Source organism: Phyllobates terribilis, unplaced genomic scaffold (genome assembly GCF_046119375.1).
Source record: "Phyllobates terribilis strain yellow unplaced genomic scaffold, ASM4611937v1 Scaffold_593__1_contigs__length_1005967, whole genome shotgun sequence".
Lineage (NCBI taxonomy): Eukaryota > Metazoa > Chordata > Amphibia > Anura > Dendrobatidae > Phyllobates > Phyllobates terribilis.
In genome coordinates, this window is record NW_027363353.1 from 296295 (window position 1) to 367230 (window position 70936).

Consider the following 70936-nt stretch of genomic DNA (forward strand, 5'->3'; position numbering starts at 1 on the left):
AAAGAGGACAGTGCAGACCTACAGAGGGATTTGGATAAGCTGGGTAGGTGGAGCATTAAATGGCAAATGAGGTTTAACGAGGAGAAATGTAAGGTCATACATATGGGAAGGAAAAATGGAAGTCACCAGTACTCACTGAATGGGAAATCATTGGGGAATTCAGAGATGGAGAAGGACTTGGGCATCTTGATTGATAGCAAACTAAATTGGAGTGCCCAAAGTCAGGCGGCTGCTGTAAGGGCAAACAGGGTAATGGGATGTATCAGAAGAGGTATAGCTGCAAAGGATGAGAACATTGTTCTTCCACTGTACAAAGCACTGGTCAGACCACACTTGGAATACTGTGCTCAGTTATGGGCCCCAATATATAGAAAGGATATAAATGAGCTTGAAAAGGTACAAAGGAGGGCAACAAAATTAATAAAGGGAATGGAGGGACTGCAATACCCAGAGAGGTTGGCAAAACTAGGACTATTCAGCCTGGAAAAGAGAAGGTTGAGGGGGGACATAATAAATGTGTACAAATATGTTAGGGGACAGTATAGAGATCTTGCCCGGGATTTGTTCAAAAGGAGGGATATTACGGTAACAAGAGGGCATTCACTAAGACTGGAAGAGAAAAGGTTTCAGCACCAGCATAGGAAGGGGTTCTTTACGGTAAGAGCAGTGAGAATATGGAATTCACTGAGTGAGGAGACGGTAATGTCAGATTCACTAAACCAGTTCAAGCGGGGACTGGATGCATTTCTAGATACCAGGCAGATTTCAGCATATACTTAAAAATAAAATAAAATAGTAGGTTGATACAGGGATTTATTCTGACTGCTGGTTTCAGAGTCGGGAGGGAATTTTTCCTCAGGTGAAGATTGGCTAAATCATTTGGGGTTTTTGCCCTCCTCTGGATCAACTTTAACAATTACAGAACTAACAGGTCGAACTTAATGGACGCAAGTCTTTATTCGGCTTTACTAACTATGTTACTATGTTACTATGTATTTCTCCTGGAAATGTAAGAACGTTATTTTATGCACTTCCTCTGTAATCCCTCCTGGAAATGTAAGAACTTTACTTTATGCACTTCCTCTGTAATCCCTCCTGGAAATGTAAGAACTCTACTTTGTGCATTTCCTCTATAATTCCTCCTGGAAATGTAAAAACTCTACTTTATGCACTTCTTCTGTAATCCCTCCTGGAAATGTAAGAACTTTCTGCACTTCCTCTGTAATCCCTCCTGGAAATGTAAAAACTCTACTTTGTGCACTTCCTCTTTAATCCCTCCTGGAAATGTAAAAACTTTACTTTGTGCACTTCCTCTGTAATTCCTCCTGGAAATGTAAGAACTTTGTGCACTTTCTCTGTAATTCCTCCTGGAAATGTAAGAACTCTACTATATGCACTTCCTCTGTAATTCCTCCTGGAAATGTAAGAACTTTACTTTATGCACATCCCCTGTAATTCCTCCTGGAAATGTAAGAAATCTACTTTGTGCACTACCTCTGTAATCCCTCCTGGAAATGTAAGAATGTTGTGCATTTCCTCTGTAATCCCTCCTGGAAATATAAGGACTCTACTTTCTGCACTTCCTCTTTAATTCCCCCTGGAAATGTAAGAATTTTACTTTATGCACTTCCTCTGTAATCCCTCCTGGAAATGTAAGAACTTTACTTTACTTTATGCACTTCCTCTGTAAATCCTCCTGGAAATGTAAGAAATCTACTTTGTGCACTACCTCTGTAATTCCTCCTGGAAATGTAAGAACGTTGTGCATTTCCTCTGTAATCCCTCCTGGAAATGTAAGGACTCTACTTTATGCACTTCCTCTGTAATTCCCCCTGGAAATGTAAGAACTTTACTTTATGCACTTCCTCTTTAAATCCTCCTGGAAATGTAAGAACTTTACTTTATGCACTTCTTCTGTAATCCCTCCTGGAAATGTAAGAACTTTATGCACTTCCTCTGTAATCCCTCCTGGAAATGTTAGAACTCTACTTTGTGCACTTCCTCTTTAATCCCTCCTGGAAATGTAAAAACTCTACTTTGTGCACTTCCTTTGTAATTCCTCCTGGAAATGTAAGAACTCTACTTTATGCACTTCGTCTGTAATCCCTCCTGGAAATGTAAGAACTCTACTTTATGCACTTCCTCTGTAATTCCCCCTGGAAATGTAAGAACTTTACTTTATGCACTTCCTCTGTAAATCCTCCTGGAAATGTAAGAACTTTACTTTATGCACTTCTTCTGTAATCCCTCCTGGAAATGTAAGAACTTTATGCACTTCCTCTGTAATCCCTCCTGGAAATGTTAGAACTCTACTTTGTGCACTTCCTCTTTAATCCCTCCTGGAAATGTAAAAACTCTACTTTATGCACTTCCTCTGTAATTCCTCCTGGAAATGTAAGAACTCTACTTTATGCACTTCCTCTGTAATTCCTCCTGAAAATGTAAGAACTTTACTTTATGCACTTCCTCTGTAATTCCTCCTAGAAATGTAAGAAATCTACTTTGTGCACTTCCTCTGTAATCCCTCCTGGAAATGTAAGAACGTTGTGCACTTCCTCTGTAATTCCTCCTGGAAAGGTAAGAACTTTACTTTATGCACTTCCACTGTAATCCCTCCTGGAAATGTAAGAACTTTGTGCACTTTCTCTGTAATTCCTCCTGGAAATGTAAGAACTCTACTTTATGCACTTCCTCTGTAATTCCCCCTGGAAATGTAAGAACTTTACTTTATGCACTTCCTCTTTAAATCCTCCTGGAAATGTAAGAACTTTACTTTATGCACTTCTTCTGTAATCCCTCCTGGAAATGTAAGAACTTTATGCACTTCCTCTGTAATCCCTCCTGGAAATGTTAGAACTCTACTTTGTGCACTTCCTCTTTAATCCCTCCTGGAAATGTAAAAACTCTACTTTGTGCACTTCCTTTGTAATTCCTCCTGGAAATGTAAGAACTCTACTTTATGCACTTCGTCTGTAATCCCTCCTGGAAATGTAAGAACTCTACTTTATGCACTTCCTCTGTAAATCCTCCTGGAAATGTAAGAACTTTACTTTATGCACTTCCTCTGTAATTCCCCCTGGAAATGTAAGAACTTTACTTTATGCACTTCCTCTGTAAATCCTCCTGGAAATGTAAGAACTTTACTTTATGCACTTCTTCTGTAATCCCTCCTGGAAATGTAAGAACTTTATGCACCTCCTCTGTAATCCCTCCTGGAAATGTTAGAACTCTACTTTGTGCACTTCCTCTTTAATCCCTCCTGGAAATGTAAAAACTCTACTTTATGCACTTCCTCTGTAATTCCTCCTGGAAATGTAAGAACTCTACTTTATGCACTTCCTCTGTAATTCCTCCTGAAAATGTAAGAACTTTACTTTATGCACTTCCTCTGTAATTCCTCCTAGAAATGTAAGAAATCTACTTTGTGCACTTCCTCTGTAATCCCTCCTGGAAATGTAAGAACGTTGTGCACTTCCTCTGTAATTCCTCCTGGAAAGGTAAGAACTTTACTTTATGCACTTCCACTGTAATCCCTCCTGGAAATGTAAGAACTTTGTGCACTTTCTCTGTAATTCCTCCTGGAAATGTAAGAACTCTACTTTATGCACTTCCTCTGTAATTCCCCCTGGAAATGTAAGAACTTTACTTTATGCACTTCCTCTTTAAATCCTCCTGGAAATGTAAGAACTTTACTTTATGCACTTCTTCTGTAATCCCTCCTGGAAATGTAAGAACTTTATGCACTTCCTCTGTAATCCCTCCTGGAAATGTTAGAACTCTACTTTGTGCACTTCCTCTTTAATCCCTCCTGGAAATGTAAAAACTCTACTTTGTGCACTTCCTTTGTAATTCCTCCTGGAAATGTAAGAACTCTACTTTATGCACTTCGTCTGTAATCCCTCCTGGAAATGTAAGAACTCTACTTTATGCACTTCCTCTGTAATTCCCCCTGGAAATGTAAGAACTTTACTTTATGCACTTCCTCTGTAAATCCTCCTGGAAATGTAAGAACTTTACTTTATGCACTTCTTCTGTAATCCCTCCTGGAAATGTAAGAACTTTATGCACTTCCTCTGTAATCCCTCCTGGAAATGTTAGAACTCTACTTTGTGCACTTCCTCTTTAATCCCTCCTGGAAATGTAAAAACTCTACTTTATGCACTTCCTCTGTAATTCCTCCTGGAAATGTAAGAACTCTACTTTATGCACTTCCTCTGTAATTCCTCCTGAAAATGTAAGAACTTTACTTTATGCACTTCCTCTGTAATTCCTCCTAGAAATGTAAGAAATCTACTTTGTGCACTTCCTCTGTAATCCCTCCTGGAAATGTAAGAACGTTGTGCACTTCCTCTGTAATTCCTCCTGGAAAGGTAAGAACTTTACTTTATGCACTTCCACTGTAATCCCTCCTGGAAATGTAAGAACTTTGTGCACTTTCTCTGTAATTCCTCCTGGAAATGTAAGAACTCTACTATATGCACTTCCTCTGTAATTCCTCCTGGAAATGTAAGAACTTTACTTTATGCACTTCCTCTGTAATTCCTCCTGTAAATGTAAGAAATCTACTTTGTGCACTACCTCTGTAATCCCTCCAGGAAATGTAAGAATGTTGTGCATTTCCTCTGTAATCCCTCCTGGAAATGTAAGGACTCTACTTTCTGCACTTCCTCTTTAATTCCCCCTGGAAATGTAAGAATTTTACTTTATGCACTTCCTCTGTAATCCCTCCTGGAAATGTAAGAACTTTACTTTACTTTATGCACTTCCTCTGTAAATCCTCCTGGAAATGTAAGAACTTTACTTTATGCTCTTCCTCTGTAATTCCTCATGGAAATGTAAGAAATCTACTTTGTGCACTTCCTCTGTAATCCCTCCTAGAAATGTAAGAACGTTGTGCATTTCCTCTGTAATCCTTCCTGGAAATGTAAGTACTCTACTTTGTGCACTTCCTCTGTAATTCCTCCTGGAAATGTAAGTACTTTACTTTATGCACTTCCTCTGTAAATCCTCCTGAAAATGTAAGGACTCTACTTTGTGCACTTCCTCTTTAATTACTCCTGGAAATGTAAGAACTTTACTTTATGCACTTCCTCTGTAATCCCTCCTAGAAATGTTTGAACGTTGTGCATTTCCTCTGTAATTCCTCCTGGAAATGTAAGAACTCTACTTTATGCACTTCTTCTGTAATCCCTCCTGGAAATGTAAGAATTTTACTTTATGCACTTCCTCTGTAATCCCTCCTGGAATTGTAAGAATTTTATTTTATGCACTTCCTCTGTAAATCCTCCTGGAAATGTAAGGACTCTACTTTGTGCATTTCCTCTATAATTCTTTCTGGAACTGTAAGAACTTTACTTTATGCACTTCTTCTGTAATCCCTCCCAGAAATGTTTGAACGTTGTGCATTTCCTCTGTAATTCCTCCTGGAAATGTTAGAACTCTACTTTGTGCACTTCCTCTTTAATCCCTCCTGGAAATGTAAAAACTCTACTTTGTGCACTTCCTCTGTAATCCTTCCTGGAAATGTAAGAACTCTACTTCATGCACTTCCTCTGTAATCCCTCCTGGAAATGTAAGAACTCTACTTTCTGCTCATCCCCTGTAATCCCTCCTGGAAATGTAAGGACTCTATTTTCTGCACTTCCTCTGTAATTACTCCTGGAAATGTAAGAACTTTACTTTATGCACTTCCTCTGTAATTCTTCCTGGAAATGTAAGAAATCTACTTTGTGCACTTCCTCTATAATCCCTCCTAGAAATGTAAGAACGTTGCGCATTTCCTCTGTAATTCCTCCTGGAAATGTAAGAACTCTACTTTGTGCACATCCCCTGTAATCCCTCCTGGAAATGTAAGGACTCTATTTTCTGCACTTCCTCTGTAATTCCTCCTGGAAATGTAAGAACTTTACTATATACACTTCCTCTGTAAATACTCCTGGAAATGTAAGAACTTTACTTTATGCACTTCCTCTGTAATCCCTCCTAGAAATATTTGAACGTTGTGCATTTCCTCTGTAATTCCTCCTGGAAATGTAAGAACTCTACTTTATGTACTTCCTCTGTAATCCCTCCTGGAAATGTAAGAACTTTACTTTATGCACTTCCTCTGTAATCCCTCCAGGAAATGTAAGGTCTCTACTTTCTGCACTTCCTCTTTAATTCCACCTGGAAATGTAAGAACTATACTTAATTCACTTCCTCTGTAATCCCTCCTGGAAATGTAAGAACTTTACTTGATGCACTTCCTCTGTAAATCCTCCTGAAAATGTAAGAACTCTACTTTGTACACTTCCTCTGTAATCCCTCCTGGAAATGTAAGAACTCTACTTTGTGCATTTCCTCTATAATTCCTCCTGGAAATGTAATAACTTTACTTCATGCACTTCCTCTGTAATCCCTCCTGGAAATGTAAGAATTTTATTTTATGCACTTCCTCTGTAAATCCTACTGGAAATGTAAGAACTCTACTTTGTGCACACCCCTGTAATCCCTCCTGGAAATGTAAGAACTTTACTTTATGCACTTCCTCTGTAATCCCTCCGGGAAATGTAAGAACTCTACTTTGTGCATTTCCTCTATAATTCCTCCTGGAAATGTAAGAACTTTACTTTATGCACTTCTTCTGTAATCCCTCCTGGAAATGTAAGAACTTTACTTTATGCACTTCCGCTGTAACCCCTCCTGGAAATGTTAGAACTCTACTTTGTGCACTTCCTCTTTAATCCCTCCTGGAAATGTAAAAACTCTACTTTGTACACTTCCTCTGTAATTCCTCCTGGAAATGTAAGAACTCTACTTTTTGCACTTCCTCTGTAATTCCTCCTGGAAATGTAAGAACTTTACTTTATGCACTTCCTCTGTAATTCCTCCTAGAAATGTAAGAAATCTACTTTGTGCACTTCCTCTGTAATTCCTCCTGGAAATGTAAGAATGTTGTGCATTTCCTCTGTAATTCCACCTGGAAATGTAAGAACTCTACTTTGTGCATTTCCTCTATAATTCCTCCTGGAAATGTAAGAACTTTACTTCATGCACTTCCTCTGTAATCCCTCCTGGAAATGTAAGAACTCAACTTTGTGCACATACCCTGTAATCCCTCCTGGAAATGTAAGGACTCTATTTTCTGCACTTCCTCTGTAATTCCTCCTGGAAATGTAAGAACTTTACTATATACACTTCCTCTGTAAATACTCCTGGAAATGTAAGAACTTTACTTTATGCACTTCCTCTGTAATCCCTCCTAGAAATATTTGAACGTTGTGCATTTCCTCTGTAATTCCTCCTGGAAATGTAAGAACTCTACTTTATGCACTTCCTCTGTAATCCCTCCTGGAAATGTAAGAACTTTACTTTATGCACTTCCTCTGTAATCCCTCCAGGAAATGTAAGGTCTCTACTTTGTGCACTTCCTCTTTAATTCCACCTGGAAATGTAAGAACTATACTTAATTCACTTCCTCTGTAATCCCTCCTGGAAATGTAAGAACTTTACTTGATGCACTTCCTCTGTAAATCCTCCTGAAAATGTAAGAACTCTACTTTGTACACTTCGTCTGTAATCCCTCCTGGAAATGTAAGAACTCTACTTTGTGCATTTGCTCTATAATTCCTCCTGGAAATGTAATAACTTTACTTCATGCACTTCCTCTGTAATCCTTCCTGGAAATGTAAGAATTTTATTTTATGCACTTCCTCTGTAAATCCTCCTGGAAATGTAAGAACTCTACTTTGTGCACACCCCTGTAATCCCTCCTGGAAATGTAAGAACTTTACTTTATGCACTTCCTCTGTAATCCCTCCGGGAAATGTAAGAACTCTACTTTGTGCATTTCCTCTATAATTCCTCCTGGAAATGTAAGAACTTTACTTTATGCACTTATTCTGTAATCCCTCCTGGAAATGTAAGAACTTTACTTTATGCACTTCCGCTGTAACCCCTCCTGGAAATGTTAGAACTCTACTTTGTGCACTTCCTCTTTAATCCCTCCTGGAAATGTAAAAACTCTACTTTGTACACTTCCTCTGTAATTCCTCCTGGAAATGTAAGAACTCTACTTTATACACTTCCTCTGTAATTCCTCCTGGAAATGTAAGAACTTTACTTTATGCACTTCCTCTGTAATCCCTCCTGGAAATGTAAGAAATCTACTTTCTGCATTTCCTCTGTAATTCCACCTGGAAATGTAAGAACTCTACTTTGTGCATTTCCTCTATAATTCCTCCTGGAAATGTAAGAACTTTACTTCATGCACTTCCTCTGTAATCCCTCCTGGAAATGTAAGAACTTTACTTTATGCACTTCCTCTGTAATCCCTCCTGGAAATGTAAGAACTTTACTTGATGCACTTCCTCTGTAAATCCTCCTGGAAATGTAAGAACTCTACTTTGTGCACTTCCTCTGTAATCCCTCCTGGAAATGTAAGAACTCTACTTTGTGCATTTCCTCTATAATTCCTCCTGGAAATGTAAGAACTTTACTTCATGCACTTCCTCTGTAATCCCTCCTGGAAATGTAAGAATTTTATTTTATGCACTTCCTCTGTAAATCCTACTGGAAATGTAAGAACTCTACTTTGTGCACACCCCTGTAATCCCTCCTGGAAATGTAAGAACTTTACTTTATGCACTTCCTCTGTAATCCCTCCTGGAAATGTAAGAACTCTACTTTGTGCATTTCCTCTATAATTCCTCCTGGAAATGTAAGAACTTTACTTTATTCACTTCCTCTGTAATCCCTCCTGGAAATGTTAGAACTCTACTTTGTGCATTTCCTCTTTAATCCCTTCTGGAAATGTAAAAACTCTACTTTGTGCACTTCCTCTGTAATTCCTCCTGGAAATGTAAGAACTCTACTTTATGCAATTCCTCTGTAATTCCTCCTGGAAATGTAAGAACTTCACTTTATGCACTTCCTCTGTAATTCCTCCTAGAAATGTAAGAAATCCACTTTGTGCACTTCCTCTGTAATCCCTCCTCGAAATGTAAGAACGTTGTGCATTTCCTCTGTAATTCCTCCTGGAAAGGTAAGAACTTTACTTTATGCACATTCTCTGTAAATCCTCCTCCAAATGATAGAACTCTACTTTGTGCACTTCCTCTTTAATCCCTCCTGGAAATGTAAAAACTCTACTTTGTGCACTTCCTCTGTAATCCCTCCTGGAAATGTAAGAACTTTGTGCACTTTCTCTGTAATTCCTCCTGGAAATGTAAGAACTCTACTATATGCACTTCCTCTGTAATTCCTCCTGGAAATGTAAGAACTCTACTTTGTGCACATCCCCTGTAATCCCTCCTGGAAATGTAAGAACTCTACTATATGCACTTCCTCTTTAATCCCTCCTGGAAATGTAAAAAATCTACTTTGTGCACTTCCTCTGTAATCCCTCCTGGAAATGTAAGAACTTTGTGCACTTTCTCTGTAATTCCTCCTGGAAATGTAAGAACTCTACTATATGCACTTCCTCTGTAATCCCTCCTGGAAATGTAAGGACTCTATTTTCTGCACTTCCTCTGTAATTCCTCCTGGAAATGTAAGAAATTTACTATATGCACTTCCTCTGTCAATTCTCCTGGAAATGTAAGAACTCTACTTTGTTCACATCCCCTGTAATCCCTCCTGGAAATGTAAGAAATCTACTTTGTGCACTACCTCTGTAATCCCTCCTGGAAATGTAAGAACGTTGTGCATTTCCTCTGTAATCCCTCCTGGAAATATAAGGACTCTACTTTCTGCACTTCCTCTTTAATTCCCCCTGGAAATGTAAGAATTTTACTTTATGCACTTCCTCTGTAATCCCTCCTGGAAATGTAAGAACTTTACTTTACTTTATGCACTTCCTCTGTAAATCCTCCTGGAAATGTAAGAAATCTACTTTGTGCACTACGTCTGTAATTCCTCCTGGAAATGTAAGAACGTTGTGCATTTCCTCTGTAATCCCTCCTGGAAATGTAAGGACTCTACTTTATGCACTTCCTCTGTAATTCCCCCTGGAAATGTAAGAACTTTACTTTATGCACTTCCTCTTTAAATCCTCCTGGAAATGTAAGAACTTTACTTTATGCACTTCTTCTGTAATCCCTCCTGGAAATGTAAGAACTTTATGCACTTCCTCTGTAATCCCTCCTGGAAATGTTAGAACTCTACTTTGTGCACTTCCTCTTTAATCCCTCCTGGAAATGTAAAAACTCTACTTTGTGCACTTCCTTTGTAATTCCTCCTGGAAATGTAAGAACTCTACTTTATGCACTTCGTCTGTAATCCCTCCTGGAAATGTAAGAACTCTACTTTATGCACTTCCTCTGTAATTCCCCCTGGAAATGTAAGAACTTTACTTTATGCATTTCCTCTGTAAATCCTCCTGGAAATGTAAGAACTTTACTTTATGCACTTCTTCTGTAATCCCTCCTGGAAATGTAAGAACTTTATGCACTTCCTCTGTAATCCCTCCTGGAAATGTTAGAACTCTACTTTGTGCACTTCCTCTTTAATCCCTCCTGGAAATGTAAAAACTCTACTTTATGCACTTCCTCTGTAATTCCTCCTGGAAATGTAAGAACTCTACTTTATGCACTTCCTCTGTAATTCCTCCTGAAAATGTAAGAACTTTACTTTATGCACTTCCTCTGTAATTCCTCCTAGAAATGTAAGAAATCTACTTTGTGCACTTCCTCTGTAATCCCTCCTGGAAATGTAAGAACGTTGTGCACTTCCTCTGTAATTCCTCCTGGAAAGGTAAGAACTTTACTTTATGCACTTCCACTGTAATCCCTCCTGGAAATGTAAGAACTTTGTGCACTTTCTCTGTAATTCCTCCTGGAAATGTAAGAACTCTACTTTATGCACTTCCTCTGTAATTCCCCCTGGAAATGTAAGAACTTTACTTTATGCACTTCCTCTTTAAATCCTCCTGGAAATGTAAGAACTTTACTTTATGCACTTCTTCTGTAATCCCTCCTGGAAATGTAAGAACTTTATGCACTTCCTCTGTAATCCCTCCTGGAAATGTTAGAACTCTACTTTGTGCACTTCCTCTTTAATCCCTCCTGGAAATGTAAAAACTCTACTTTGTGCACTTCCTTTGTAATTCCTCCTGGAAATGTAAGAACTCTACTTTATGCACTTCGTCTGTAATCCCTCCTGGAAATGTAAGAACTCTACTTTATGCACTTCCTCTGTAATTCCCCCTGGAAATGTAAGAACTTTACTTTATGCACTTCCTCTGTAAATCCTCCTGGAAATGTAAGAACTTTACTTTATGCACTTCTTCTGTAATCCCTCCTGGAAATGTAAGAACTTTATGCACTTCCTCTGTAATCCCTCCTGGAAATGTTAGAACTCTACTTTGTGCACTTCCTCTTTAATCCCTCCTGGAAATGTAAAAACTCTACTTTATGCACTTCCTCTGTAATTCCTCCTGGAAATGTAAGAACTCTACTTTATGCACTTCCTCTGTAATTCCTCCTGAAAATGTAAGAACTTTACTTTATGCACTTCCTCTGTAATTCCTCCTAGAAATGTAAGAAATCTACTTTGTGCACTTCCTCTGTAATCCCTCCTGGAAATGTAAGAACGTTGTGCACTTCCTCTGTAATTCCTCCTGGAAAGGTAAGAACTTTACTTTATGCACTTCCACTGTAATCCCTCCTGGAAATGTAAGAACTTTGTGCACTTTCTCTGTAATTCCTCCTGGAAATGTAAGAACTCTACTATATGCACTTCCTCTGTAATTCCTCCTGGAAATGTAAGAACTTTACTTTATGCACTTCCTCTGTAATTCCTCCTGTAAATGTAAGAAATCTACTTTGTGCACTACCTCTGTAATCCCTCCAGGAAATGTAAGAATGTTGTGCATTTCCTCTGTAATCCCTCCTGGAAATGTAAGGACTCTACTTTCTGCACTTCCTCTTTAATTCCCCCTGGAAATGTAAGAATTTTACTTTATGCACTTCCTCTGTAATCCCTCCTGGAAATGTAAGAACTTTACTTTACTTTATGCACTTCCTCTGTAAATCCTCCTGGAAATGTAAGAACTTTACTTTATGCTCTTCCTCTGTAATTCCTCATGGAAATGTAAGAAATCTACTTTGTGCACTTCCTCTGTAATCCCTCCTAGAAATGTAAGAACGTTGTGCATTTCCTCTGTAATCCTTCCTGGAAATGAAAGTACTCTTTGTGCACTTCCTCTGTAATTCCTCCTGGAAATGTAAGTACTTAACTTTATGCACTTCCTCTGTAAATCCTCCTGAAAATGTAAGGACTCTACTTTGTGCACTTCCTCTTTAATTACTCCTGGAAATGTAAGAACTTTAATTTATGCACTTCCTCTGTAATCCCTCCTAGAAATGTTTGAACGTTGTGCATTTCCTCTGTAATTCCTCCTGGAAATGTAAGAACTCTACTTTATGCACTTCTTCTGTAATCCCTCCTGGAAATGTAAGAATTTTACTTTATGCACTTCCTCTGTAATCCCTCCTGGAATTGTAAGAATTTTATTTTATGCACTTCCTCTGTAAATCCTCCTGGAAATGTAAGGACTCTACTTTGTGCATTTCCTCTATAATTCTTTCTGGAACTGTAAGAACTTTACTTTATGCACTTCTTCTGTAATCCCTCCCAGAAATGTTTGAACGTTGTGCATTTCCTCTGTAATTCCTCCTGGAAATGTTAGAACTCTACTTTGTGCACTTCCTCTTTAATCCCTCCTGGAAATGTAAAAACTCTACTTTGTGCACTTCCTCTGTAATCCTTCCTGGAAATGTAAGAACTCTACTTCATGCACTTCCTCTGTAATCCCTCCTGGAAATGTAAGAACTCTACTTTCTGCTCATCCCCTGTAATCCCTCCTGGAAATGTAAGGACTCTATTTTCTGCACTTCCTCTGTAATTCCTCCTGGAAATGTAAGAACTTTACTTTATGCACTTCCTCTGTAATTCCTCCTGGAAATGTAAGAACTCTACTTTGTGCACATCCCCTGTAATCCCTCCTGGAAATGTAAGAACTCAACTTTGTGCACATACCCTGTAATCCCTCCTGGAAATGTAAGGACTCTATTTTCTGCACTTCCTCTGTAATTCCTCCTGGAAATGTAAGAACTTTACTATATACACTTCCTCTGTAAATACTCCTGGAAATGTAAGAACTTTACTTTATGCACTTCCTCTGTAATCCCTCGTAGAAATATTTGAACGTTGTGCATTTCCTCTGTAATTCCTCCTGGAAATGTAAGAACTCTACTTTATGTACTTCCTCTGTAATCCCTCCTGGAAATGTAAGAACTTTACTTTATGCACTTCCTCTGTAATCCCTCCAGGAAATGTAAGGTCTCTACTTTCTGCACTTCCTCTTTAATTCCACCTGGAAATGTAAGAACTATACTTAATTCACTTCCTCTGTAATCCCTCCTGGAAATGTAAGAACTTTACTTGATGCACTTCCTCTGTAAATCCTCCTGAAAATGTAAGAACTCTACTTTGTACACTTCCTCTGTAATCCCTCCTGGAAATGTAAGAACTCTACTTTGTGCATTTCCTCTATAATTCCTCCTGGAAATGTAATAACTTTACTTCATGCACTTCCTCTGTAATCCCTCCTGGAAATGTAAGAATTTTATTTTATGCACTTCCTCTGTAAATCCTACTGGAAATGTAAGAACTCTACTTTGTGCACACCCCTGTAATCCCTCCTGGAAATGTAAGAACTTTACTTTATGCACTTCCTCTGTAATCCCTCCGGGAAATGTAAGAACTCTACTTTGTGCATTTCCTCTATAATTCCTCCTGGAAATGTAAGAACTTTACTTTATGCACTTCTTCTGTAATCCCTCCTGGAAATGTAAGAACTTTACTTTATGCACTTCCGCTGTAACCCCTCCTGGAAATGTTAGAACTCTACTTTGTGCACTTCCTCTTTAATCCCTCCTGGAAATGTAAAAACTCTACTTTGTACACTTCCTCTGTAATTCCTCCTGGAAATGTAAGAACTCTACTTTATGCACTTCCTCTGTAATTCCTCCTGGAAATGTAAGAACTTTACTTTATGCACTTCCTGTGTAATTCCTCCTAGAAATGTAAGAAATCTCCTTTGTGCACTTCCTCTGTAATTCCTCCTGGAAATGTAAGAATGTTGTGCATTTCCTCTGTAATTCCACCTGGAAATGTAAGAACTCTACTTTGTGCATTTCCTCTATAATTCCTCCTGGAAATGTAAGAACTTTACTTCATGCACTTCCTCTGTAATCCCTCCTGGAAATGTAAGAACTCAACTTTGTGCACATACCCTGTAATCCCTCCTGGAAATGTAAGGACTCTATTTTCTGCACTTCCTCTGTAATTCCTCCTGGAAATGTAAGAACTTTACTATATACACTTCCTCTGTAAATACTCCTGGAAATGTAAGAACTTTACTTTATGCACTTCCTCTGTAATCCCTCCTAGAAATATTTGAACGTTGTGCATTTCCTCTGTAATTCCTCCTGGAAATGTAAGAACTCTACTTTATGCACTTCCTCTGTAATCCCTCCTGGAAATGTAAGAATTTTACTTTATGCACTTCCTCTGTAATCCCTCCAGGAAATGTAAGGTCTCTACTTTGTGCACTTCCTCTTTAATTCCACCTGGAAATGTAAGAACTATACTTAATTCACTTCCTCTGTAATCCCTCCTGGAAATGTAAGAACTTTACTTGATGCACTTCCTCTGTAAATCCTCCTGAAAATGTAAGAACTCTACTTTGTACACTTCGTCTGTAATCCCTCCTGGAAATGTAAGAACTCTACTTTGTGCATTTGCTCTATAATTCCTCCTGGAAATGTAATAACTTTACTTCATGCACTTCCTCTGTAATCCTTCCTGGAAATGTAAGAATTTTATTTTATGCACTTCCTCTGTAAATCCTCCTGGAAATGTAAGAACTCTACTTTGTGCACACCCCTGTAATCCCTCCTGGAAATGTAAGAACTTTACTTTATGCACTTCCTCTGTAATCCCTCTGGGAAATGTAAGAACTCTACTTTGTGCATTTCCTCTATAATTCCTCCTGGAAATGTAAGAACTTTACTTTATGCACTTCTTCTGTAATCCCTCCTGGAAATGTAAGAACTTTACTTTATGCACTTCCGCTGTAACCCCTCCTGGAAATGTTAGAACTCTACTTTGTGCACTTCCTCTTTAATCCCTCCTGGAAATGTAAAAACTCTACTTTGTACACTTCCTCTGTAATTCCTCCTGGAAATGTAAGAACTCTACTTTATGCACTTCCTCTGTAATTCCTCCTGGAAATGTAAGAACTTTACTTTATGCACTTCCTCTGTAATTCCTCCTAGAAATGTAAGAAATCTACTTTGTGCACTTCCTCTGTAATCCCTCCTGGAAATGTAAGAAATCTACTTTCTGCATTTCCTCTGTAATTCCACCTGGAAATGTAAGAACTCTACTTTGTGCATTTCCTCTATAATTCCTCCTGGAAATGTAAGAACTTTACTTCATGCACTTCCTCTGTAATCCCTCCTGGAAATGTAAGAACTTTACTTTATGCACTTCCTCTGTAATCCCTCCTGGAAATGTAAGAACTTTACTTGATGCACTTCCTCTGTAAATCCTCCTGGAAATGTAAGAACTCTACTTTGTGCACTTCCTCTGTAATCCCTCCTGGAAATGTAAGAACTCTACTTTGTGCATTTCCTCTATAATTCCTCCTGGAAATGTAAGAACTTTACTTTATGCACTTCTTCTGTAATCCCTCCTGGAAATGTAAGAACTTTACTTTATGCACTTCCGCTGTAACCCCTCCTGGAAATGTTAGAACTCTACTTTGTGCACTTCCTCTTTAATCCCTCCTGGAAATGTAAAAACTCTACTTTGTACACTTCCTCTGTAATTCCTCCTGGAAATGTAAGAACTCTACTTTATGCACTTCCTCTGTAATTCCTCCTGGAAATGTAAGAACTTTACTTTATGCACTTCCTCTGTAATTCCTCCTAGAAATGTAAGAAATCTACTTTGTGCACTTCCTCTGTAATCCCTCCTGGAAATGTAAGAAATCTACTTTCTGCATTTCCTCTGTAATTCCACCTGGAAATGTAAGAACTCTACTTTGTGCATTTCCTCTATAATTCCTCCTGGAAATGTAAGAACTTTACTTCATGCACTTCCTCTGTAATCCCTCCTGGAAATGTAAGAACTTTACTTTATGCACTTCCTTTGTAATCCCTCCTGGAAATGTAAGAACTTTACTTGATGCACTTCCTCTGTAAATCCTCCTGGAAATGTAAGAACTCTACTTTGTGCACTTCCTCTGTAATCCCTCCTGGAAATGTAAGAACTCTACTTTGTGCATTTCCTCTATAATTCCTCCTGGAAATGTAAGAACTTTACTTCATGCACTTCCTCTGTAATCCCTCCTGGAAATGTAAGAATTTTATTTTATGCACTTCCTCTGTAAATCCTACTGGAAATGTAAGAACTCTACTTTGTGCACACCCCTGTAATCCCTCCTGGAAATGTAAGAACTTTACTTTATGCACTTCCTCTGTAATCCCTCCTGGAAATGTAAGAACTCTACTTTGTGCATTTCCTCTATAATTCCTCCTGGAAATGTAAGAACTTTACTTTATTCACTTCCTCTGTAATCCCTCCTGGAAATGTTAGAACTCTACTTTGTGCATTTCCTCTTTAATCCCTTCTGGAAATGTAAAAACTCTACTTTGTGCACTTCCTCTGTAATTCCTCCTGGAAATGTAAGAACTCTACTTTATGCAATTCCTCTGTAATTCCTCCTGGAAATGTAAGAACTTCACTTTATGCACTTCCTCTGTAATTCCTCCTAGAAATGTAAGAAATCCACTTTGTGCACTTCCTCTGTAATCCCTCCTCGAAATGTAAGAACGTTGTGCATTTCCTCTGTAATTCCTCCTGGAAAGGTAAGAACTTTACTTTATGCACATTCTCTGTAAATCCTCCTCCAAATGATAGAACTCTACTTTGTGCACTTCCTCTTTAATCCCTCCTGGAAATGTAAAAACTCTACTTTGTGCACTTCCTCTGTAATCCCTCCTGGAAATGTAAGAACTTTGTGCACTTTCTCTGTAATTCCTCCTGGAAATGTAAGAACTCTACTATATGCACTTCCTCTGTAATTCCTCCTGGAAATGTAAGAACTCTACTTTGTGCACATCCCCTGTAATCCCTCCTGGAAATGTAAGAACTCTACTATATGCACTTCCTCTTTAATCCCTCCTGGAAATGTAAAAAATCTACTTTGTGCACTTCCTCTGTAATCCCTCCTGGAAATGTAAGAACTTTGTGCACTTTCTCTGTAATTCCTCCTGGAAATGTAAGAACTCTACTATATGCACTTCCTCTGTAATCCCTCCTGGAAATGTAAGGACTCTATTTTCTGCACTTCCTCTGTAATTCCTCCTGGAAATGTAAGAAATTTACTATATGCACTTCCTCTGTCAATTCTCCTGGAAATGTAAGAACTCTACTTTGTTCACATCCCCTGTAATCCCTCCTGGAAATGTAAGGACTCCACTTTCTGCACTTCCTCTTTAATCCCTCCTGGAAATGTAAGAACTTTACTTTATGCACTTCCTCTGTAATCCCTCCTGGAAATGTAAGAACTTTACTTTTTGCACTTCCTCTGTAAATACTCCTGGAAATGTAAGAACTTTACTTTATGCACTTTTTCTGTAATCCCTCCTGGAAATGTAAGAACTTTACTTTATGCACTTCCTCTGTAATCCCTCCTGGAAATGTAAGAACTTTACTTTATGTACTTCCTCTGTAATCCCTCCTGGAGATGTAAGAACTTTACTTTTTGCACTTCCTCTGTAAATACTCCTGGAAATGTAAGAACTGTACTTTGTGCACTTCCTCTGTAATCCCTCCTGGAAATATAAGAACTCTACTTTCTGCACTTCCTCTTTATTTCCACCTGGAAATGTAAGAACTTTACTTTATGCTCGTCCTCTGTAATCCCTCCTTGAGATGTAAGAACTTTACTTTATGCACTTCCTCTGTAAATCCTCCTGGAAATGTAAGAACTCTACTTTCTGCAATTCCTCTGTAATCCCTCCTGGAAATGTAAGAACTCTACTTTGTGCATTTCCTCTATAATTCCTCCTGGAAATGTAAGAATTTTACTTTATGCACTTCCTCTGTAATCCCTCCTGGAAATGTAACAATTTTATTTCATGCACTTCCTCTGTAAATCCTCCTGGAAATGTAAGAACTCTACTTTGTGTATTTCCTCTATAATCCCTCCTGGAAATGTAAGAACTCTACTTTGTGCATTTCCTCTATAATTCCTCCTGGAAATGTAAGAACTTTACTTTGTGCACTTCTTCTGTAATCCCTCCTGGAAATGTAAGAATTTTACTTTATGCACTTCCTCTGTATCCCTCCTGGAAATGTAAGAATTTTATAGTATGCACTTCCTCTGTAAATCCTCCTGGAAATGTAAGAACTCTACTTTATGCATTTCCTTTATAATTCCTCCTGTAAAAGTAAGAAATTTACTTTATGCACTTCCTCTGTAATCCCACCTGGAAATGTAAGAATTTTACTTTATGCACTTCCTCTGTAAATCCTCCTGGAAATGTAAGAACTCTACTTTGTGCACATCCCCTGTAATCCCTCCTGGAAATGTAAGGACTCTACTTTTCTGCACTTCCTCTTTAATTCCCCCTGGAAATGTAAGAACTTTACTTTATGCACTTCCTCTGTAATCCCTCCTGGAAATGTAAGAATTTTACTTTATGCACTTCCTCTGTAAATCATACTGGAAATGTAAGAACTCTACTTTGTGCACATCCCCTGTAATCCCTCCTGGAAATGTAAGGTCTCTACTTTGTGCACTTCCTCTTTAATTACTCCTGGAAATGTAAGAACTTTACTTTATGCACTTTCTCTGTAATCCCTCCTAGAAATGTTTGAACCTTGTGTATTTCCTCTGTAATCTCTCCTGCAAATGTAAGAACTCTACTTTGTGCACATCCCCTGTAACCCCCCCTGGAAATGTAAGGACTCTATTTTCTGCACTTCCTCTGTAAATTCTCCTGGAAATGTAAGAACTCTACTATATGCACTTCCTCTGTAATCCCTCCTGGATATGTAAGAACTTTATTTTTGCACTTCCTCTGAAAATACTCATGGAAATGTAAGAACTTTACTTTATGCACTTCCTCTGTAATCCTTCCTGGAAATGTAAGAACTCTACTTTGTGCACATCCCCTGTAATCCCTCCTGGAAATGTAAGGACTCTACTTTCTGCACTTCCTCTTTAATCCCTCCTGGAAATGTAAGAACTTTACTTTATGCACTTCCTCTGTAATCCCTCCTGGAAATATAAGAACTTTACTTATTGCACTTCCTCTGTAAATACTCCTGGAAATGTAAAATCTCTACTTTGTGCACTTCCTCTGTAATCCCTCCTGGAAACGTAAGAACTTTACTTTTTGCACTTCCTCTGTAAATACTCCTGGAAATGTAAGAATTTTACTTTATGCACTTCCTCTGTAATCCCTCCTGGAAATGTAAGAAGTTTACTTTATGCACTTCCTCTGTAATCCCTCCTGGAAATGTAAGAACTTTACTTTTTGCACTTCCTCTGAAAATGCTCCTGGAAAAGTAAGAACTTTACTTTATGCACTTCCTCTGTAATCCCTCCTGGAAATGTAAAAACTCTACTTTGTGCACTTCCTCTGTAATCCCTCCTGGAAACGTAAGAACTTTACTTTTTGCACTTCCTCTATAAATACTCCTGGAAATGTAAGAATTTTACTTTATGCACTTCCTCTGTAATCCCTCCTGTAAATGTAAGAAGTTTACTTTATGCACTTCCTCTGTAATCCCTCCTGGAAATGTAAGAAATTTACTTTTTGCACTTCCTCTGAAAATACTCCTGGAAAAGTAAGAACTTTACTTTATGCACTTCCTCTGTAATCCCTCCTGGATATGTAAGAACTTTATTTTTGCACTTCCTCTGAAAATACTCATGGAAATGTAAGAACTTTCTGCACTTCCTCTGTAGTTTCTCCTGGAAATGTTAGAACTCTTCTTTGTGCATTTCCTCTATAATTCCTCCTGGAAATGTAAGAACTTTACTTTATGTAACTCTTCTGTAATCCCTCCTGGAAATGTAAGAACTTTACTTTATGTACTTCCTCTGTAATCCCTCCTGGAAATGTAAGAAATCTATTTTGTGCACTTCCTCTGTAATCCCTCCAGGAAATATAAGAACGTTGTGCATTTCCTCTGTAATTCCTCCTGGAAATGTAAGAACTTTACTTCATGCACTTCCTCTGTAATCCCTCCTGGAAATGTAAGAACTTTACTTTATGCACTTGCTCTGTAATCCCTCTTGGAAATGTAAGAACTTTACTTTATACACTTCCTCTATAAATCCTCCTGGAAACGTAAGAACTTTACTTTGTGCACATCCCCTGTAATCCCTCCTGGAAATGTAAGAACTCTACTTTGTGCATTTCCTCTATAATTCCTCCTGGAAATGTAAGAACTTTAGTTTATGCACTTCCTCTGTAATCCCTCCTGGAAATGTAAGGACTCTACTTTGCGCATTTCCTCTGTAATTCCTCCTGGAAATGTAAGAATTCTACTTTATGCACTTCCTCTGTAATCCCTCCTGGAAATGTAAGGACTCCACTTTCTGCACTTCCTCTTTAATCCCTCCTGGAAATGTAAGAACTTTACTTTATGCACTTCCTCTGTAATCCCTCCTGGAAATGTAAGAACTTTACTTTTTGCACTTCCTCTGTAAATACTCCTGGAAATGTAAGAACTTTACTTTATGCACTTCCTCTGTAATCCCTCCTGGTAATGTAAGAACTTTACTTTATGCACTTCCTCTGTAATCCCTCCTGGATATGTAAGAACTTTATTTTTGCACTTCCTCTGAAAATACTCATGGAAATGTAAGAACTTTACTTTATGCACTTCCTCTGTAATCCTTCCTGGAAATGTAAGAACTTTACTTTATGTACTTCCTCTGTAATCCCTCCTGGAAATGTAAGAACTTTACTTTTTGCACTTCCTCTGTAAATACTCCTGGAAATGTAAGAACTGTACTTTGTGCAGTTCCTCTGTAATCCCTCCTGGAAATATAAGAACTCTACTTTGTGCACTTCCTCTGTAATACCTCCTGGAAAAGTAAGAACTCTACTTTGTGCATTTCCTATATAATTCCTCCTGAAAATATAAGAACTTTACTTCATGCACTTCCTCTGTAATCCCTCCTGGAAATGTAAGAATTTTATTTTATGCACTTCCTCTGTAAATCCTACAGGAAATGTAAGAACTCTACTTTGTGCACACCCCTGTAATCCCTCCTGGAAATGAAAGGACTCTACTTTCCGCAATTCCTCTTTAATTCCCCCTGGAAAAGTAAGAACTTTACTTTTTGCACTTCCTCTGTAAATACTCCTGGAAATGTAAGAACTCTTCTTTGTGTACATCCCCTGTAATCCCTCCTGAAAATGTAAGGTCTCTACTTTCAGCACTTCCTCTTTAATTCCACCTGGAAATGTAAGAACTTTACTTTATGCACTTCCTCTGTAAATCCTCCTGGAAATGTAAGAACTTTACTTTACTTTATGCACTTCCTCTGTAAATCCTCCTGGAAATGTAAGAACTTTTCTTTATGCACTTCCTCTGTAAATCCTCCTGGAAATGTAAGGACTCTACTTTGTGCACTTCCTCTTTAATTCCCCCTGGAAATGTAAGAACTTTACTTTATGCACTTCCTCTGTAATCCCTCCTGGAAATGTAAGAACTTTACTTTATGCACTTCCTCTGTAATTCCTCCTGGAAATGTAAGAACTTTACTTCATGCAGTTCCTCTGTAATCCCTCCTGGAATTGAAAGAACTTTACTTTATGCACTTCCTCTGTAATCCCTCCAGGAAATGTAAGAACTCTACTTTGTGCATTTCCTGTATAATTCCTCCTGGACATGTAAGAACTTTACTTCATGCACTTCCACTGTAATCCCTCCTGGAAATGTAAGAATTTTATATTATGCACTTCCTCTGTAAATCCTACTGGAAATGTAAGAACTCTACTTTGTGCACACCCCTGTAATCCCTCCTGGAAATGTAAGGACTCTACTTTCCGCAATTCCTCTTTAATTCCCCCTGGAAATGTAAGAACTTTACTTTTTGCACTTACTCTGTAAATACTCCTGGAAATGTAAGAACTCTTCTTTGTGCACATCCCCTGTAATCCCTCCTGGAAATGTAAGGTCTCTACTTTCTGCACTTCCTCTTTAATTCCACCTGGAAATCTAAGAACTTTACTTAATTCACTTCCTCTGTAATCCCTCCTGGAAATGTAAGAATTTTACTTGTTGCACTTCCTCTGTAATCCCTCCTGGAAATGTAAGAACTCTACTTTGTGCACATGCCCTGTAATCGCTCCTGGAAATGTAAGGACTCTATTTTCTGCACTTTCTCTGTAATTCCTCCTGGAAATGTAAGAACTTTACTATATGCACTTCCTCTGTAAATCCTCCTGGAAATGTAAGGACTCTACTTTGTGCACTTCCTCTTTAATTACTCCTGGAAATGTAAGAACTTTACTTTCTGCACTTCCTCTGTAATCCCTCCTGGAAATGTAAGGACTCTATTTTCTCCACTTCCTCTGTAACTCCTCCTGGAAATGTAAGAACTCTACTTTATGCACTTCCTCTGTAATCCCTCCTGGAAATGTAAGCACTCTACTTTGTGCACATCCCCTGTAATCCCTCCTGGAAATGTAAGGACTCTATTTTCTGCACTTCCTCTGTAATTCCTCCTGGAAATGTAAGAACTTTACTTTATGCACTTCCTCTGTAATTCCTCATGGAAATGTAAGAAATTTACTTTGTGCACTTCCTCTGTAATCCCTCCTAGAAATGTAAGAACGTTGTGCATTTCCTCTGTAATCCTTCCTGGAAATGTAAGAACTCTACTTTGTGCACATACCCTGTAATCTCTCCTGGAAATGTAAGGACTCTATTTTCTGCACTTCCTCTGTAATTCCTCCTGGAAATGTAAGAACTTTACTTTATGCACTTCCTCTGTAAATCCTCCTGGAAATGTAAGAACTTTACTTTGTGCACATCCCCTGTAATCCCTGCTGGAAATGTAAGGACTCTACTTTCTGCACTTCCTCTTTATTCCCTCCTGGAAATGTAAGAACTTTACTTTATGCACTTCCTCTGTAATCCCTCCTAGAAATGTTTGAACGTTGTGCATTTTCTCTGTAATCTCTCCTGGAAATGTAAGAACTCTACTTTGTGCACATCCCCTGTAATCCCCCATGGAAATGTAAGGACTCTATTTTCTGCACTTCCTCTGTAAATTCTCCTGGAAATCTAAGAACTCTACTTTGTGCACTTCCTCTGTAATCCCTCCTGGAAATGTAAGAACTTTACTTTGTGCACATCCCCTGTAATCCCTGCTGGAAATGTAAGGACTCTACTTTCTGCACTTCCTCTTTATTCCCTCCTGGAAATGTAAGAACTTTACTTTATGCACTTCCTCTGTAATCCCTCCTGGAAATGTAAGAACTTTCTGCACTTCCTCTGTAATCCCTCCTGGAAATGTAAGAACGTTGTGCATTTCCTCTATAATTCCTCCTGGAAATGTAAGAACTTTACTTTATGCACTTCCTCTGTAATCCCTCTTGGAAATGTAAGAACTTTACTTTATGCACTTCCTCTGTAAATTCTCCTGGAAATGTAAGAACTCTACTTTGTGCACATCCCCTGTAATCCCTCCTGGAAATGTAAGGACTCTACTTTCTGCACTTCCTCTTTAATCCCTCCTGGAAATGTAAGAACTTTACTTTATGCACTTCCTCTGTAATCCCTCCTGGAAATGTAAGAACTTTCTGCACTTCCTCTGTAATCCCTCCTGGAAATGTAAGAACGTTGTGCATTTCCTCTATAATTCCTCCTGGAAATGTAAGAACTTTACTTTATGCACTTCCTCTGTAATCCCTCTTGGAAATGTAAGAACTTTACTTTATGCACTTCCTCTGTAAATTCTCCTGGAAATGTAAGAACTCTACTTTGTGCACATCCCCTGTAATCCCTCCTGGAAATGTAAGGACTCTACTTTCTGCACTTCCTCTTTAATCCCTCCTGGAAATGTAAGAACTTTACTTTATGCACTTCCTCTGTAAATACTCCTGGAAATGTAAGAACTCTACTTTGTGCACATCCCCTGTAATCTCTGCTGGAAATGTAAGGACTCTACTTTCTGCACTTCCTCTTTAATCCCTCCTGGAAATGTAAGAACTTTACTTTATGCACTTCCTCTGTAATCCCTCCTGGAAATATAAGAACTTTAATTTTTGCACTTCCTCTGTAAATACTCCTGGAAATGTAAGAACTTCACTTTATGCACTTCCTCTGTAATCCCTCCTGGAAATGTAAGAACTTTACTTTATGCACTTCCTCTGTAATCCCTCCTGGAAATGTAAGAACTTTACTTTTTGCACTTCCTCTGAAAATACTCCTGGAAAAGTAAGAACTTTACTTTATGCAATTCCTCTGTAATCCCTCCTGGAAATGTATGAACTTTACTTCATGCACTTCCTCTGTAATCCCTCCTGAAAATGTTAGAACTTTACTTTATGCACTTCTTCTGTAATCCCTCCTGGAAATGTAAGGACTCTACTTTGTGCATTTCCTCTGTAATCCCTGCTGGAAATGTAAAAACTCTACTTTGTGCACTTCCTCTGTAATCCCTCCTGGAAATGTAAGAACTTTCTGCACTTCCTCTGTAATCCCTCCTGGAAATGTAAGAACGTTGTGCATTTCCTCTATAATTCCTCCTGGAAATGTAAGAACTTTACTTTATGCACTTCCTCTGTAATCCCTCTTGGAAATGTAAGAACTTTACTTTATGCACTTCCTCTGTAAATCCTCCTGGAAAGGTAAGAACTTTACTTTGTGCACATCCCCTGTAATCCCTCCTGGAAATGTAAGAACTCTACTTTGTGCATTTCCTCTATAATTCCTCCTGGAAATGTAAGAACTTTAGTTTATGCACTTCTTCTGTCATCCGTCCTGGAAATGTAAGAATTTTACTTTATGCACTTCCTCTGTAATCCCTCCTGGAAATGTAAGAACTCTACTTTGTGCATTTCCTCTATAATTCCTCCTGGAAATGTAAGAACTTTACTTTATGCACTTCCTCTGTAATCCCTCCTGGAAATGTAAGGACTCTATTTTGCGCATTTCCTCTATAATTCCTTCTGGAAATGTAAGAACTTTACTTTATGCACTTCTTCTGTCATCCCTCCTGGAAATGTAAGAATTTTACTTTATGCACTTCCTCTGTAATCCCTCCTGGAAATGTAAGAACTCTACTTTGTGCACTTCCTCTTTAATCCCTCCTGAAAATGTAAAAACTCTACTTTGTGCACTTTCTCTGTAATCCCTCCTGGAAATGTAAGAACTTTGTGCACTTCCTCTGTAATTCCTCCTGGAAATGTAAGAACTCTACTTTATGCACTTCCTCTGTAATTCCTCCTGGAAATGTAATAACTCTACTTTATGCACTTCCTGTGTAATCCCTCCTGGAAATGTTAGAACTCTACTTTGTGCATTTCCTCTATAATTCCTCCTGGAAATGTAAGAACTTTACTTTATGCACTTCTTCTGTAATCCCTCCTGGAAATGTAAGAATTTTACTTTATGCACTTCCTCTCTAATCCCTCCTGGAAATGTAAGAACTTTACTTTATACACTTCCTCTCTAATCCCTCCTGGAAATGTAAGGACTCTACGTTGTGCACTTCCTCTTTAATCCCTCCTGGAAATGTAAAAACTCTACTTTGTGCACTTCCTCTGTAATCCCTCCTGGAAATGTAAGAACTTTGTGCACTTCCTCTGTAATTCCTCCTGGAAATGTAAGAACTCTACTTTGTGCATTTCCTCTATAATTCCTCCTGGAAATGTAAGAACTTTACTTTTTGCTTTTCCTCTGTAAATACTCCTGGAAATGTAAGAAATCTATTTTGTGCACTTCCTCTGTAATCCCTCCTGGAAATGTAAGAACGTTGTGCATTTCCTCTGTAAATCCTCCTGGAAATGTAAGAACTTTACTTTATGCACTTCCACTGTAATCCCTCCTGGAAATGTAAGAACTTTACTTTATGCACTTCCTCTGTAATCCCTCTTGGAAATGTAAGAACTTTACTTTATGCACTTCCTCTGTAAATCCTCCTGGAAATGTAAGAACTTTACTTTGTGCACATCCCCTGTAATCCCTCCTGGAAATGTAAGAAGTCTACTTTGTGCATTTCCTCTATAATTCCTCCTGGAAATGTAAGAACTTTACTTTATGCACTTCCTCTCTAATCCCTCCTGAAAATGTAGGGACTCTACTTTGCGCATTTCCTCTATAATTCTTCCTGGAAATGTAAGAACTTTACTTTATGCACTTCTTCTGTCATCCCTCCTGGAAATGTAAGAATTTTACTTCATGCACTTCCTCTGTAATCCCTCCTGGAAATGTAAGAACTTTTCTTTGTGCACTTCCTCTTTAATTCCTCCTGGAAATGTAAGAACTTTACTTTATGCACTTCCTCTGTAATCCCTCCTGGAAATGTAAGAACTCTACTTTGTGCATTTCCTCTATAATTCCTCCTGGAAATGTAAGAACTTTACTTTATGCACTTCCTCTGTAATCCCTCCTGGAAATGTAAGAAATCTTCTTTGTGCACTTCCTCTGTAATACCTCCTGGAAATGTAAGAATGTTGTGCATTTCCTCTGTAATTCCTCCTGGAATTGTAAGAATTTTACTTTATGCACTTCCTCTGTAATTGCTCCTGGAAATGTAAGAACTTTACTTTATGCACTTCCTCTGTAATCCCTCCTGGAAATGTAAGAACTTTACTTTATGCACTTCCTCTGTAAATCCTCCTGGAAATATAAGAACTTTACTTTGTGCACATCCCCTGTAATTCTCCTGGAAATATAAGAACTTTACTTTGTGCACATCCCCTCTAAATCCTCCTGGAAATGTAAGAACTTTATGCACTTCTTCTGTAATCCCTCCTGGAAATGTAAGAACTTTACTTTGTGCACTTCCTCTGTAATCCCTCCTGGAAATGTTAGAACTCTACTTTGTGCACTTCCTCTTTAATCCCTCCTGGAAATGTAAGAACTTTGTGCACTTCCTCTGTAATCCCTCCTGGAAATGTAAGAATTTTGTGCACTTCCTCTGTAATTCCTCCTGGAAATGTAAGAACTCTACTTTATGCACTTCTTCTGTTATCCCTCCTGGAAATGTAAGAATTTTACTTTATGCACTTCCTCTGTAATTCCTCCTGGAAATGTAAGAAATCTACTTTGTGCACTTTCTCTGTAATCCCTCCTGGAAATGTAAGAACTTTGTGCACTTCCTCTGTAATTCCTCCTGGAAATGTAAGAACTCTACTTTATGCACTTCCTCTGTAATTCCTCCTGGAAATGTAATAACTCTACTTTATGCACTTCCTGTGTAATCCCTCCTGGAAATGTTAGAACTCTACTTTGTGCATTTCCTCTATAATTCCTCCTGGAAATGTAAGAACTTTACTTTATGCACTTCTTCTGTAATCCCTCCTGGAAATGTAAGGACTCTACTTCGCGCATTTCCTTTATAATTCCTCCTGGAAATGTAAGAACTTTACTTTATGCACTTCTTCTGTAATCCCTCCTGGAAATGTAAGAATTTTACTTCATGCACTTCCTCTGTAATCCCTCCTGGAAATGTAAGAACTCTACTTTGTGCACTTCCTCTGTAATCCCTCCTGGAAATGTAAGAACTTTGTGCACTTCCTCTGTAATTCCTCCTGGAAATGTAAGAACTCTACTTTATGCACTTCCTCTGTAATTCCTCCTGAAAATGTAAGAACTCTACTTTGTGCATTTCCTCTATAATTCCTCCTGGAAATGTAAGAACTTTACTTCATGCACTTCCTCTGTAATCCCTCCTGGAAATGTAAGAAATCTATTTTGTGCACTTCCTCTGTAATCCCTCCTGGAAATGTAAGAACGTTGTGCATTTCCTCTGTAATTCCTCCTGGAAATGTAAGAACTTTACTTTATGCACTTCCTCTGTAATCCCTCCTGGAAATGTAAGAACTTTACTTTATGCACTTCCTCTGTAATTCCTCTTGGAAATGTAAGAACTTTACTTTATGCACTTCCTCTGTAAATCCTCCTGGAAATATAAGAACTTTACTTTGTGCACATCCCCTGTAATCCCTCCTGGAAATGTAAGAACTCTACTTTGTGCATTTCCTCTATAATTCCTCCTGGAAATGTAAGAACTTTACTTTATGCACTTCCTCTCTAATCCCTCCTGGAAATGTAGGGACTCTAATTTGCGCATTTCCTCTATAATTCTTCCTGGAAATGTAAGAACTTTACTTTATGCACTTCTTCTGTCATCCCTCCTGGAAATGTAAGAATTTTACTTTATGCACTTCCTCTGTAATCCCTCCTGGAAATGTAAGAACTTTTCTTTGTGCACTTCCTCTTTAATTCCTCCTGGAAATGTAAGAACTTTACTTTATGCACTTCCTCTGTAATCCCTCCTGGAAATGTAAGAACTCTACTTTGTGCATTTCCTCTATAATTCCTCCTAAAATGTAAGAACTTTACTTTATGCACTTCCTCTGTAGTCCCTCCTGGAAATGTAAGAAATCTTCTTTGTGCACTTCCTCTGTAATACCTCCTGGAAATGTAAGAATGTTGTGCATTTCCTCTGTAATTCCTCCTGGAATTGTAAGAACTTTACTTTATGCACTTCCTCTGTAATTGCTCCTGGAAATGTAAGAACTTTACTTCATGCACTTCCTCTGTAATCCCTCCTGGAAATGTAAGAACTTTACTTTATGCACTTCCTCTGTAAATCCTCCTGGAAATATAAGAACTTTACTTTGTGCACATCCCCTGTAATTCTCCTGGAAATATAAGAACTTTACTTTGTGCACATCCCCTGTAAATCCTCCTGGAAATGTAAGAACTTTATGCACTTCTTCTGTAATCCCTCCTGGAAATGTAAGAACTTTACTTTGTGCACTTCCTCTGTAATCCCTCCTGGAAATGTTAGAACTCTACTTTGTGCACTTCCTCTTTAATCCCTCCTGGAAATGTAAGAACTTTGTGCACTTCCTCTGTAATCCCTCCTGGAAATGTAAGAATTTTGTGCACTTCCTCTGTAATTCCTCCTGGAAATGTAAGAACTCTACTTTGTGCATTTCCTCTATAATTCCTCCTGGAAATGTAAGAACTTTACTTTATGCACTTCCTCTGTAATTCCTCCTGGAAATGTAAGAACTCTACTTTGTGCATTTCCTCTATAATTCCTCCTGGAAATGTAAGAACTTTACTTTATGCACTTCCTCTGTAATTCCTCCTGGAAATGTAAGAAATCTACTTTGTGCACTTCCTCAGTAATCCGTCCTGGAAATGTAAGAACTTTGTGCATTTCCTCTGTAATTCCTCCTGGAAAGGTAAGAACTTTACTTTATGCACTTCCTCTGTAATCCTTCCTGGAAATGTAAAAAAAAAACATAAAAAATTGACAGCTCTCCTGACTGGTTTATTTTAGTCTATTCCTCAATGAAATACCAATTCAGAAACCTCATTTTTTAAGTAAGGTTTATGCAGTTCCTCTGTTATCCCTCCTGGAAATGTGTGATTAATTTGACTGTTGGTGTTTCCATTCTCTTTGTCAATGGGATGTATCCCTATTCCCTAACCATTCTGTCTTGTCTTTAATGGGGAGGTTTTCCAACCAGTTTTTAATTTATTCATACATTTCCAGGATGGATAACTGAGGAACAGCACAAACCAGTGTTTGATAAAAGATGCTACAGATTTCAGCTCTCCTGACAAGTTTGTTTTAGTCTATTCTTTTCTACCCATTGAAATACCGATTCAGAAACCTCATATTTTAGAAGGTTTTTGCAGTTCCTCCGTTATCCCTTCTGGAAATTTATGACTAAATTGACTGTTGGTGTTATCATTCTCTTCGTCAATGGGTTGTATCCATACATATACTGTCTTTCCTTAATGGGGAGGGTTGCACTCAGCTTTCATTTATTCATACATTTCCAGGAGGGCTAACAAGAGGAACAGTATAAAGCAGAGTTAAATAAAAGATATTACAAAATTCAGCTATCCAGACATGTTTGTTTTTAATAAATTCCCATATTTCTCATGAAATACCTATTCAGAAGCCTAATTTCTAAGAACTAAGCTCTATGCAGTTCCTCTGTTATCTCTCCTGGAAATGTGTGAATAAATTGACAGCCAAAGTCCCCATTCTGTTTGTCAATGGGATGTCCAATCAAGTGTGTCAATGGCAGACTGTGTAGAGACATCTCCATGGGGAAAGGCAAAGCCTAGCTGTCAATTAAAAAAAAAACATTTCCAGGAGGGGTAAAAGAGGAAAAGCACAAAACAGAGTTCAATAAAATATTTTATAGAATTATCCTTTCCAGACATATCTGTTTTAGTACACTCCCATATTCTCCATGAAATGACAATTTTAGAGCATCTCTACTTTGACCCTCTGTTTTCCCACGTGGGAATGAATGAGTAATCTGTTGCCATTCCCTTGTCCATACCCACTGTGCAATCAATGATAAAACTGTGTAGAATAACATCCCATGGAGCACGGTAATACTAAGCTGTCAATTTATTTCTACATTTCCAGGAGGAATAACAGAGGAACGGCACAACAGTGAGTTCTAAAATGCTCAGAAGTATCTACTAAAACAGATGGAATTAAGCCCATAGAGATCGTTTGTAAATTGCCGACTTCTCGGAGTCATTTCTCTACACCTAAAAATGCAAATTTTCCTTTCGTACAACAAATAAAAAAAAGATTATTATTCGTTTTATGCAGAACGGAGCAAACGAAATAAAGGATTATTATTACCGATCTCCTCCGCCCTCCGCGTATATAGCAGGAGGAAACATCCAAGGATTGTTTTATAAAATGGTTTCACATAAAAGGTTGGATGACAAACATCTTCAAGGAGTTCAACCCCTATTATGTGCGGCATAAAGCAGGATGGAACAGCCTCTCGCTCAGTGAGCTCTGCTCGCTCTGCGGCTGCTGCCAGGGGATTATACACAGTGACATATTATTTTTTAGCCAATAGATTACTCATCTAAATGGCGGTAAATAAAGATTACCCAAAATAAGGTGCACGTAAGCCGTCCAGTATTGTTATGGGTGTTTTCTAAAAAATAGAGTGAGGAAGCACAGGAATGGTGGAGGAGTGAGGAAGCACAGGAATGGTGGAGGAGTGAGGAAGCACAGGAATGGTGGAGGAGTGAGGAAGCACAGGAATGGTGGAGGGGTGAGGAAGCACAGGAATGGTGGAGGGGTGAGGAAGCACAGGAATGGTGGAGGAGTGAGGAAGCACAGGAATGGCAGAAGACTGACTGAGGAAGCACAGGAATGGTGGAGGACTGAGGAAGCACAGGAATGGTGGAGGGGTGAGGAAGCACAGGAATGGCAGAAGACTGACTGAGGAAGCACAGGAATGGTGGAGGGGTGAGGAAGCACAGGAATGGTGGAGGACTGAGGAAGCACAGGAATGGTGGAGGGGTGAGGAAGCACAGGAATGGTGGAGGGGTGAGGAAGCACAGGAATGGTGGAGGAGTGAGGAAGCACAGGAATGGCAGAAGACTGACTGAGGAAGCACAGGAATGGTGGAGGACTGAGGAAGCACAGGAATGGTGGAGGGGTGAGGAAGCACAGGAATGGTGGAGGGGTGAGGAAGCACAGGAATGGTGGAGGAGTGAGGAAGCACAGGAATGGTGGAGGGGTGAGGAAGCACAGGAATGGTGGAGGACTGAGGAAGCACAGGAATGGTGGAGGGGTGAGGAAGCACAGGAATGGTGGAGGACTGAGGAAGCACAGGAATGGTGGAGGGGTGAGGAAGCACAGGAATGGTGGAGGACTGAGGAAGCACAGGAATGGTGGAGGGGTGAGGAAGCACAGGAATGGTGGAGGAGTGAGGAAGCACAGGAATGGTGGAGGGGTGAGGAAGCACAGGAATGGTGGAGGGGTGAGGAAGCACAGGAATGGTGGAGGAGTGAGGAAGCACAGGAATGGTGGAGGAGTGAGGAAGCACAGGAATGGTGGAGGACTGAGGAAGCACAGGAATGGTGGAGGGGTGAGGAAGCACAGGAATGGTGGAGGAGTGAGGAAGCACAGGAATGGTGGAGGACTGAGGAAGCACAGGAATGGTGGAGGAGTGAGGAAGCACAGGAATGGTGGAGGACTGAGGAAGCACAGGAATGGCAGAAGACTGAGGAAGCACAGGAATGGCAGAAGACTGAGGAAGCACAGGAATGGCAGAGGACTGAGGAAGCACAGGAATGGTGAAGGACTGACTGAGGAAGCACAGGAATGGCAGAGGACTAAGGAAGCACAGGAATGGCAGAAGACTGAGGAAGCAGAGGAATGGTGGAGGACTGACTGAGGAAGCACAAGAATGGCGGAGGACTGACTGAAGAAGCACAGGATTGGCGGAGGACTAAGGAAGCACAGGAATGGTGGAGGAGTGAGGAAGCACAGGAATGGCAGAAGACTGAGGAAGCACAGGAATGGCGGAGGACTGAGGAAGCACAGGAATGGCAGAAGACTGTGGATGCCCAGGAATGGCAGAAGACTGAGGAAGCAAAGTTGTTAGCTAACCATTACTTACAAATTGCAGGGGATCCTTCCACTGGACGCCCCACCAAGAACCTGTCACCTCCTAAAAATGGGGCTCTGGGTCCTGGAAGCCAGGCTCTCAGCCTAAAAGGAGCAGTAGGGCACATGCTTGACCTCAGCTCCATTCATACAGGACTGTTGGAAACGGTGGAGCGCTGTACTGGGCTTTCTCCAGCAGTAGCAGTCCTATAGACAATGATTCACATGGAGGTTGAGCATTCAAGATGGGACTGATCCTCAAGATCCATAACCGTCTTCCATGGGGAACCTCAAGTAGCGAGTAAACTACCCCCCCCCCATCCTGTAATTTTGGGATTACTTTAAATTCTGGGAATCCTCTCTTCGTAGGGTCTGCAGTGTGATCTCTGAAGGTCAAGGAACCTATGGAGTACTCCCTTTTCTATGGCCCCTGCAATAAAACAATTGAAAGGGGAGAATGGTCCAAGGATCAAGGAGGGGCCAGCACCCTTTTCTCTATGTACGCCCCTGAATATGTCACCGCATTTTTATGAAGAACCACAAATCCTGAAATCCTGTAGGTTCTTGAAATTTGCTGGTGGGCAATCGGAGCCCACTTTTACTCAGCTCCCAATTAACCCTTTGCATGCTACACCGTATATATATATATGTGTATATATATATATATATATCTGTAGCTTTGTCGCGATAAAAACATGGGGGCTCGGACACATTTCTTGCACTTGGGCCCCAAGCTGTTAATGTCCACCCCAACTTTTTTCAACCTATGTAACTATGTAGAATGCACATTAGGAAAATGCTTGAAATGCAATTCCCAATAATATTATTGGTGTATGGCATTACATGTTAAGCAGTTGTCTTTGGTGTATGGCATTGTCTGTTAAGCAGTTGTCTTTGGTGTATGGCATTGCCTGTTAAGCAGTTGTCTTTAGTTTTTGGCATTGTCTGCTAAGCAGTTGTCTTTAGTTTATGGCGTTGCCTGTTAAGCAGTTGTCTTTGGTGTATGGCATTGCCTCTTAAGCAGTTGTCTTTGGTGTATGGCATTGTCTGCTAAGCAGTTGTCTTTAGTTTATGGCGTTGTCTGTTAAGCAGTTGTCTTTGGTGTATGGCATTGTCTGTTAAGCAGTTGTCTTTGGTGTATGGCATTGTCTGCTAAGCAGTTGTCTTTAGTTTATGGCATTGCCTGTTAAGCAGTTGTCTTTGGTGTATGGCAGTGTCTGTTAAGCAGTTGTCTTTGGTGTATGGCATTGCCTGTTAAGCAGTTGTCTTTGGTGTATGGCATTGTCTGTTAAGCAGTTGTCTTTGGTGTATGGCATTGTCTGCTAAGCAGTTGTCTTTAGTTTATGGCATTGCCTGTTAAGCAGTTGTCTTTGGTGTATGGCAGTGTCTGTTAAGCAGTTGTCTTTGGTGTATAGCATTGCCTGTTAAGCAGTTGTCTTTGGTGTATGGCATTGCCTGTTAAGCAGTTGTCTTTGGTGTATGGCATTGTCTGCTAAGCAGTTGTCTTTAGTTTATGGCGTTGTCTGTTAAGCAGTTGTCTTTGGTTTATGGTATTGTCTGTTAAGCAGTTGTCTTTGGTGTATGGCATTGTCTGTTAAGCAGTTGTCTTTAGTTTATGGCGTTGTCTGTTAAGCAGTTGTCTTTGGTGTATGGCAGTGTCTGTTAAGCAGTTGTCTTTGGTGTATGGCATTGTCTGTTAAGCAGTTGTCTTTGGTGTATAGCATTGTCTGTTCAGCAGTTGTCTTTTGTGTATGGCATTGCCTGTTAAGCAGTTGTCTTTGGTGTATGGCATTGTCTGTTAAGCAGTTGTCTTTGGTGTATGGCATTGTCTGTTAAGCAGTTGTCTTTGGTGTATGGCATTGTCTGTTAAGCAGTTGTCTTTGGTGTATGGCATTGTCTGTTGAGCAGTTGTCTTTGGTGTATGGCATTGTCTGTTAAGCAGTTGTCTTTGGTGTATGGCATTGTCTGTTAAGCAGTTGTCTTTGGTGTATGGCATTGTCTGTTAAGCAGTTGTCTTTGGTGTATGGCATTGCCTGTTAAGCAGTTGTCTTTGGTGTATGGCATTGACTGTTAAGCAGTTGTCTTTGGTGTATGGCATTGTCTGTTAAGCAGTTGTCTTTGGTGTGTGGCAGGGTCTGTTAAGCAGTTGTCTTTGGTGTATGGCATTGTCTGTTAAGCAGTTGTCTTTGGTGTATGGCATTGTCTGTTAAGCAGTTGTCTTTGGTGTATGGCAGTGTCTGTTAAGCAGTTGTCTTTGGTGTATGGCATTGTCTGTTAAGCAGTTGTCTTTGGTGTATGGCAGGGTCTGTTAAGTAGTTGTCTTTGGTATATGGCATTGTCTGTTAAGCAGTTGTCTTTGGTGTATGGCATTGTCTGTTAAGCAGTTGTCTTTGGTGTATGGCAGTGTCTGTTAAGCAGTTGTCTTTGGTGTATGGCATTGTCTGTTAAGCAGTTGTCTTTGGTGTATGGCAGTGTCTGTTAAGCAGTTGTCTTTGGTGTATGGCATTGTCTGTTAAGCAGTTGTCTTTGGTGTATGGCAGTGTCTGTTAAGCAGTTGTCTTTGGTTTATGGCATTGCCTGTTAAGCAGTTGTCTTTGGTGTATGGCATTGTCTGTTCAGCAGTTGTCTTTGGTGTATGGCATTGTCTGTTAAGCAGTTGTCTTTGGTGTATGGCAGTGTCTGTTAAGCAGTTGTCTTTGGTGTATGGCAGTGTCTGTTAAGCAGTTGTCTTTGGTGTATGGCATTGTCTGTTAAGCAGTTGTCTTTGGTGTATGGCATTGTCTGTTAAGCAGTTGTCTTTGGTGTATGGCATTGTCTGTTAAGCAGTTGTCTTTGGTGTATGGCATTGCCTATTAAGCAGTTGTCTTTGGTGTATGGCAGTGTCTGTTAAGCAGTTGTCTTTGGTGTATGGCATTGCCTGTTAAGCAGTTGTCTTTGGTGTATGGCAGTGTCTGTTAAGCAGTTGTCTTTGGTGTATGGCAGTGTCTGTTAAGCAGTTGTCTTTGGTGTATGGCATTGTCTGTTAAGCAGTTGTCTTTGGTGTATGGCAGTGTCTGTTAAGCAGTTGTCTTTGGTGTATGGCAGTGTCTGTTAAGCAGTTGTCTTTGGTGTATGGCATTGTCTGTTAAGCATTTGTCTTTGGTGTATGGCATTGCCTATTAAGCAGTTGTCTTTGGTGTATGGCATTGTCTGTTAAGCATTTGTCTTTGGTGTATGGCATTGCCTATTAAGCAGTTGTCTTTGGTGTATGGCATTTTCTGTTAAGCAGTTGTCTTTGGTCCATGGCTTTGTCTGTTAAGCAGTTGTCTTTGGTGTATGGCAGTGTCTGTTAAGCAGTTGTCTTTGGTGTATGGCATTGCCTGTTAAGCAGTTGTCTTTGGTGTATGGCATTGTCTGTTAAGCAGTTGTCTTTGGTGCATGGTTTTGTCTGTTAAGCAGTTGTCTTTAGTGTATGGCATTGTCTGTTAAGCAATTGTCTTTGGTGTATGGCAGGGTCTGTTAAGCAGTTGTCTTTGGTGTATGGCATTGCCTATTAAGCAGTTGTCTTTGGTGTATGGCATTGCCTGTTAAGCAGTTGTCTTTGGTGTATGGCATTGTCTGCTAAGCAGTTCTCTTTAGTTTATGGCGTTGTCTGTTAAGCAGTTGTCTTTAGTTTATGGCGTTGCCTGTTAAGCAGTTGTGTTTGGTGTATGGCATTGTCTGTTAAGCAGTTGTCTTTGGTGTATGGCATTGTCTGTTAAGCAGTTGTCTTTGGTGTATGGCATTGTCTGTTAAGCAGTTGTCTTTGGTGTATGGCATTGCCTGTTAAGCAGTTGTCTTTAGTTTTTGGCATTGCCTGTTAAGCAGTTGTCTTTGGGGTATGGCATTGCCTGTTAAGCAGTTGTCATTGGTGTATGGCGTTGTCTGCTAAGCAGTTGTCTTTAGTTTATGGAGTTGACTGTTAACCAGTTGTCTTTGGTGTATGGCATTGCCTGTTAAGCAGTTGTCTTTGGTGTATGGCATTGTCTGTTAAGCAGTTGTCTTTGGTGTATGGCATTGTCTGTTAAGCAGTTGCCTTTGGCTTATGACATTTTCTGTTAAGCAGTTGTCTTTGGTGTATGGCATTGCCTGTTAAGCAGTTGCCTTTGGTGTATGGCAGTGCCTGTTAAGCAGTTGTCTTTGGCTTATGGCATTGTCTGTTAAGCAGTTGTCTTTGGTGTATGGCATTGTCTGTTAAGCAGTTGTCTTTGGTGTATGGCATTGCCTGTTAAGCAGTTGTCTTTGGTGTATGGCATTTCCTGTTAAGCAGTTGTCTTTGGTGAATGGCGTTGTCTGTTATGCAGTTGTCTTTGGTGTATGGCATTGTCTGTTAAGCAGTTGTCTGTGGTGAATGGCATTGTCTGTTAAGCAGTTGTCTTTGGTGTATGGCATTGTCTGTTAAGCAGTTGTCTTTCGTGGATGGCATTGCCTGTTAAGCAGTTGTCTTTGGTGTATGGCATTTCCTGTTAAGCAGTTGTCTTTGGTGTATGGCGTTGTCTGTTATGCAGTTTTCTTTGGTGTATGGCATTGTCTGTTAAGCAGTTGTCTGTGGTGAATGGCATTGTCTGTTAAGCAGTTGTCTTTGGTGTATGGCATTGTCTGTTAAGCAGTTGTCTTTCGTGGATGGCATTGCCTGTTAAGCAGTTGTCTTTGGTGTATGGCATTTCCTGTTAAGCAGTTGTCTTCGGTGTATGGCATTGCATGCTAAGCAGTTGTCTTTGGTGTATGGCATTGTCTGTTAAGCAGTTGTCTGTGGTGAATGGCATTGTCTGTTAAGCAGTTGTCTTTGGTGTATGGCATTGTCTGTTAAGCAGTTGTCTTTCGTGGATGGCATTGCCTGTTAAGCAGTTGTCTTTGGTGTATGGCATTGCCTATTAAGCAGTTGTCTTTGGTGTATGGCATTGTCTGCTAAGCAGTTGTCTTTAGTTTATGGCATTGCCTGTTAAACAGTTGTCTTTGGTGTATGGCAGTGTCTGTTAAGCAGTTGTCTTTGGTGTATGGCATTGCCTGTTAAGCAGTTGTCTTTGGTGTATGGCATTGTCTGTTAAGCAGTTGTCTTTGGTGTATGGCATTGCCTGTTAAGCAGTTGTCTTTGGTGTATGGCATTGTCTGCTAAGCAGTTGTCTTTAGTTTATGGCGTTGTCTGTTAAGCAGTTGTCTTTGGTTTATGGCATTGTCTGTTAAGCAGTTGTCTTTGGTGTATGGCATTGTCTGTTAAGCAGTTGTCTTTAGTTTATGGCGTTGTCTGTTAAGCAGTTGTCTTTGGTGTATGGCATTGTCTGTTAAGCAGTTGTCTTTGGTGTATGGCATTGTCTGTTAAGCAGTTGTCTTTGGTATATGGCATTGTCTGTTAAGCAGTTGTCTTTGGTGTATGGCATTGCCTGTTAAGCAGTTGTCTTTGGTGTATGGCATTGTCTGTTAAGCAGTTGTCTTTGGTGTATGTCAGGGTCTGTTAAGCAGTTGTCTTTGGTGTATGGCAGGGTCTGTTAAGCAGTTGTCTTTGGTGTTTGGCATTGTCTGTTAAGCAGTTGTCTTTGCTGTATGGCATTGTCTGTTAAGCAGTTGTCTTTGGTGTATGGCAGTGTCTGTTAAGCAGTTGTCTTTGGTGTATGGCATTGTCTGTTAAGCAGTTGTCTTTGGTGTATGGCAGGGTCTGTTAAGCAGTTGTCTTTGGTGTATGGCATTGTCTGTTAAGCAGTTGTCTTTGGTGTATGGCATTGTCTGTTAAGCAGTTGTCTTTGGTGTATGGCAGTGTCTGTTAAGCAGTTGTCTTTGGTGTATGGCATTGTCTGTTAAGCAGTTGTCTTTGGTGTATGGCAGGGTCTGTTAAGTAGTTGTCTTTGGTATATGGCATTGTCTGTTAAGCAGTTGTCTTTGGTGTATGGCAGGGTCTGTTAAGCAGTTGTCTTTGGTGTATGGCAGTGTCTGTTAAGCAGTTGTCTTTGGTTTATGGCATTGCCTGTTAAGCAGTTGTCTTTGGTGTATGGCATTGTCTGTTCAGCAGTTGTCTTTGGTGTATGGCATTGTCTGTTAAGCAGTTGTCTTTGGTGTATGGCAGTGTCTGTTAAGCAGTTGTCTTTGGTGTATGGCAGTGTCTGTTAAGCAGTTGTCTTTGGTGTATGGCATTGTCTGTTAAGCAGTTGTCTTTGGTGTATGGCATTGTCTCTTAAGCAGTTGTCTTTGGTGTATGGCATTGTCTGTTAAGCAGTTGTCTTTGGTGTATGGAATTGCCTATTAAGCAGTTGTCTTTGGTGTATGGCAGTGTCTGTTAAGCAGTTGTCTTTGGTGTATGGCATTGCCTGTTAAGCAGTTGTCTTTGGTGTATGGCAGTGTCTGTTAAGCAGTTGTCTTTGGTGTATGGCAGTGTCTGTTAAGCAGTTGTCTTTGGTGTATGGCATTGTCTGTTAAGCAGTTGTCTTTGGTGTATGGCAGTGTCTGTTAAGCAGTTGTCTTTGGTGTATGGCAGTGTCTGTTAAGCATTTGTCTTTGGTGTATGTCATTGCCTATTAAGCAGTTGTCTTTGTTGTATGGCAGTGTCTGTTAAGCAGTTGTCTTTGGTGTATGGCAGTGTCTGTTAAGCAGTTGTCTTTGGTGTATGGCAGTGTCTGTTAAGCAGTTGTCTTTGGTGTATGGCATTGCCTGTTAAGCAGTTGTCTTTGGTGTATGGCATTGTCTGTTAAGCAGTTGTCTTTGGTGCATGGTTTTGTCTGTTAAGCAGTTGTCTTTGGTGTATGGCATTGTCTGTTAAGCAATTGTCTTTGGTGTATGGCAGGGTCTGTTAAGCAGTTGTCTTTGGTATATGGCATTACCTATTAAGCAGTTGTTCTTGGTGTATGGCATTGCCTGTTAAGCAGTTGTCTTTGGTGTATGGCATTGTCTGTTAAGCAGTTGTCTTTGGTGTATGGCATTGTCTGTTAAGCAGTTGTCTTTGGTGTATGGCATTGTCTGTTAAGCAGTTGTCTTTGGTGTATGGCATTGTCTGTTAAGCAGTTGTCTTTGGTGTATGGCATTGCCTGTTAAGCAGTTGTCTTTGGTGTATGGCGTTGTCTGCTAAGCAGTTGTCTTTGGTGTATGGCGTTGCCTGTTAAGCAGTTGTCTTTAGTTTTTGGCATTGCCTGTTAAGCAGTTGTCTTTTGTGTATGGCATTGTCTGTTAAGCAGTTGTCTTTGGTGTATGGCGTTGTCTGCTAAGCAGTTGTCTTTGGTGTATGGCATTGCCTGTTAAGCAGTTGTCTTTGGTGTATGGCATTGTCTGTTAAGCAGTTGTCTTTGGTGTATGGCATTGCCTGTTAAGCAGTTGTCTTTGGTGTATGGCATTGTCTGTTAAGCAGTTGTCTTTGGTGTATGGCATTGTCTGTTAAGCAGTTGCCTTTGGCTTATGACATTGTCTGTTAAGCAGTTGTCTTTGGTGTATGGCATTGCCTGTTAAGCAGTTGTCTTTGGTGTATGGCGTTGTCTGTTAAGCAGTTGTCTTTGGTGTATGGCATTGTCTGTTAAGCAGTTGCCTTTGGTGTATGGCAGTGCCTGTTAAGCAGTTGTCTTTGGCTTATGGCATTGTCTGTTAAGCAGTTGTCTTTGGTGTATGGCATTGCCTGTTAAGCAGTTGTCTTTGGTGTATGGCATTTCCTGTTAAGCAGTTGTCTTTGGTGTATGGCGTTGTCTGTTATGCAGTTGTCTTTGGTGTATGGCATTGTCTGTTAAGCAGTTGTCTTTGGTGTATGGCATTGCATGCTAAGCAGTTGTCTTTGGTGTATGGCATTGTCTGTTAAGCAGTTGTCTGTGGTGAATGGCATTGTCTGTTAAGCAGTTGTCTTTGGTGTATGGCATTGTCTGTTAAGCAGTTGTCTTTCGTGGATGGCATTGCCTGTTAAGCAGTTGTCTTTGGTGTATGGCATTGCCTATTAAGCAGTTGTCTTTGGTGTATGGCATTGTCTGCTAAGCAGTTGTCTTTAGTTTATGGCATTGCCTGTTAAACAGTTGTCTTTGGTGTATGGCAGTGTCTGTTAAGCAGTTGTCTTTGGTGTATGGCATTGCCTGTTAAGCAGTTGTCTTTGGTGTATGGCATTGTCTGTTAAGCAGTTGTCTTTGGTGTATGGCATTGTCTGCTAAGCAGTTGTCTTTAGTTTATGGCGTTGTCTTTTAAGCAGTTGTCTTTGGTGTATGGCATTGTCTGTTAAGCAGTTGTCTTTGGTGTATGACATTGTCTGCTAAGCAGTTGTCTTTAGTTTATGGCGTTGTCTTTTAAGCAGTTGTCTTTGGTTTATGGCATTGTCTGTTAAGCAGTTGTCTTTGGTGTATGGCATTGCCTGTTAAGCAGTTGTCTTTTGTGTATGGCATTGTCTGTTAAGCAGTTGTCTTTGGTGTATGGCATTGTCTGTTAAGCAGTTGTCTTTGGTGTATGGCATTGCCTGTTAAGCAGTTGTCTTTGGTGTATGGCATTGTCTGCTAAGCAGTTGTCTTTAGTTTATGGCGTTGTCTGTTAAGCAGTTGTCTTTGGTTTATGGCATTGTCTGTTAAGCAGTTGTCTTTGGTGTATGGCATTGTCTGTTAAGCAGTTGTCTTTGGTGTATGGCATTGTCTGTTAAGCAGTTGTCTTTAGTTTATGGCGTTGTCTGTTAAGCAGTTGTCTTTGGTGTATGGCATTGCCTGTTAAGCAGTTGTCTTTGGTATATGGCATTGCCTGTTAAGCAGTTGTCTTTGGTGTATGGCATTGTCTGTTAAGCAGTTGTCTTTGGTGTATGACATTGTCTGTTAAGCAGTTGTCTTTGGTGTATGGCATTGTCTGTTAAGCAGTTGTCTTTGGTGTATGGCATTGTCTGTTAAGCAGTTGTCTTTAGTTTATGGCGTTGTCTGTTAAGCAGTTGTCTTTGATGTATAGCATTGTCTGTTAAGCAGTTGTCTTTGGTGTATGGCATTGTCTGTTAAGCAGTTGTCTTTGGTGTATGGCATTGCCTGTTAAGCAGTTGTCTTTGGTGTATGGCATTGTCTGTTAAGCAGTTGTCTTTGGTGTATGGCATTGCCTGTTAAGCAGTTGTCTTTGGTGTATGGCATTGTCTGTTAAGCAGTTGTCTTTGGTGTATGGCATTGTCTGTTAAGCAGTTGTCTTTGGTGTATGGCATTGTCTGTTAAGCAGTTGTCTTTGGTGTATGGCATTGTCTGTTAAGCAGTTGTCTTTGGTGTATGGCATTGCCTGTTAAGCAGTTGTCTTTGGTGTATGGCATTGTCTGTTAAGCAGTTGTCTTTGGTGTATGGCATTGTCTGTTAAGCAGTTGTCTTTGGTGTATGGCATTGTCTGTTAAGCAGTTGTCTTTGGTTTATGGCATTGTCTGTTAAGCAGTTGTCTTTGGTGTATGGCATTGCCTATTAAGCAGTTGTCTTTGGTGTATGGCATTGTCTGTTAAGCAGTTGTCTTTGGTGTATGGCATTGCCTGTTATGCAGTTGTCTTTAGTGTACGACATTGTCTGTTATGCAGTTGTCTTTAGTGTATGGCATTGTCTGTTGAGCAGTTGTCTTTGGTGTATGGCATTGTCTGTTAAGCAGTTGTCTTTAGTGTATGGCATTGCCTGTTAAGCAGTTGTCTTTAGTGTATGGCATTGCCTGTTAAGCAGTTGTCTTTAGTGTATGGCATTGTCTGTTAAGCAGTTGTCTTTAGTGTATGGCATTGTCTGTTAAGCAGTTGTCTTTGGTGTATGGCATTGTCTGTTAAGCAGTTGTCTTTAGTGTATGGCATTGTCTGTTAAGCAGTTGTCTTTAGTGTATGGCATTGTCTGTTAAGCAGTTGTCTTTAGTGTATGGCATTGTCTGTTAAGCAGTTGTCTTTAGTGTATGGCATTGCCTGTTAAGCAGTTGTCTTTGGTGTATGGCAGTGTCTGTTAAGCAGTTGTCTTTGGTGTATGGCATTGCCTGTTAAGCAGTTGTCTTTGGTGTATGGCATTGTCTGTTAAGCAGTTCTCTTTAGTTTATGGCATTGCCTGTTAAGCAGTTGTCTTTGGTGTATGGCATTGTCTGTTAAGCAGTTGTCTTTGGTGTATGGCATTGTCTGTTAAGCAGTTGTCTTGGTGTATGGCATTGCCTGTTAAGCAGTTGTCTTTGGTGTATGGCATTGTCTGTTAAGCAGTTGTCTTTGGTGTATGGCATTGTCTGTTAAGCAGTTGTCTTTGGTGTATGGCATTGTCTGTTAAGCAGTTGTCTTTGGTGTATGTCACTGTCTGTTAAGCAGTTGTCTTTGGTGTATGTCATTGCCTGTTAAGCAGTTGTCTTTGGTGTATGGCATTGCCTGTTAAGCAGTTGTCTTTGGTGTATGGCATTGTCTGTTCAGCAGTTGTCTTTTGTGTATGGCATTGCCTGTTAAGCAGTTGTCTTTAGTGTATGGCATTGCCTGTTAAGCAGTTGTCTTTGGTGTATGGCATTGCCTGTTAAGCAGTTGTCTATAGTGTATGGCATTGCCTGTTAAGCAGTTTTCTTTGGTGTATGGCAGTGTCTGTTAAGCAGTTGTCTTTGGTGTATGGCATTGCCTGTTAAGCAGTAGTCTTTAGTGTATGGCATTGTCTGTTGAGCAGTTGTCTTTAGTTTATGGCATTGTCTGTTAAGCAGTTGTCTTTAGTGTATGGCATTGCCTGTTAAGCAGTTGTCTTTAGTGTATGGCATTGTCTGTTAAGCAGTTGTCTTTAGTGTATGGCATTGTCTGTTAAGCAGTTGTCTTTAGTGTATGGCATTGTCTGTTAAGCAGTTGTCTTTAGTGTATGGCATTGTCTGTTAAGCAGTTGTCTTTGGTGTATGGCATTGTCTGTTAAGCAGTTGTCTTTAGTGTATGGCATTGTCTGTTAAGCAGTTGTCTTTAGTGTATGGCATTGCCTGTTAAGCAGTTGTCTTTGGTGTATGGCATTGTCTGATAAGCAGTTCTCTTTAGTTTATGGCATTGCCTGTTAAGCAGTTGTCTTTGGTGTATGGCATTGTCTGTTAAGCAGTTGTCTTTGGTGTATGGCATTGTCTGTTAAGCAGTTGTCTTGGTGTATGGCATTGCCTGTTAAGCAGTTGTCTTTGGTGTATGGCATTGTCTGTTAAGCAGTTGTCTTTGGTGTATGGCATTGTCTGTTAAGCAGTTGTCTTTGGTGTATGGCATTGTCTGTTAAGCAGTTGTCTTTGGTGTATGTCACTGTCTGTTAAGCAGTTGTCTTTGGTGTATGGCATTGTCTGCTAAGCAGTTGTCTTTGGTGTATGTCATTGCCTGTTAAGCAGTTGTCTTTGGTGTATGGCATTGCCTGTTAAGCAGTTGTCTTTGGTGTATGGCATTGTCTGTTCAGCAGTTGTCTTTTGTGTATGGCATTGCCTGTTAAGCAGTTGTCTTTAGTGTATGGCATTGCCTGTTAAGCAGTTGTCTTTGGTGTATGGCATTGTCTGTTCAGCAGTTGTCTTTGGTGTATGGCATTGTCTGTTAAGCAGTTGTCTTTGGTGTATGGCATTGCCTGTTAAGCAGTTGTCTATAGTGTATGGCATTGCCTGTTAAGCAGTTTTCTTTGGTGTATGGCAGTGTCTGTTAAGCAGTTGTCTTTGGTGTATGGCATTGCCTGTTAAGAAGTTGTCTTTAGTGTATGGCATTGTCTGTTAAGCAGTTTTCTTTGGTGTATGGCATTGTCTGTTAAGCAGTTGTCTTTGGTGTATGGCATTGCCTGTTAAGCAGTTGTCTTTGGTGTATGGCAGTGTCTGTTAAGCAGTTGCCTTTGGTGTATGGCATTGCCGGTTAAGCAGTTGTCTTTGGTGTATGGCATTGTCTGTTAAGCAGTTGTCTTTTGTGTATGGCATTGCCTGTTAAGCAGTTGTATTTAGTGTATGGCATTGCCTGTTAACCAGTTGTCTTTGGTGTATGGCATTGTCTGTTCAGCAGTTGTCTTTGGTGTATGGCATTGCCTGTTAAGCAGTTGTCTTTGGTGTATGGCAGTGTCTGTTAAGCAGTTGTCTTTGGTTTATGGCATTGTCTGTTAAGCAGTTGTCTTTTGTGTATGGCCTTGCCTGTTAAGCAGTAATCTTTGGTGTATGGCATTGTCTGTTAAGCAGTTGTATTTGGTGCATGGCATTGTATGTTAAGCAGTTGTCTTTTGTGTATGGCCTTGCCTGTTAAGCAGTTGTCTTTGGTGTATGGCATTGCCTGTTAAGCAGTTGTCTTTGGTGTATGGCAGTGTCTGTTAAGCAGTTGTCTTTGGTGTATGGCATTGCCTGTTAAGCAGTTGTCTTTGGTGTATGGCAGTGTCTGTTAAGCAGTTGTCTTTGGTGTATGGCATTGCCTGTTAAGCAGTTGTCTTTGGTGTATGGCAGTGTCTGTTAAGCAGTTGCCTTTGGTGTATGGCATTGCCGGTTAAGCAGTTGTCTTTGGTGTATGGCATTGTCTGTTAAGCAGTTGTCTTTTGTGTATGGCATTGCCTGTTAAGCAGTTGTATTTAGTGTATGGCATTGCCTGTTAACCAGTTGTCTTTGGTGTATGGCATTGTCTGTTCAGCAGTTGTCTTTGGTGTATGGCATTGTCTGTTAAGCAGTTGTCTTTCGTGTATGGCATTGCCTGTTAAGCAGTTGTCTTTGGTGTATGGCATTGTCTGTTAAGCAGTTGTCTTTGGTTTATGGCGTAGTCTGTTAAGCAGTTGTCTTTTGTGTATGGCCTTGCCTGTTAACCAGTAAACTTTGGTGTATGGCAGTGTCTGTTAAGCAGTTGTGTTTGGTGCATGGCATTGTCTGTTAAGCAGTTGTCTTTTGTGTATGGCATTGCCTGTTAAGCAGTTGTCTATAGTGTATGGCATTGCCTGTTAAGCAGTTGTCTTTGGTGTATGGCATTGCCTGTTAAGCAGTTGTCTTTGGTGTATGGCATTGTCTGTTAAGCAGTTGTCTTTAGTGTATGGCAGTGTCTGTTAAGCAGTTGTCTATAGTGTATGCCATTGCCTGTTAAGCAGTTGTCTTTGGTGTATGGCATTGCCTGTTAAGCAGTTGTCTTTGGTGTATGACAGTGTCTGTTAAGCAGTTGTCTTTAGTGTATGGCAGTGTCTGTTAAGCAGTTGTCTTTGGTGTATGGCATTGTCTGTTAAGCAGTTGTCTTTGGTGTATTGCATTGTCTGTTAAGCAGTTGTCTTTGGTGTATGGCATTGTCTGTTAAGCAGTTGTCTTTGGTGTATGGCAGTTTCTGTTAAGCAGTTGTCTTTGGTGTATGGCATTGTCTGTTAAGCAGTTGTCTTTGGTGTATGTCAGGGTCTGTTAAGCAGTTGTCTTTGGTGTATGGCAGGGTCTGTTAAGCAGTTGTCTTTGGTGTATGGCATTGTCTGTTAAGCAGTTGTCTTTGGTGTATGGCATTGTCTGTTAAGCAGTTGTCTTTGGTATATGGCATTGTCTGTTAAGCAGTTGTCTTTCGTGTATGGCATTGCCTGTTAAGCGGTTGTCTTTGGTGTATGGCAGTGTCTGTTAAGCAGTTGTCTTTAGTGTATGGCAGTGTCTGTTAAGCAGTTGTCTTTAGTGTATGGCAGTGTCTGTTAAGCAGTTGTCTTTCGTGTATGGCATTGCCTGTTAAGCAGTTGTCTTTGGTGTATGGAATTGCCTGTTAAGCAGTAATCTTTGGTGTATGGCAGTGTCTGTTAAGCAGTTGTATTTGGTGCATGGCATTGTCTGTTAAGCAGTTGTCTTTTGTGTATGGCATTGCCTGTTAAGCAGTAATCTTTGGTGTATGGCAGTGTCTGTTAAGCAGTTGTCTATAGTGTATGGCATTGCCTGTTAAGCAGTTGTCTTTGGTGTATGACAGTGTCTGTTAAGCAGTTGTCTTTGGTGTATGGCATTGTCTGTTAAGCAGTTGTCTTTGGTGTATGGCATTGTCTGTTAAGCAGTTGTCTTTGGTGTATGACAGTGTCTGTTAAGCAGTTGTCTTTGGTGTATGGCATTGTCTGTTAAGCAGTTGTCTTTGGTGTATGGCATTGTCTGTTAAGCAGTTGTCTTTGGTGTATGGCAGTGTCTGTTAACCAGTTGTCTTTGGTGTATGGCATTGTCTGTTAAGCAGTTGTCTTTGGTGTATGTCAGGGTCTGTTAAGCAGTTGTCTTTGGTGTATGGCAGGGTCTGTTAAGCAGTTGTCTTTGGGGTATGGCATTGTCTGTTAAGCAGTTGTCTTTGGTGTATGTCAGGGTCTGTTAAGCAGTTGTCTTTGGTGTATGGCAGGGTCTGTTAAGCAGTTGTCTTTGGTGTATGGCATTGTCTGTTAAGCAGTTGTCTTTAGTGTATGGCATTGCCTGTTAAGCAGTTGTCTTTGGTGTATGACAGTGTCTGTTAAGCAGTTGTCTTTGGTGTATGGCATTGTCTGTTAAGCAGTTGTCTTTGGTGTATGGCATTGTCTGTTAAGCAGTTGTCTTTGGTGTATGACAGTGTCTGTTAAGCAGTTGTCTTTGGTGTATGGCATTGTCTGTTAAGCAGTTGTCTTTGGTGTATGGCATTGTCTGTTAAGCAGTTGTCTTTGGTGTATGGCAGTGTCTGTTAAGCAGTTGTCTTTGGTGTATGGCATTGTCTGTTAAGCAGTTGTCTTTGGTGTATGTCAGGGTCTGTTAAGCAGTTGTCTTTGGTGTATGGCAGGGTCTGTTAAGCAGTTGTCTTTGGTGTATGGCATTGTCTGTTAAGCAGTTGTCTTTGGTGTATGGCATTGTCTGTTAAGCAGTTGTCTTTGGTGTATGGCAGTGTCTGTTAAGCAGTTGTCTTTGGTGTATGGCATTGTCTGTTAAGCAGTTGTCTTTGGTGTATGGCAGGGTCTGTTAAGCAGTTGTCTTTGGTGTATGGCATTGTCTGTTAAGCAGTTGTCTTTGGTGTATGGCATTGTCTGTTAAGCAGTTGTCTTTGGTGTATGGCATTGTCTGTTAAGCAGTTGTCTTTGGTGGATGGCAGGGTCTGTTAAGTAGTTGTCTTTGGTATATGGCATTGTCTGTTAAGCAGTTGTCTTTGGTGTATGGCATTGTCTCTTAAGCAGTTGTCTTTGGTGTATGGCAGTGTCTGTTAAGCAGTTGTCTTTGGTGTATGGCATTGTCTGTTAAGCAGTTGTCTTTGGTGTATGGCAGGGTCTGTTAAGTAGTTGTCTTTGGTATATGGCATTGTCTGTTAAGCAGTTGTCTTTGGTGTATGGCATTGTCTGTTCAGCAGTTGTCTTTGGTGTATGGCATTGTCTGTTAAGCAGTTGTCTTTGGTGTATGGCAGTGTCTGTTAAGCAGTTGTCTTTGGTGTATGGCATTGTCTGTTAAGCAGTTGTCTTTGGTGTATGGCATTGTCTGTTAAGCAGTTGTCTTTGGTGTATGGCATTGTCTGTTAAGCAGTTGTCTTTGGTGTATGGCATTGCCTATTAAGCAGTTGTCTTTGGTGTATGGCAGTGTCTGTTAAGCAGTTGTATTTGGTGTATGGCAGTGTCTGTTAAGCAGTTGTCTTTGGTGTATGGCAGTGTCTGTTAAGCAGTTGTCTTTGGTGTATGGCATTGTCTGTTAAACATTTGTCTTTGGTGTATGGCAGGGTCTGTTAAGCAGTTGTCTTTGGTGTATGGCAGTGTCTGTTAAGCAGTTGTCTTTGGTGTATGGCATTGTCTGTTAAGCAATTGTCTTTGGTGTATGGCAGGGTCTGTTAAGCAGTTGTCTTTGGTGTATGGCATTGCCTATTAAGCAGTTGTCTTTGGTGTATGGCATTGTCTGTTAAGCAATTGTCTTTGGTGTATGGCATTGCCTGTTAAGCAGTTGTCTTTGGTGTATGGCATTGTCTGCTAAGCAGTTCTCTTTAGTTTATGGCGTTGTCTGTTAAGCAGTTGTCTTTAGTTTATGGCGTTGTCTGTTTAGCAGTTGTCTTTGGTGTATGGCATTGTCTGTTAAGCAGTTGTCTTTGGTGTATGGCATTGCCTGTTAAGAAGTTGTCTTTGGTGTATGGCCTTGTCTGCTAAGCAGTTGTCTTTGGTGTATGGCGTTGCCTGTTAAGCAGTTGTCTTTAGTTTTTGGCATTGCCTGTTAAGCAGTTGTCTTTGGGGTATGGCATTGCCTGTTAAGCAGTTGTCTTTGGTGTATGGCGTTGTCTGCTAAGCAGTTGTCTTTGGTGTATGGCATTGTCTGTTAAGCAGTTGTCTTTGGTGTATGGCATTGTCTGTTAACCAGTTGTCTTTGGTGTATGGCATTGTCTGTTAAGCAGTTGTCTTTGGTGTATGGCATTGCCTGTTAAGAAGTTGTCTTTGGTGTATGGCGTTGTCTGCTAAGCAGTTGTCTTTGGTGTATGGCGTTGCCTGTTAAGCAGTTGTCTTTAGTTTTTGGCATTGCCTGTTAAGCAGTTGTCTTTGGGGTATGGCATTGCCTGTTAAGCAGTTGTCTTTGGTGTATGGCGTTGTCTGCTAAGCAGTTGTCTTTAGTTTTTTGGCGTTGTCTGCTAAGCAGTTGTCTTTGGTGTATGGCGTTGTCTGCTAAGCAGTTGTCTTTGGTGTATGGCATTGCATGTTAAGCAGTTGCCTTTGGTGTATGGCAGTGCCTGTTAAGCAGTTGTCTTTGGTGTATGGCATTGCCTGTTAAGCAGTTGTCTTTGGTGTATGGCATTGTCTGTTAAGCAGTTGTCTTTGGTGTATGGCATTGTCTGTTAAGCAGTTGCCTTTGGCTTATGACATTGTCTGTTAAGCAGTTGTCTTTGGTGTATGGCATTGTCTGTTAAGCAGTTGTCTTTGGTGTATGGCATTGTCTGTTAAGCAGTTGTCTTTGGCGTATGGCATTGCCTGTTAAGCAGTTGTCTTTGGTGTATGGCGTTGTCTGTTAAGCAGTTGTCTTTGGTGTATGGCATTGTCTGTTAAGCAGTTGCCTTTGGTGTATGGCAGTGCCTGTTAAGCAGTTGTCTTTGGCTTATGGCATTGTCTGTTAAGCAGTTGTCTTTGGTGTATGGCATTGCCTGTTAAGCAGTTGTCTTTGGTGTATGGCATTGTCTGTTAAGCAGTTGTCTTCGGTGTATGGCATTGTCTGTTAAGCAGTTGTCTGTGGTGAATGGCATTGTCTGTTAAGCAGTTGTCTTTGGTGTATGGCATTGTCTGTTAAGCAGTTGTCTTTGGTGTATGGCATTGCCTGTTAAGCAGTTGTCTTTGGTGTATGGCATTGTCTGTTAAGCAGTTGTCTGTGGTGAATGGCATTGTCTGTTAAGCAGTTGTCTTTGGTGTATGGCATTGTCTGTTAAGCAGTTGTCTTTGGTGGATGGCATTGCCTGTTAAGCAGTTGTCTTTGGTGTATGGCATTGTCTGTTAAGCAGTTGTCTTTGGTGTATGGCATTGCCTATTAAGCAGTTGTCTTTGGTGTATGGCTTTGTCTGCTAAGCAGTTGTCTTTAGTTTATGGCATTGCCTGTTAAGCAGTTGTCTTTGGTGTATGGCAGTGTCTGTTAAGCAGTTGTCTTTGGTGTATGGCATTGCCTGTTAAGCAGTTGTCTTTGGTGTATGGCATTGTCTGTTAAGCTGTTGTCTTTGGTGTATGGCATTGCCTGTTAAGCAGTTGTCTTTGGTGTATGGCATTGTCTGCTAAGCAGTTGTCTTTAGTTTATGGCGTTGTCTGTTAAGCAGTTGTCTTTGGTTTATGGCATTGTCTGTTAAGCAGTTGTCTTTGGTGTATGGCATTGTCTGTTAAGCAGTTGTCTTTAGTTTATGGTGTTGTCTGTTAAGCAGTTGTCTTTGGTGTATGGCATTGTCTGTTAAGCAGTTGTCTTTGGTGTATGGCATTGCCTGTTAAGCAGTTGTCTTTGGTGTATGGCATTGTCTGCTAAGCAGTTGTCTTTAGTTTATGGCGTTGTCTGTTAAGCAGTTGTCTTTGGTGTATGGCATTGTCTGTTAAGCAGTTGTCTTTGGTGTATGGCATTGTCTGTTAAGCAGTTGTCTTTGGTATATGGCATTGTCTGTTAAGCAGTTGTCTTTGGTGTATGGCAGTGTCTGTTAAGCAGTTGTCTTTGGTGTATGGCATTGCCTGTTAAGCAGTTGTCTTTGGTGTATGGCATTGCCTGTTAAGCAGTTGTCTTTGGTGTATGGTATTGTCTGTTAAGCAGTTGTCTTTGGTGTATGGCATTGCCTGTTAAGCAGTTGTCTTTGGTGTATGGCATTGTCTGTTAAGCAGTTGTCTTTGGTGTATGGCATTGTCTGTTAAGCAGTTGTCTTTGGTGTATGGCATTGCCTGTTAAGCAGTTGTCTTTGGTGTATGGCATTGTCTGCTAAGCAGTTGTCTTTAGTTTATGGCGTTGTCTGTTAAGCAGTTGTCTTTGGTGTATGGCAGTGTCTGTTAAGCAGTTGTCTTTGGTGTATGGCATTGTCTGTTAAGAAGTTGTCTTTGGTGTATGGCATTGTCTGTTAAGCAGTTGTCTTTAATTTATGGCGTTGTCTGTTAAGCAGTTGTCTTTGGTGTATGGCATTGTCTGTTAAGCAGTTGTCTTTGGTTTATGGCAGTGTCTGTTAAGCAGTTGCCTTTGGTGTATGGCATTGCCGGTTAAGCAGTTGTCTTTGGTGTATGGCATTGTCTGTTAAGCAGTTGTATTTAGTGTATGGCATTGCCTGTTAAGCAGTTGTATTTAGTGTATGGCATTGCCTGTTAAGCAGTTGTCTTTGGTGTATGGCATTGTCTGTTCAGCAGTTGTCTTTGGTGTATGGCATTGTCTGTTAAGCAGTTGTCTTTAGTGTATGGCATTGCCTGTTAAGCAGTTGTCTTTGGTGTATGGCAGTGTCTGTTAAGCAGTTGTCTTTTGTGTATGGCCTTGCCTGTTAAGCAGTTGTCTTTGGTGTATGGCATTGTCTGTTAAGCAGTTGTCTTTGGTGTATGGCATTGTCTGTTAAGCAGTTGTATTTGGTGCATGGCATTGTCTGTTAAGCAGTTGTCTTTTGTGTATGGCATTGCCTGTTAAGCAGTTGTCTATAGTGTATGGCATTGCCTGTTAAGCAGTTGTCTTTGGTGTATGCCATTGCCTGTTAAGCAGTTGTCTTTGGTGTATTGCATTGTCTGTTAAGCAGTTGTCTTTGGTGTATGGCATTGCCTGTTAAGCAGTTGTCTTTGGTGTATGACAGTGTCTGTTAAGCAGTTGTCTTTTGTGTATGGCATTGCCTGTTAAGCAGTTGTCTATAGTGTATGCCATTGCCTGTTAAGCAGTTGTCTTTGGTGTATGGCATTGCCTGTTAAGCAGTTGTCTTTGGTGTATGACAGTGTCTGTGAAGCAGTTGTCTTTAGTGTATGGCAGTGTCTGTTAAGCAGTTGTCTTTGGTGTATGGCATTGTCTGTTAAGCAGTTGTCTTTGGTGTATTGCATTGTCTGTTAAGCAGTTGTCTTTGGTGTATGGCTGTGTCTGTTAAGCAGTTGTCTTTGGTGTATGGCATTGTCTGTTAAGCAGTTGTCTTTGGTGTATGTAAGGTCTGTTAAGCAGTTGTCTTTGGTGTATGGCAGGGTCTGTTAAGCAGTTGTCTTTGGTGTATGGCATTGTCTGTTAAGCAGTTGTCTTTGGTGTATGGCATTGTCTGTTAAGCAGTTGTCTTTCGTGTATGGCATTGCCTGTTAAGCAGTTGTCTTTGGTGTATGGCATTGCCTGTTAAGCAGTTGTCTTTGGTGTATGGCATTGTCTGTTAAGCAGTTGTCTTTCGTGTATGGCATTGCCTGTTAAGCAGTTGTCTTTGGTGTATGGCAGTGTCTGTTAAGCAGTTGTCTTTTGTGTATGGCCTTGCCTGTTAAGCAGTAATCTTTGGTGTATGGCATTGTCTGTTAAGCAGTTGTCTTTGGTGTATGGCATTGTCTGTTAAGCAGTTGTCTTTTGTGTATGGCATTGCCTGTTAAGCAGTTGTCTATAGTGTATGGCATTGCCTGTTAAGCAGTTGTCTTTGGTGTATGACAGTGTCTGTTAAGCAGTTGTCTTTGGTGTATGGCATTGTCTGTTAAGCAGTTGTCTTTGGTGTATGGTATTGTCTGTTAAGCAGTTGTCTTTGGTGTATGGCATTGTCTGTTAAGCAGTTGTCTTTGGTGTATGGCAGTGTCTGTTAAGCAGTTGTCTTTGGTGTATGGCATTGTCTGTTAAGCAGTTGTCTTTGGTGTATGTCAGGGTCTGTTAAGCAGTTGTCTTTGGTGTATGGCAGGGTCTGTTAAGCAGTTGTCTTTGGTGTATGGCATTGTCTGTTAAGCAGTTGTCTTTGGTGTATGGCATTGTCTGTTAAGCAGTTGTCTTTGGTGTATGGCAGTGTCTGTTAAGCAGTTGTCTTTGGTGTATGGCATTGTCTGTTAAGCAATTGTCTTTGGTGTATGGCATTGTCTGTTAAGCAGTTGTCTTTGGTGTATGGCAGTGTCTGTTAAGCAGTTGTCTTTGGTGTATGGCATTGTCTGTTAAGCAGTTGTCTTTGGTGTATGGCAGGGTCTGTTAAGTAGTTGTCTTTGGTATATGGCATTGTCTGTTAAGCAGTTGTCTTTGGTGTATGGCATTGTCTGTTAAGCAGTTGTCTTTGGTGTATGGCAGTGTCTGTTAAGCAGTTGTCTTTGGTTTATGGCATTGCCTGTTAAGCAGTTGTCTTTGGTGTATGGCATTGTCTGTTCAGCAGTTGTCTTTGGTGTATGGCATTGTCTGTTAAGCAGTTGTCTTTGGTGTATGGCATTGCCTGTTAAGCGGTTGTCTTTGGTGTATGGCATTGCCTGTTAAGCAGTTGTCTTTGGTGTATGGCGTTGTCTGTTAAGCAGTTGTCTTTGGTTTATGGCATTGCCTGTTAAGCGGTTGTCTTTGGTGTATGGCATTGCCTGTTAAGCAGTTGTCTTTGGTGTATGGCATTGTCTGCTAAGCAGCTGTCTTTAGTTTATGGCGTTGTCTGTTAAGCAGTTGTCTTTGGTTTATGGCATTGCCTGTTAAGCGGTTGTCTTTGGTGTATGGCATTGTCTGTTAAGCAGTTGTCTTTGGTGTATGGCATTGTCTGTTAAGCAGTTGTCTTTGGTGTATGGCATTGCCTGTTAAGCAGTTGTCTTTGGTGTATGGCATTGCCTGTTAAGCAGTTGTCTTTGGTGTATGGCATTGTCTGCTAATCAGCTGTCTTTAGTTTATGGCGTTGTCTGTTAAGCAGTTGTCTTTGGTGTATGGCATTGCCTGTTAAGCAGTTGTCTTTGGTGTATGGCATTGTCTGTTAAGCAGTTGTCTTTGGTGTATGGCATTGTCTGCTAAGCAGTTGTATTTAGTTTATGGCATTGCCTGTTAAGCAGTTGTCTTTGGTGTATGGCATTGTCTGTTAAGCAGTTGTCTTTGGTGTATGGCATTGCCTGTTAAGCAGTTGTCTTTGGTGTATGGCATTGTCTGCTAAGCAGTTGTCTTTAGTTTATGGCATTGCCTGTTAAGCAGTTGTCTTTGGTGTATGGCATTGTCTGTTAAGCAGTTTTCTTTGGTGTATGGCATTGCCTGTTAAGCAGTTGTCTTTGGTGTATGGCAGTGTCTGTTAAGCAGTTGTCTTTGGTTTATGGCATTGCCTGTTAAGCAGTTGTCTTTAGTGTATGGCATTGTCTGTTAAGCAGTTGTCTTTGGTGTATGGCATTGTCTGCTAAGCAGTTGTCTTTAGTTTATGGCATTGCCTGTTAAGCAGTTGTCTTTGGTGTATGGCATTGTCTGTTAAGCAGTTGTCTTTGGTGTATGGCATTGCCTGTTAAGCAGTTGTCTTTGGTGTATGGCATTGTCTGTTAAGCAGTTGTCTTTGGTGTATGGCATTGCCTGTTAAGCAGTTGTCTTTGGTGTATGGCAGTGTCTGTTAAGCAGTTGTCTTTGGTTTATGGCGTTGTCTGTTAAGCAGTTGTCTTTGGTTTATGGCATTGTCTGTTAAGCAGTTGTCTTTGGTTTATGGCATTGCCTGTTAAGCAGTTGTCTTTGGTGTATGGCATTGTCTGCTAAGCAGTTGTCTTTTGTTTATGGCATTGCCTGTTAAGCAGTTGTCTTTGGTGTATGGCATTGTCTGTTAAGCAGTTGTCTTTGGTGTATGGCATTGTCTGTTAAGCAGTTGTCTTTGGTGTATGGCATTGCCTGTTAAGCAGTTGTCTTTGGTGTATGGCATTGTCTGCTAAGCAGTTGTCTTTAGTTTATGGCGTTGTCTGTTAAGCAGTTGTCTTTGGTTTATGGCATTGTCTGTTAAGCAGTTGTCTTTGGTTTATGGCATTGCCTGTTAAGCAGTTGTCTTTGGTGTATGGCATTGTCTGTTAAGCAGTTGTCTTTGGTGTATGGCATTGTCTGTTAAGCAGTTGTCTTTGGTTTATGGCATTGTCTGTTAAGCAGTTGTCTTTAGTTGATGGCGTTGTCTGTTAAGCAGTTGTCTTTGGTTTATGGCATTGTCTGTTAAGCAGTTGTCTTTGGTTTATGGCATTGCCTGTTAAGCAGTTGTCTTTGGTGTATGGCATTGCCTGTTAAGCAGTTGTCTTTGGTGTATGGCATTGCCTGTTAAGCAGTTGTCTTTGGTGTATGGCATTGTCTGTTAAGCAGTTGTCTTTGGTGTATGGCATTGTCTGTTAAGCAGTTGTCTTTGGTGTATGGCATTGCCTGTTAAGCAGTTGTCTTTGGTGTATGGCGTTGCCTGTTAAGCAGTTGTCTTTGGTGTATGGCATTGTCTGCTAAGCAGTTGTCTTTAGTTTATGGCATTACCTGTTAAGCAGTTGTCTTTGGTGTGTGGCATTGTCTGTTAAGCAGTTGTCTTTGGTGTATGGCATTGCCTGTTAAGCAGTTGTCTTTGGTGTATGGCATTGTCTGCTAAGCAGTTGTCTTTAGTTTATGGCGTTGTCTGTTAAGCAGTTGTCTTTGGTTTATGGCATTGCCTGTTAAGCAGTTGTCTTTGGTGTATGGCATTGTCTGCTAAGCAGTTGTCTTTAGTTTATGGCGTTGCCTGTTAAGCAGTTGTCTTTGGTGTATGGCATTGCCTGTTAAGCAGTTGTCTTTGGTGGATGGCATTGTCTGTTAAGCAGTTGTCTTTGGTGTATGGCATTGCCTGTTAAGCAGTTGTCTTTGGTGTATGGCATTGTCTGTTAAGCAGTTGTCTTTAGTTTATGGCATTGTCTGCTAAGCAGTTGTCTTTGGTGTATTTCATTGCCTGTTAAGCAGTTGTCTTTGGTGTATGGCATTGCCTGTTAAGCAGTTGTCTTTGGTGTATGGCATTGTCTGTTAAGCAGTTGTCTTTGGTGTGTGGCATTGTCTGTTAAGCAGTTGTCTTTAGTTTATGGCATTGTCTGCTAAGCAGTTGTCTTTGGTGTATGGCATTGCCTGTTAAGCAGTTGTCTTTGGTGTATGGCATTGCCTGTTAAGCAGTTGTCTTTGGTGTATGGCATTGCCTGTTAAGCAGTTGTCTTTGGTGTATGGCAGTGTCTGATAAGCAGTTGTCTTTGGTTTATGGCATTGCCTGTTAAGCAGTTGTCTTTGGTGGATGGCATTGTCTGTTAAGCAGTTGTCTTTGGTGTATGGCATTGCCTGTTAAGCAGTTGTCTTTGGTGTATGGCAGTGTCTGATAAGCAGTTGTCTTTGGTGTATGGCATTGCCTGTTAAGCAGTTGTCTTTGGTGTATGGCATTGTCTGTTAAGCAGTTGTCTTTGGTGTATGGCATTGCCTGTTAAGCAGTTGTCTTTGGTGTATGGCAGTGTCTGATAAGCAGTTGTCTTTGGTTTATGGCATTGCCTGTTAAGCAGTTGTCTTTGGTGGATGGCATTGTCTGTTAAGCAGTTGTCTTTGGTGTATGGCATTGCCTGTTAAGCAGTTGTCTTTGGTGTATGGCATTGTCTGTTAAGTAGTTGTCTTTGGTGTATGGCAGTGTCTGTTATGCAGTTGTCTTTGGTGTATGGCATTGTCTGTTAAGCAGTTGTCTTTGGTGTATGGCAGTGTCTGTTAAGCAGTTGTCTTTGGTGTATGGCATTGCCAGTTAAGCAGTTGTCTTTGGTGTATGGCATTGCCTGTTAAGCAGTTGTCTTTGGTGTATGGCATTGTCTGTTAAGCAGTTGTCTTTGGTGTATGGCATTGCCTGTTAAGCAGTTGTCTTTGGTGTATGGCATTGTGAGTTAAGCAGTTGTCTTTGATGTATGGCATTGCCTGTTAAGCAGTTGTCTTTGGTGTATGGCATTGCCTGTTAAGCAGTTGTCTTTGGTGTATTGCATTGTCTGTTAAGCAGTTGTCTTTGGTGTATGGCATTGCCTGTTAAGCAGTTGTCTTTGGTGTATTGCATTGTCTGTTAAGCAGTTGTCTTTAGTGTATGGCATTGCCTGTTAAGCAGTTGTCTTTGTTGTATGGCATTGTCTGTTAAGCAGTTGTCTTTGGTGTATGGCAGTGTCTGTTAAGCAGTTGTCTTTGGTGTATGGCATTGCCTGTTAAGCAGTTGTCTTTGGTGTATGGCGTTGCCTGTTAAGCAGTTGTCTTTGGTGTATGGCATTGTCTGCTAAGCAGTTGTCTTTAGTTTATGGCATTGCCTGTTAAGCAGTTGTCTTTGGTGTGTGGCATTGTCTGTTAAGCAGTTGTCTTTGGTGTATGGCATTGCCTGTTAAGCAGTTGTCTTTGGTGTATGGCATTGTCTGCTAAGCAGTTGTCTTTAGTTTATGGCGTTGTCTGTTAAGCAGTTGTCTTTGGTTTATGGCATTGCCTGTTAAGCAGTTGTCTTTGGTGTATGGCATTGTCTGCTAAGCAGTTGTCTTTAGTTTATGGCGTTGCCTGTTAAGCAGTTGTCTTTGGTGTATGGCATTGCCTGTTAAGCAGTTGTCTTTGGTGTATGGCATTGTCTGCTAAGCAGCTGTCTTTAGTTTATGGCGTTGTCTGTTAAGCAGTTGTCTTTGGTTTATGGCATTGCCTGTTAAGCAGTTGTCTTTGGTGGATGGCATTGTCTGTTAAGCAGTTGTCTTTGGTGTATGGCATTGCCTGTTAAGCAGTTGTCTTTGGTGTATGGCATTGTCTGTTAAGCAGTTGTCTTTAGTTTATGGCATTGTCTGCTAAGCAGTTGTCTTTGGTGTATGGCATTGCCTGTTAAGCAGTTATCTTTGGTGTATGGCATTGCCTGTTAAGCAGTTGTCTTTGGTGTATGGCATTGTCTGTTAAGCAGTTGTCTTTGGTGTGTGGCATTGTCTGTTAAGCAGTTGTCTTTAGTTTATGGCATTGTCTGCTAAGCAGTTGTCTTTGGTGTATGGCATTGCCTGTTAAGCAGTTGTCTTTGGTGTATGGCATTGCCTGTTAAGCAGTTGTCTTTGGTGTATGGCATTGCCTGTTGAGCAGTTGTCTTTGGTGTATGGCATTGTCTGCTAAGCAGTTGTCTTTAGTTTATGGCGCTGCCTGTTAAGCAGTTGTCTTTGGTGTATGGCATTGCCTGTTAAGCAGTTGTCTTTGGTGTATGGCATTGTCTGCTAAGCAGCTGTCTTTAGTTTATGGCGTTGTCTGTTAAGCAGTTGTCTTTGGTGGATGGCATTGTCTGTTAAGCAGTTGTCTTTGGTGTATGGCATTGCCTGTTAAGCAGTTGTCTTTGGTGTATGGCATTGCCTGTTAAGCAGTTGTCTTTGGTGTATGGCATTGTCTGTTAAGCAGTTGTCTTTAGTTTATGGCATTGTCTGCTAAGCAGTTGTCTTTGGTGTATGGCATTGCCTGTTAAGCAGTTGTCTTTGGTGTATGGCATTGCCTGTTAAGCAGTTGTCTTTGGTGTATGGCATTGTCTGTTAAGCAGTTGTCTTTGGTGTATGGCATTGCCTGTTAAGCAGTTGTCTTTGGTGTATGGCAGTGTCTGATAAGCAGTTGTCTTTGGTTTATGGCATTGCCTGTTAAGCAGTTGTCTTTGGTGGATGGCATTGTCTGTTAAGCAGTTGTCTTTGGTGTATGGCATTGCCTGTTAAGCAGTTGTCTTTGGTGTATGGCAGTGTCTGATAAGCAGTTGTCTTTGGTGTATGGCATTGCCTGTTAAGCAGTTGTCTTTGGTGTATGGCATTGTCTGTTAAGAAGTTGTCTTTGGTGTATGGCATTGCCTGTTAAGCAGTTGTCTTTGGTGTATGGCAGTGTCTGATAAGCAGTTGTCTTTGGTTTATGGCATTGCCTGTTAAGCAGTTGTCTTTGGTGGATGGCATTGTCTGTTAAGCAGTTGTCTTTGGTGTATGGCATTGCCTGTTAAGCAGTTGTCTTTGGTGTATGGCATTGTCTGTTAAGTAGTTGTCTTTGGTGTATGGCAGTGTCTGTTATGCAGTTGTCTTTGGTGTATGGCATTGTCTGTTAAGCAGTTGTCTTTGGTGTATGGCAGTGTCTGTTAAGCAGTTGTCTTTGGTGTATGGCATTGCCAGTTAAGCAGTTGTCTTTGGTGTATGGCATTGCCTGTTAAGCAGTTGTCTTTGGTGTATGGCATTGTCTGTTAAGCAGTTGTCTTTGGTGTATGGCATTGCCTGTTAAGCAGTTGTCTTTGGTGTATGGCATTGTGAGTTAAGCAGTTGTCTTTGATGTATGGCATTGCCTGTTAAGCAGTTGTCTTTGGTGTATGGCATTGCCTGTTAAGCAGTTGTCTTTGGTGTATTGCATTGTCTGTTAAGCAGTTGTCTTTGGTGTATGGCATTGCCTGTTAAGCAGTTGTCTTTGTTGTATGGCAGTGTCTGTTAAGCAGTTGTCTTTGGTGTATGGCATTGTCTGTTAAGCAGTTGTCTTTGGTGAATGGCATTGTCTGTTAAGCAGTTGTCTTTAGTGTATGGCATTGTCTGTTAAGCAGTTGTCTTTGGTGTATGGCATTGTCGGTTAAGCAGTTGTCTTTGGTGTATGGCATTGCCTGTTAAGCAGTTGTCTTTGGTGTATGGCATTGCCTGTTAAGCAGTTGTCTTTGGTGTATGGCATTGTCTGTTAAGCAGTTGTCTTTGGTTTATGGCATTGTCTGTTAAGCAGTTGTCTTTGGTGTATGGCAGTGTCTGTTAAGCAGTTGTCTTTGGTGTATGGCATTGCCTGTTAAGCAGTTGTCTTTAGTGTATGGCATTGTCTGTTAAGCAGTTGTCTTTGGTGTATGGCATTGCCTGTTAAGCAGTTGTCTTTGGTGTATCGTATTGTCTGCTAAGCAGTTGTCTTTAGTTTATAGCATTGCCTGTTAAGCAGTTGTCTTTGGTGTATGGCATTGCCTGTTAAGCAGTTGTCTTTGGTGTATGGCATTGTCTGCTGAGCAGCTGTCTTTAGTTTATGGCGTTGTCTGTTAAGCAGTTGTCTTTGGTTTATGGCATTACTTGTTAAGCAGTTGTCTTTGGTGTATGGCATTGTCTGCTAAGCAGTTGTCTTTAGTGTATGGCATTGCCTGTTAAGCAGTTGTCTTTGGTGTATGGCGTTGTCTGCTAAGCAGTTGTCTTTAGTTTATGGCGTTGTCTGTTAAGCAGTTGTCTTTGGTTTATGGCATTGCCTGTTAAGCGGTTGTCTTTGGTGTATGGCATTGCCTGTTAAGCAGTTGTCTTTGGTGTATCGCATTGTCTGTTAAGCAGTTGTCTTTGGTGTATGGCATTGCCTGTTAAGCAGTTGTCTTTGGTGTATGGCATTGTCTGCTAATCAGCTGTCTTTAGTTTATGGCGTTGTCTGTTAAGCAGTTGTCTTTGGTGTATGGCATTGCCTGTTAAGCAGTTGTCTTTGGTGTATGGCATTGTCTGTTAAGCAGTTGTCTTTGGTGTATGGCATTGTCTGTTAAGCAGTTGTCTTTGGTGTATGGCATTGTCTGCTAAGCAGTAGTCTTTAGTTTATGGCATTGCCTGTTAAGCAGTTGTCTTTGGTGTATGGCATTGTCTGTTAAGCAGTTGTCTTTGGTGTATGGCATTGCCTGTTAAGCAGTTGTCTTTGGTGTATGGCAGTGTCTGTTAAGCAGTTGTCTTTGGTTTATGGCATTGCCTGTTAAGCAGTTGTCTTTAGTGTATGGCATTGTCTGTTAAGCAGTTGTCTTTGGTGTATGGCATTGTCTGCTAAGCAGTTGTCTTTAGTTTATGGCATTGCCTGTTAAGCAGTTGTCTTTGGTGTATGGCATTGTCTGTTAAGCAGTTGTCTTTGGTGTATGGCATTGCCTGTTAAGCAGTTGTCTTTGGTGTATGGCATTGTCTGTTAAGCAGTTGTCTTTGGTGTATGGCATTGCCTGTTAAGCAGTTGTCTTTGGTGTATGGCAGTGTCTGATAAGCAGTTGTCTTTGGTGTATGGCATTGTCTGTTAAGCAGTTGTCTTTGGTGTATGGCATTGTCTGTTAAGCAGTTGTCTTTGGTGTATGGCATTGTCTGCTAAGCAGTTGTCTTTAGTTGATGGCATTGTCTGTTAAGCAGTTGTCTTTGGTGTATGGCAGTGTCTGTTAAGCAGTTGTCTTTGGTGTATGGCATTGCCTGTTAAGCAGTTGTCTTTTGTGTGTGGCATTGCCTGTTAAGCAGTTGTCTTTGGTGTATGGCATTTTCTGTTAAGCAGTTGTCTTTGGTTTACGGCATTACCTGTTAAACAGTTGTCTTTGGTGTATGGCATTGTCTGTTAAGCAGTTGTCTTTGGTGTGTGGCATTGCCTGTTAAGCAGTTGTCTTTGGTGTATGGCATTGTCTGTTAAGCAGTTGTCTTTGGTTTATGGCATTGCCTGTTAAGCGGTTGTCTTTGGTGTATGGCATTGTCTGTTAAGCAGTTGTCTTTGGTGTATGGCATTGCCTGTTAAGCAGTTGTCTTTGGTGTATGGCATTGTCTGCTAAGCAGTTGTCTTTAGTGTATGGCATTGCCTGTTAAGCAGTTGTCTTTTGTGTATGGCGTTGTCTGCTAAGCAGTTGTCTTTAGTTTATGGCGTTGTCTGTTAAGCAGCTGTCTTTGGTTTATGGCATTGCCTGTTAAGCGGTTGTCTTTGGTGTATGGCATTGCCTGTTAAGCAGTTGTCTTTGGTGTATCGCATTGTCTGTTAAGCAGTTGTCTTTGGTGTATGGCATTGCCTGTTAAGCAGTTGTCTTTGGTGTATGGCATTGTCTGCTAATCAGCTGTCTTTAGTTTATGGCGTTGTCTGTTAAGCAGTTGTCTTTGGTGTATGGCATTGCCTGTTAAGCAGTTGTCTTTGGTGTATGGCATTGTCTGTTAAGCAGTTGTCTTTGGTGTATGGCATTGTCTGTTAAGCAGTTGTCTTTGGTGTATGGCATTGTCTGCTAAGCAGTAGTCTTTAGTTTATGGCATTGCCTGTTAAGCAGTTGTCTTTGGTGTATGGCATTGTCTGTTAAGCAGTTGTCTTTGGTGTATGGCATTGCCTGTTAAGCAGTTGTCTTTGGTGTATGGCAGTGTCTGTTAAGCAGTTGTCTTTGGTTTATGGCATTGCCTGTTAAGCAGTTGTCTTTAGTGTATGGCATTGTCTGTTAAGCAGTTGTCTTTGGTGTATGGCATTGTCTGCTAAGCAGTTGTCTTTAGTTTATGGCATTGCCTGTTAAGCAGTTGTCTTTGGTGTATGGCATTGTCTGTTAAGCAGTTGTCTTTGGTGTATGGCATTGCCTGTTAAGCAGTTGTCTTTGGTGTATGGCATTGTCTGTTAAGCAGTTGTCTTTGGTGTATGGCATTGCCTGTTAAGCAGTTGTCTTTGGTGTATGGCAGTGTCTGATAAGCAGTTGTCTTTGGTGTATGGCATTGTCTGTTAAGCAGTTGTCTTTGGTGTATGGCATTGTCTGTTAAGCAGTTGTCTTTGGTGTATGGCATTGTCTGCTAAGCAGTTGTCTTTAGTTGATGGCATTGTCTGTTAAGCAGTTGTCTTTGGTGTATGGCAGTGTCTGTTAAGCAGTTGTCTTTGGTGTATGGCATTGCCTGTTAAGCAGTTGTCTTTGGTGTGTGGCATTGCCTGTTAAGCAGTTGTCTTTGGTGTATGGCATTTTCTGTTAAGCAGTTGTCTTTGGTTTACGGCATTACCTGTTAAACAGTTGTCTTTGGTGTATGGCATTGTCTGTTAAGCAGTTGTCTTTGGTGTGTGGCATTGCCTGTTAAGCAGTTGTCTTTGGTGTATGGCATTGTCTGTTAAGCAGTTGTCTTTGGTTTATGGCATTGCCTGTTAAGCGGTTGTCTTTGGTGTATGGCATTGTCTGTTAAGCAGTTGTCTTTGGTGTATGGCATTGCCTGTTAAGCAGTTGTCTTTGGTGTATGGCATTGTCTGCTAAGCAGTTGTCTTTAGTGTATGGCATTGCCTGTTAAGCAGTTGTCTTTTGTGTATGGCGTTGTCTGCTAAGCAGTTGTCTTTAGTTTATGGCGTTGTCTGTTAAGCAGCTGTCTTTGGTTTATGGCATTGCCTGTTAAGCGGTTGTCTTTGGTGTATGGCATTGCCTGTTAAGCAGTTGACTTTGGTGTATGGCATTGTCTGCTAAGCAGCTGTCTTTAGTTTATGGCGTTGTCTGTTAAGCAGTTGTCTTTGGTTTATGGCATTGCCTGTTAAGCGGTTGTCTTTGGTGTATGGCATTGTCTGTTAAGCAGTTGTCTTTGGTGTATGGCATTGTCTGTTAAGCAGTTGTCTTTGGTGTATGGCATTGCCTGTTAAGCAGTGGTCTTTTGTGTATGGCGTTGTCTGCTAAGCAGTTGTCTTTAGTTTATGGCGTTGTCTGTTAAGCAGCTGTCTTTGGTTTATGGCATTGCCTGTTAAGCGGTTGTCTTTGGTGTATGGCATTGCCTGTTAAGCAGTTGTCTTTGGTGTATGGCATTGTCTGCTAAGCAGCTGTCTTTAGTTTATGGCGTTGTCTGTTAAGCAGTTGTCTTTGGTTTATGGCATTGCCTGTTAAGCAGTTGTCTTTGGTGTATGGCATTGTCTGTTAAGCAGTTGTCTTTGGTGTATGGCATTGCCTGTTAAGCAGTTGTCTTTGGTTTATGGCATTGCCTGTTAAGCAGTTGTCTTTAGTGTATGGCATTGTCTGTTAAGCAGTTGTCTTTGGTGTATGGCATTGTCTGCTAAGCAGTTGTCTTTAGTTTATGGCATTGCCTGTTAAGCAGTTGTCTTTGGTGTATGGCATTGTCTGTTAAGCAGTTGTCTTTGGTGTATGGCATTGCCTGTTAAGCAGTTGTCTTTGGTGTATGGCATTGTCTGTTAAGCAGTTGTCTGTGGTGTATAGCATTGTCTGTTAAGCAGTTGTCTTTGGTGTATGGCATTGTCTGTTAAGCAGTTGTCTTTGGTGTATGGCAGTGTCTGTTAAGCAGTTGTCTTTGGTTTATGGCATTGCCTGTTAAGCGGTTGTCTTTGGTGTATGGCATTGTCTGTTAAGCAGTTGTCTTTGGTGTATGGCATTGCCTGTTAAGCAGTTGTCTTTGGTTTATGGCATTGCCTGTTAAGCAGTTGTCTTTAGTGTATGGCATTGTCTGTTAAGCAGTTGTCTTTGGTGTATGGCATTGTCTGCTAAGCAGTTGTCTTTAGTTTATGGCATTGCCTGTTAAGCAGTTGTCTTTGGTGTATGGCATTGTCTGTTAAGCAGTTGTCTTTGGTGTATGGCATTGCCTGTTAAGCAGTTGTCTTTGGTGTATGGCATTGTCTGTTAAGCAGTTGTCTGTGGTGCATAGCATTGTCTGTTAAGCAGTTGTCTTTGGTGTATGGCATTGTCTGTTAAGCAGTTGTCTTTGGTGTATGGCAGTGTCTGTTAAGCAGTTGTCTTTGGTTTATGGCATTGCCTGTTAAGCAGTGTTCTTTGGTGTATGGCAGTGTCTGTTAAGCAGTTGTCTTTGGTTTATGGCGTTGTCTGTTAAGCAGTTGTCTTTGTTGTATGGCATTGTCTGTTAAGCAGTTGTCTTTGGTTTATGGCATTGTCTGTTAAGCAGTTGTCTTTGGTTTATGGCATTGCCTGTTAAGCAGTTGTCTTTGGTGTATGGCATTGTCTGTTAAGCAGTTGTCTTTGGTGTATGGCATTGTCTGTTAAGCAATTGTCTTTAGTTTATGGCATTGCCTGTTAAGCAGTTGTCTTTGGTGCATGGCATTGTCTGTTAAGCAGTTGTCTTTGGTGTATGGCATTGTCTGTTAAGCAGTTGTCTTTGGTGTATGGCATTGCCTGTTAAGCAGTTGTCTTTGGTGTATGGCATTGTCTGCTAAGCAGTTGTCTTTAGTTTATGGCGTTGTCTGTTAAGCAGTTGTCTTTGGTTTATGGCATTGTCTGTTAAGCAGTTGTCTTTGGTTTATGGCATTGCCTGTTAAGCGGTTGTCTTTGGTGTATGGCATTGTCTGCTAAGCAGTTGTCTTTAGTTTATGGCATTGCCTGTTAAGCAGTTGTCTTTGGTGTATGGCATTGTCTGTTAAGCAGTTGTCTTTGGTGTATGGCATTGTCTGTTAAGCAGTTGTCTTTAGTTTATGGCATTGCCTGTTAAGCAGTTGTCTTTGGTGTATGGCATTGCCTGTTAAGCAGTTGTCTTTGGTGTATGGCATTGTCTGTTAAGCAGTTGTCTTTAGTTTATGGCGTTGTCTGTTAAGCAGTTGTCTTTGGTGTATGGCATTGTCTGTTAAGCAGTTGTCTTTAGTTTATGGCGTTGTCTGTTAAGCAGTTGTCTTTGGTTTATGGCATTGTCTGTTAAGCAGTTGTCTTTGGTTTATGGCATTGCCTGTTAAGCAGTTGTCTTTGGTGTATGGCATTGTCTGCTAAGCAGTTGTCTTTAGTTTATGGCATTGCCTGTTAAGCAGTTGTCTTTGGTGTATGGCATTGTCTGTTAAGCAGTTGTCTTTGGTGTATGGCATTGCCTGTTAAGCAGTTTTCTTTGGTGTATGGCATTGTCTGTTAAGCAGTTGTCTTTGGTGTATGGCATTGCCTGTTAAGCAGTTGTCTTTGGTTTATGGCATTGTCTGTTAAGCAGTTGTCTTTGGTGTATGGCATTGTCTGTTAAGCAGTTGTCTTTGGTGTATGGCATTGTCTGTTAAGCAGTTGTCTTTGGTTTATGGCATTGTCTGTTAAGCAGTTGTCTTTAGTTTATGGCGTTGTCTGTTAAGCAGTTGTCTTTGGTTTATGGCATTGCCTGTTAAGCAGTTGTCTTTGGTTTATGGCATTGTCTGTTAAGCAGTTGTCTTTGGTTTATGGCATTGCCTGTTAAGCAGTTGTCTTTGGTGTATGGCATTGTCTGCTAAGCAGTTGTCTTTAGTTTATGGCGTTGTCTGTTAAGCAGTTGTCTTTGGTTTATGGCGTTGTCTGTTAAGCAGTTGTCTTTGGTTTATGGCATTGTCTGTTAAGCAGTTGTCTTTGGTTTATGGCATTGCCTGTTAAGCAGTTGTCTTTGGTGTATGGCATTGTCTGCTAAGCAGTTGTCTTTAGTTTATGCCATTGCCTGTTAAGCAGTTGTCTTTGGTGTGTGGCATTGTCTGTTAAGCAGTTGTCTTTGGTGTATGGCATTGTCTGCTAAGCAGTTGTCTTTAGTTTATGGCGTTGTCTGTTAAGCAGTTGTCTTTGGTTTATGGCATTGCCTGTTAAGCAGTTGTCTTTGGTGTATGGCATTGTCTGCTAAGCAGTTGTCTATAGTTTATGGCGTTGCCTGTTAAGCAGTTGTCTTTGGTGTATGGCATTGCCTGTTAAGCAGTTGTCTTTGGTGTATGGCATTGTCTGCTAAGCAGCTGTCTTTAGTTTATGGCGTTGTCTGTTAAGCAGTTGTCTTTGGTTTATGGCATTGCCTGTTAAGCGGTTGTCTTTGGTGTATGGCATTGCCTGTTAAGCAGTTGTCTTTGGTGTATGGCATTGTCTGTTAAGCAGTTGTCTTTGGTGTATGGCATTGTCTGTTAAGCAGTTGTCTTTGGTGTATGGCATTGTCTGCTAAGCAGTTGTCTTTAGTTTATGGCATTGCCTGTTAAGCAGTTGTCTTTGGTGTATGGCATTGTCTGTTAAGCAGTTGTCTTTGGTGTATGGCATTGCCTGTTAAGCAGTTGTCTTTGGTGTATGGCATTGTCTGCTAAGCAGTAGTCTTTAGTTTATGGCATTGCCTGTTAAGCAGTTGTCTTTGGTGTATGGCATTGTCTGTTAAGCAGTTGTCTTTGGTGTATGGCATTGTCTGCTAAGCAGTAGTCTTTAGTTTATGGCATTGCCTGTTAAGCAGTTGTCTTTGGTGTATGGCATTGTCTGTTAAGCAGTTGTCTTTGGTTTATGGCATTGCCTGTTAAGCAGTTGTCTTTGGTGTATGGCAGTGTCTGTTAAGCAGTTGTCTTTGGTTTATGGCATTGCCTGTTAAGCAGTTATCTTTAGTGTATGGCATTGTCTGTTAAGCAGTTGTCTTTGGTGTATGGCATTGTCTGCTAAGCAGTTGTCTTTAGTTTATGGCATTGCCTGTTAAGCAGTTGTCTTTGGTGTATGGCATTGCCTGTTAAGCAGTTGTCTTTAGTTTATGGCATTGTCTGTTAAGCAGTTGTCTTTGGTGTATGGCATTGCCTGTTAAGCAGTTGTCTTTGGTGTATGGCATTGTCTGTTAAGCAGTTGTCTTTAGTTTATGGCATTGTCTGTTAAGCAGTTGTCTTTGGTGTATGGCATTGCCTGTTAAGCAGTTGTCTTTGGTGTATGGCATTGTCTGTTAAGCAGTTGTCTTTGGTGTATGGCATTGCCTGTTAAGCAGTTGTCTTTGGTGTATGGCAGTGTCTGATAAGCAGTTGTCTTTGGTGTATGGCATTGTCTGTTAAGCAGTTGTCTTTGGTGTATGGCATTGTCTGCTAAGCAGTTGTCTTTAGTTGATGGCATTGTCTGTTAAGCAGTTGTCTTTGGTGTATGGCAGTGTCTGTTAAGCAGTTGTCTTTGGTGTATGGCATTGCCTGTTAAGCAGTTGTCTTTGGTGTGTGGCATTGCCTGTTAAGCAGTTGTCTTTGGTGTATGGCATTGTCTGTTAAGCAGTTGTCTTTGGTTTACGTCATTACCTGTTAAACAGTTGTCTTTGGTGTATGGCATTGTCTGTTAAGCAGTTGTCTTTGGTGTGTGGCATTGCCTGTTAAGCAGTTGTCTTTGGTGTATGGCATTGTCTGTTAAGCAGTTGTCTTTGGTTTATGGCATTGCCTGTTAAGCGGTTGTCTTTAGTGTATGGCATTGTCTGTTAAGCAGTTGTCTTTGGTGTATGGCATTGCCTGTTAAGTAGTGTTGAGCGATACCTTCCGATATCAGGAAATATCGTATCGGATTGGATCGGGCCGATACCCAAAAAGTATCGGATATCGCCGATTCCGATACCGGAAACCAATGCAAGTCAATGGGACACAAATATCGGAATGAAAATAAACCCTTTCTTTCCTTGTAGGTTAATTCTACATGAAGTAAAACAACTAAGAATAATGTAGAATGACATGAAAAGCCGGCAATTCATCAGCGGCATACACCGGTACCCGACAATTTACAACAGAAAGAATAGAGCATCACACATAGATTAGATAGATAGAAACATGTCAGTCACATATATATGAAGTACAGTGACAGTGTTGCTTACTGTACTTGTCATTTAGTGTAAAGGATTTATTAAAAAAAATATTAGTGTTTTCGTGCACCGTCTCTTTAAAAAAGCCGGCCGGCAATTCAGCAGCGGTACCCGACAATTTATAACAGAAAGAATAGAGCTTCACACATAGATTAGATAGATAGAAACATGTCAGTCACATATATATGAAGTACAGTGACAGTGTTGCTTACTGTACTTGTCATTTAGTGTAAAGGATTTATTAAAAAAAATATTAGTGTTTTCGTGCACCGTCTCTTTAAAAAAGCCGGCCGGCAATTCAGCAGCGGTACCCGACAATTTATAACAGAAAGAATAGAGCTTCACACATAGATTAGATAGATAGAAACATGTCAGTCACATATATATGAAGTACAGTGACAGTGTTGCTTACTGTACTTGTCATTTAGTGTAAAGGATTTATTTAAAAAAATAATAGTGTTTTCATGCACCGTCTCTTTAAGAAAGCCGGCCGGCAATTCAGCATCTGTACCCGACAATTTAGAACAGAAAGAATAGAGAATCACACATAGATTAGATAGATAGAAACATGTCAGTCACATATATATGAAGTACAGTGACAGTGTTGATTACTGTACTTGTCATTTAGTGTTAAAATAAAGGATTTATTTTAAAAAAAAATTGGCGTGGGGTTCCCCTTAATTTTAGGCTCTAGCGGAGGTTAAGCAGACAGCTGGGGCAAATGTTTGAAGCCTGGGAAGGGGGTAATACCCACGGAGCTTCCCAGGCTACTAATATCAGCCCCCAGCTGAATACCTAGCCTTTACTAGCTATTAAAATGGGGGAACCCCCCCAAAAAAATAACGTGGGGTCCCCCCTAATTTAATAGCTAGCACAGGCTAGGCAGACAGCTGGGGGCTGATATTAATAGCCCAGGAAGGGTGCCATGAATATTGGCCCCCTCCCAGGCTAGAAACACCAGCCGTCAGCCGCCCCAGAAATGGCGCATCCATAGGATGCGCCAATTCTGGCACTTAGCCTCGCTCTTCCACGCTGCCCTGGTGCGGTGGCAGGGGGTAATAGGGTTGGGGTTGATGTCAGCTTATAATGCCAGCTGACATCAAGCCCAGGTTAGTAATGGAGAGGCGTCTATAAGACACCCCCATTACTAACCCCATAGTCAAAGTTAAAAGAAAACACAAACACCCAGAGTAAAGTCCTTTAATTGAAATAAAGACACAATTCTTTATTGTTCTAAATTAAACCATACTTACCATCACGCCCATTCCAGCTGAAGCCAACGATCTCCTGCAATAAAAGAAAAATAATAAAGCAACCTCATCCTTACCTTTCGATGGTTCCCAGGACAGCTCCAGCTCTGCTACATCGAGATGACAGGATGGACCGCAGCAGAAAGCTGCCATCCAGCCTGTCATCCCGCAGACACTGAGAAGGCAGGCATGCTTGCGCTCCTCAGTGTCTCTCTGTGACGTCATCCAGATGAGCCGAGTTCATGTCCAATGAACTCAGCTCACCTCATGCACGTCACTGACAGCGTGGGAAAGTTCTCCTGCACTCAGCGCTTCAGCGTGAGAATTCTCCCACGCTGTCAGTGACATACATGAGGTGAGGTCATGTCCAATGAACTCAGCTCACCTCATGCACGTCACTGACAGTGTGGGAAAATTCTCACGCTGAAGTGCTGAGTGCAGGAGAATTTTCCCACGCTGTCAGTGACGTACATGAGGTGAGCTGAGTTCATTGGACATGACCTCGGCTCATCTTTATGCCGTCACAGCCAGACATTGAGGAGCACAAGCATGCCTGTGCTTCTCAGTGTCTGCGGGATGACAGGATGGATGGCAGCGTTCTGCTGCGGTCCAGCCTGTCATCTCGATGTAGCAGAGCTGAAGCTGTCGTGGGAGCCATGGAAAGGTAAGGATGAGGTTGCTTTATTATTTTACTTTTATTGCAGGAGATCGTTGGCTTCAGCTGGAATGGGCGTGATGGTAAGTATGGTTTAATTTAGAACAATAAAGAATTGTGTGTTTATTTCAATTAAAGGACTTTTTTCTGGGTGTTGTGTTTTTTTTAAATACTTTACTAGAAATTCATGGTGGTCATGTCTAATATTGGCGTGACCCCATGAATTTTGGGCTTAGGGCCAGCTGATAATACCAAGCTGGCCTTAACCCCTTTATTACCCAGTGAGCCACCGCACCAGGGCCCTGGATGAGTTGGGTACAGCGCCAGAAGATGGCGCTTCAATGAACGCGCCATTTTCTGGGGCGGCTGCGGACTGCAATTTGCAGCGGGGGTGGCCCAGAAAGCTTGGGTCTCCCTGCGCTGCGGATTCCAGCCCCCAGCTGCATAGTTGTATCTGGCTGGACACAAAAATAGGGCGAAGCTCCACGTATTTTTTTTTTTTAATTATTTCATGAAATTCATGAAATAATTAAGAAAAAAAGGGCTTCCCTATATTGTTGTGTCCAACCAGGTACAAATAGGCAGCTGGTGGTTGGGGGCAGCCCGTTCCTGCCTGCTGTACCTGGCTGGACACAAATATAGTGCGAAGCCCCACGTCAATTTTTTTTAAATCATTTCAGGAAATTCATGAAATAATTAAAAAAAATTGATGTGGGGCTTCGCCCTATATTTGTGTCCAGTCAGGTACAGCAGGCAGGAACGGGCTGCCCCCAACCACCAGCTGCCTATTTGTACCTAGCCGGACACAACAATATAGGGAAGCCCTTTTTTTCTTAATTATTCCATGAATTTCATGAATTAAAAAAAAAAAAACGTGGAGCTTCGCCCTATTTTTGTGTCCAGCCAGGTACAACTAGGCAGCTGGGGGCTGGAATCTGCAGCGCAGGGAGGCCCAAGCTTTCTGGCCCCCCCCGCTGCAAATTGCAGTCCGCAGCCG